Here is a 59,769-nt window from a genome sequence, read left to right as displayed (position 1 = left end):
TTGCATTAACTCAGTTCCCACTCTGTTTGCGAAAAAAGTCTCACTTAGAGATACTCGTAATTTTATGGTAGCAACTTTAATCTAGCTTGACTTTGTGCAACTCACTAATCGACAAGCCCGGATTGGTTGCCAGCCTAGAGAATCCGTTGTGACTATCCCATTTTTCGAGTCATTTTTGTGCTAGAAAATTTTCATTAAAGGGAGTGTGCATAGTCTCTACTAGATTTTGAAAAAGTTTTTTGAGTTAGACAATAGAAGAATTTGAAAAGTTTTTATCTATTAAACAAAGGTAGCCTTATGATGATTTTGCTTGAGAAAAGTAGTAGGGATTATAGCTTTGACGTTCCTCCTAAGACATCATATGAGCAAATTACTCGGTTCTGCTTAATGTTTGGTTTACTCTTGAATTTTGCATGTTTATTATTGATTTGTTAATTGTTGTTTTTGCTTGATGTCAAGAAAATTATTAAGTTTGGGGGTATGATAAGCCTTAATTAAAGGCTAAAAAGAATAGATTTGCATGCTTAGTTAAGGGTCATTTAGGATGAAAAGTGTATGATCATGCATCTATCTTAGCAAAAATGTGAATGTTTTGTAATTAAGGACTTGAGCATTAAGTGATCAGTAAATGAAGGTTAATTAGTGTAAATATGTTGGTTTTTTAGAGAAAAATGAAGATTGGTGATCACAATGCATCAGACACATCACATGTCCAGAATTTACAGCTTACTAGAGGAATGCGCCAGCTAAATTACTTGAAAGTTTCAGCTTCACAATGCTTCATCCACATTCGATGTCTAGATTATCAAAACGTGAATAGCCACTTTTGACCAAGTAATTGGTCTTCTTTCCTAAGATCTCTACAACTACTAGTGGTTGTCAACTTCCCATGGATTTCTCAACACCTTGTTACCTCCCAAGCTTAAATTGAGCTTCCATGGATCACTTCAACACATCTCATTTCCCATGCTTTTGTTTTTCCTTTCTACCTTGTTATCAATTTTAGTTTTGTAGTTTTTATTCAAGTTTTGTTTTTCAATTATTTTTCTACAATTATTCTTTGTTTATTTTATCGCAATTCAACTTGTTTCAATTTTGTACTTTCTTTTCAATTCTAATGAGAATCCATTCTTTAGTTATCTTCTCTTGTGTTTTCATTACTTTCACTTCTATGAGTAGCTAAATTATTTCTTCAGCCCTCATACGAATGGTTTAGTTCATCTATTTTAAATTACATATATTAGTGAGCACAACGTATTACGCTCTATTTGTTTATCTTGATTGATACAATTTATCCAATTGATTTTCTTGTTGATCACTTGTTTAAATCACATTAATTTGAATTTTATTCTGAAAAGGTTAGAGTCAAACGGATCTCATCAAGGTAAAACGAGAAGTTACTTAGAAATAAGAACTAAAACAAGATCCTAGACATAGGTTCTCTTACCCGTTAAACGTAAATTGAACTTGATTTATTTAGGATTCTAGAGTTGCATAGACATATGCTCTCTTACCCGTTAAACGTAAATTGAACTTGATTTATTTAGGATTCTAGAGTTGCATAGACATATGTAAATGCTAGCCTAAGCTTCTAAACAAACCAAAAGCGGTATGGAATAGAAGTTGAACCAGTTTGCATAAATTGAGCTTAATTACGGGCATATTTGATAGGTGTAATTCATCTTTTTAGAACTAAATACTTGTAGGGGTTGACTTTTTAATCCTTGTGTTTTAAGTTGTGTTACCCAACATATTCACCAAATTTTTATCCCAAACCCGACTGCTCATTCAAGTAGTTTACAAATTCATTTTTAAAAGAAGACTAGTCCCTGTGGAGACGAATTTGGAATATTTCCAGATTATTACTTGTAATTATCCTCTAGCTATTAAGCAGACGTGCAACAATAGACCATGTCCCTACACATCGAGTCCTAGTGAATGAAGGAAGTTCAGTGAATGTCCTCACTCTCAGGTGCTACGGACCCTTGGGTGTGATTCAACCAAGCTTAAATAGTGTCCTGCCCCACTAGTCAACTTTTCTGGCGAGAAAGTGTACCCCGAGGTTAACATTGAGCTGCCCCTAACCTTGGGGGAAGACAAAGGAGTTGTGACCAGGGTTGGGGAGTTTGTGGTGGTGGACAGCCCATCGACCAATTGATGGGATGTGAATCCCGAAGCGAAAGCGGATCTTTGTTCATCAATTTTTAGAAACAAAATCAAAAGTGCAAATATGAAATACAGGGGAAAAATTGTTTACCTTTGAAGAACTTTTCTTCAATGGATTAACCAACTAACACCACCAAATGGTCTTCCGTGCTATCCTCTAGGTACCGAGATCGTACTTGTGGGAGCAATCGGTTTGGAAAAAGAGGGATTGAGAGAGTCAGTTCTTCGAGAGAGAGATTGCTAGGGGCCTTTTCTTTTCTTGTTCTGTGTCTCTTTTTCTGCAGAACTCTTCTGCATAAAAGCCAACAACATGACGTGAGGAGTTACCCCACGTCATTAAACTGCCAATTCCCCAGCTAAAATGTATGGGAGTTAAATCTTAATTTTATATATATTAATATTATTAATTAATGATAATAATTAATATATATATATATAATTAATTAATCATATTAATTAATAAATAATAATGAATTATTAATCTAATTAACAATTAATGTATATATATATATAAATCAAATAAATAATTAACACTTAATTATTTATTACAAAAATTAAATCATATTCTATAACATTTCTCTCGTATAACTTATAGTCGTAATGTACATCTTAGGCATATTATTTTTAACCTACAGTTTTAATATGAATCATATTCATATTAATTTTATTTGAATCTCATTCAAATAATTTCTCTCATAATATATAGTTTCAATAGAATTATTAACTATATTATAATGTATCACTATACATATAATCCCTTGATTAATTTGAACATTTTAAATTTTCCAAAAACTTGATCCTCGTTTTACCTGCTATGAGCTAGCAAGGGGACCTAATGGACCTACAGATCAGAAGCTGGAACGATACGAGATTAATCGGTCAAACTCATTGATCGAGTTATCAACATTCGTTAACTACATGTCACTCCACTAAAGACTCACAGCTGTATTCTTCTCACTGCAGAATATTTCATGTCCACAGATATACAACCATTAATGACAAGTTAATCATTCACGAGTGTTCGTAACTAAAGCTGGGTCAAATTACCATTTTACCCCTGAGTTACATCTTACTCCTTAAATATCACTGCTCCTCTAATGAACAACCCAGTTATGGTCGAACCAATAATCGGAAGTCCCTCTCGGGCCAATGAGAAGGTGGGGCCCATTGTTCAAGTCCCGGAGTCAGCATTTAAGAGACACTCATTTACTCTCATAAGGTCGGGGAGGAGTGAATTCCATCTTGTGAAGTTATGTTCTCAGCTCTCCACTCGGTCTCGTCCCCAAAATAGTAGGAATATTGAGTCGGCGTTTCGGGCCACTCTCACCCATACATATCAAAAGACGAGCCCTCACAGGCAAGAGTCCATAACTCACTCAGGATTGAGAATGAGTTGTCTAGTCATCCTAAAAAATAACAATCTGTTAGTTAACGGTATTACATCTAAATATTGGGTATTTTGCGGTCCGGTCTTATACAAACTCATTGTATAGGATACCCTCACTCGCATGTCTCCACACGAACGACTTGGATCGAGTGGTCTGTAACATTTACAAAGTTGGTCGTATCCATAGTGTTGCCAGGATAAGGTACCCAGCCTTATCCATATAATATAGACCCTTTAGGTTATTCACGGGACATTATCCACTCGTATATCAGGGGTATATCAAATATATACCTCGTATATCAGGGGCATATGAAATACATACCTACTATATATACTGTCTCGGTTACATGATAATAACCTTGGATGTTTAGTTTATTGGGTTTTGGACAATGCAATGCTATGAATTTAACAACAAATTTATTGAATATACATTTGTTTTTACATAAATACAAACTACGAGTTTAGGGCAACACATCCAAGACATACAACGTCATCTTAGGAGGGCCAGTTATACACAACTTCCGGGTTGTCCCCTCCACCTATCACCAGGTGATGAAGTTCCCTATCCTTCACGGGATGGGATCAATTGTCAGACAACAACGAGTCTCCCGAGAATGTTATGCAATAGCTATGAAAGATCCCAGACAGGTGTGTGTGATCTGTACCGAGCCTCAGTTAGCCGTTCCCAAGACCTCAGTCGAAACTGGTAACACTGATTGGCCCGCTGACCCGCCGGTCGACCCTCATGACATGCGAACGGTAGAGTCGGTTCCAGTCTGGGTCCAGTTCTTCAGATCGTAGAGGAGGCACAAAAAAACACTTGCCTAGGAGAGAGAGAGAAACATCTCATCGGTAGAAGAACTACAATAGGTCACCATCTTGGGACCCGAGAATACTACCAACGTAGGGATAAAACTGCCCTAGGACAAGAAGAAATGGCTCACCCAGTTCCTTCGAAATAATGTCAACGTCTTCGCTTGGTCTCACAAAGACACGCCGAGAATAGGCCCCACCATCGTCGTTCATCGGCTGAATGTTGACCCCAAGGCCAAATCGGTCAGGCAAAAAAAAAAAGAGCCATGGATGTCACGCGAAACACCACCACAATTGAGGAAGTCAGCAAGCTACTCAAGGTCGACTTCATTCTAGAGGTTCAGTACCCGAATTGGCTGTCAAACGTAGTCTTAATCAAGAAGGCTAATGGGAAATGGTGGATGTGCGTCGATTTCACCAATTTGAACAAAGCCTACCCAAATGACAGTTTCCCCTTGTCCAGGATTGACCAGTTGGTGGACGCTACAGCTGGGCATGAGCTACTAACGTTCATAGACACATATTCGAAATATAAACCAAATCAAGATGCATTATGCAAAGCAGGAGCACACCTCATTCATCATCGAATATAGCCTCTATTGCTAAAAGGTTATGCCTTTCGGGTTGAAAAATGTAGGGTTACCTACCAAAGGATGGTAACCAAAATGTTTGCTTCCCAAATAGGGAGGAATATGAAGGTTTATGTAGATGACATGCTTGTTAAAAGCCGCACTGCAGAGCAGCACGAAAAGGACCTAGCGGAAGCCTTCCAGGTCATGAGGAGTAACGATATGAAGCTCAACCTAGCGAAGTGCGCCTTCGGGGTCACCTTGGGTAAGTTTCTTGGCCTCTTATCATTCACTAACGAGGGATTGAAGCAAACAACGAGAAGATCTGAGCCATCCTGGATATGAAATCCTCGACGAACTTGAAACGACTTCAGAGCCTCAACGGGAAGGTCACCACACTGAACTGATTCATCTCTAAGTCCACTGACAAGTGCTTGTCGTTCTTCAAGATTCTCAGAAAAGAAGGCAAGTTTGAATTGACAGATAAGTGCGAACAAGAACTGACAGACAAGTACGAATAGGATTTTACAAAAAAGAGGGAAGCAAGCAGTCCCTAGTTTATTACACCAGCAAGGTGATGGTGGGCGTCGAAACGCGCTACTCGACTATCCTTGGCTTGGTATTCCTTGTTGACTTGGTTGACTACTAACTATGAGTCATTGAGGATGTGGACTATGCGATTTAACAATGGAAAAAAGAAAAGTGAGCATTTTGCAGAGATGGTGCCAAGTACATTAAGTACTTCATTGGTCGAAACATTCCTTACAGATAGATTTAAATTGACATGATAGGTTGACGATCTTAAACCCTCTAAATCACAGATGTTAAACAAATTTAACTCTGCAAAATGGTTGATTGAAATAACGCTTCACAATAGAATCGCTCACTATGTGTAGCTTTCCCTAGTATCAATATCACCATAAACACAATGTATTACGATATGAGTAATGGAAGCTTCCACGTGCATATATAATCAAAATTTCTTCACAAAAACTTAGAATCATCTGACCTTTTTCAAAACCCAAACAAGATCTTCCAGAAATTTTCCCTTACAACCTACCGATCTGATATCTAGACCTTGAAAACCATGAAAAACAAAGAAAAGATCTTGAAAAATAAATGATTAAAATCACTTAATTACCAAGCTAATGAAATCACATAACCCATCTGGATTTTCAATAACCAACCTCATATTCATCCATTGTTCCCAGAAAAAGAAACACACACAATTAAACTACTGAAATCACAAAACTCATCTGGATTTTGAACACTCATCTCATAAATTGATCAGCAAATACAAATCCACCTTCACGAAACAAACTAAGAGAAGAAAAGAAAAAATTAGATAAACAAGCAAAAAAGAAGAACAGAGAAGAGAATCGCATAGCTTCATTAGATGGTCTTCAAAAACTCAAATTAAGAAATTTGGTTCCAACATCACAAAATGACGAGACCCCAAATGGAGAGTATTGTCGCCGCTCGTGAAGGGAGTCGTCGGCACCGGTGAAGAGCGTCATCGGTACTGATTGAGAGCGTCACCGCCGTTAGTGGAAGGATTGTGGGTTTGCCATTGGGTCGTGTTGTGCGTGAGGACTGAGAAATCTGAGGAGAGGGAGGGGGTGGGGCGGCACTAAAAGTAAAGAAGAGAAAGTGGGAAACCCTAGTGGTTGGTTAAAACAGAATCAAACCGAAAGTGTTCGATTCAGTTTCCTTCGGTTTCGATTCTCATTTTATTAAAACCAAACCAACTAAACCCGACCCGAACTGAATCGGTTCGGGTCGGTTCAAATTATTTCACCCCTAAGAGCGAGCATTGTTGGACGGTGCGCTGGGAGACAACGTTCTATCGGAGAAGAAGGAAGGAGGGAGGAGGAGAAAGGAGGAGGGTAGAAAATAAGGCAATGGGCATGTCAACTTTACCAATCAACCCAAATAATTTAAAATTAATATATTTTGACACGTGCCACGTAATCATGGTCCCTGCCACTTAAGCATTCTATCAGGTCAACTAATGGTCAAAGGAGCTCAAGGACCATTTAGAACTATTTCTCAAATTTCAGGAACCAAAAGTAAAAAGCAAAAAGGAGTAAAATCCACTGAGCCAAATAATACTTATGCAAAATATTTCAATTATAAACATTACAAATGAATGTTTTTCAATTTTTATCCATTTCTAATTTTCATAAATAAAAATACTAAACGTCATTCCAAGAGCATCTAACTCAGGTCCTCGATTATAAATGGTGAGTCTGATCCAAGTAAAATGATATATTCAATTTTAATCTTGTTTGAGATATCCAAACTGTAAAAACCCGCCCGTGAACTAATTCCAAGAAAATTTCATAAAAATTCGGGTGAGTTTGAAGAAAACTCGCCCAAGGTCTATAGCTTTCTCTAACGTGATAATGAATACAAAATGAAGGGTAGTTTAGTACCTTTACTCCCACTGACGTATCAGGAAAAACTGTTTTAGGTTAGAAAAAACAACTTTTGAGGGGTGCGTTATTTTGGATCATTTGGGTCAATTTTCCGTATATTTTCCCATATTATTTTAGCACATATTTGTGAATATTTTATCTTTTAACAATTACATTTGCGGCTACCATTCCCTGCTGTCACAAGTTCTCAAACCATAAAAGCAAGCCACGTAGGCCCACTCTCCCACGTGAGTATCCCACAGATGTCACGTGGCCAAATCAAAAGCAGCCTCATGATGAAACTCAGGGGACACCTCAGATCACGACAGCCAATAAAAAATGCCCGTTCGGGTGACGTGGAAGATTCGGTCGGATTTCAAAACATGGTAGAAAAGAAAACCGTTGCAATTTCGCTCCACACATTTTTCCCACTGCCTTATCTTTCTTTCCCTCCAAACAAGACGGGCGAACACGAAATCGATACACCGAAACCCTAATTTCTCCTCGCTTTTTCCTTCTCACATGGCTACCAAATTGACACTCTCGTTGCCATCCTCGAGTTCACTCACTGTTCCGATTCAGAAACCGGCAGTTTCTCTGTTTTCCTCTCCGGCGAGGTCCCATTTGGTTCGGGTTTCTAGCCGGCGGCTGTTTCTTCGCCGGCGGGTGCTTCTCCTCCCTCCCCGGGCTACTACGGACCAACCAGGTCAGGTTCACTTAACTGAAGCATTATATCGTTGAGATTAGTCTGTTAAGTGTTTGCGGGCAGAGATAGAATATGATTAGTTTAACACAGTTAACTTGAACTAATGTTTATACGGTTCTTTTCTTTCATATTTATCGGAACAGATGAGTTAAAAAGCAGCGTTCATTTCTTGATGTGAGAAAATGTAAGTGTAATGAGAAGTCAGTGGGAGAAAAGTGTGTATGTAGAGCGAGATTAGTGAAGAGAAGTGTATAGTGGGAGAAGTGAGTGAGAGAAAATGTATGTAAAGTGCCATTAAGGAAAGAAAGTGTGTCCAAGAGATTGAGAACTAAGTGTTTAAGCCAAAAGAAACTTGAGAAATCATTTATCAATTGCAAACATTTAAGTTAGAAGTATTTTTAACATTTTAAAAGTACTTATGCCATATAAGATCTCTCAAACATGGCCTAACACATTAAGAAATATTTTATGGGAAAATTATAATGGGTGGCGCAACAATTTAAAAGTACTTCTGCCATATAAGATCTCTCAAACATGGCCTAACACATTAAGAAATATTTTATGGGTAGCAAAGCTGGTTGGGTCATATTTGCAAATTTTTAACCCCACGATGGCCATCTACCTTAGGAATTAGTAATTCCTATGTGTTTCCGGGCACCAAATATTGTAGGGTCAGGCGGTTGTCTCGTGAGATTAGTTGAGGTGCGTAAGCTGGCCCAGACACTCACGGATATTAAAAAAAATTTATATTTGCAAACTTTTTGAAAAAAAATTACAAATATATCTTTTTTCTTGTAGATCCTAATATACCATTTTTGTATAATCATGAAAGTATATCATTGATACAACCCATATAAATATTAAATCAACCAATACAAAATATATCATATCGCTGATGTACCATTTATGTGATAAAGTGTATCATTAAGCTACCAATTTAAATTACAACACTTATATATGAGTTCGTACATTTATGCCATTTTTTTATGCGACAAATTTGCTATTATTTAGGCCCACTTTGCTATTATTTGGGCGAAATCATAAGAAAAGCTATTTCATAATATACTTAGAAAATCTAATTTCATAATATTAATGAAATGGTTTCTTCTAAAAGGAAAGAGAGAGAGAGAAAATATTTTGAAAAACTATTTTATTTTCTTATGATTTCTCCTTAGAATCAAAATTATCCAGTAGTTTTCAGAACCTATTATTCTATGAAATGTTTAGAAAGTGCAAGTCTATAATATATGTTTATAGAGAAGAAAGCACGAGGAACATTATCAGATAGTTAGCATATGAGATTTAAACATTAATTTACCTGCAGATCCTGATGAAAGTAATCCTGTGGAATGGGCATTTACTAGATATCTAATTGTAAATTTTAATGGACGGTTTGGTTTGGCAAATATAAATATTATCGGGAACTTTTTTGGCTTTCTTCCCATCTCCTCTGCTTCTAGTTTGCCTCTAGAGAGACTTCATAATAGGCCTTGATTTCAAAAGGAAAATGCAATGTGTTGACTCCATTATTTTTCTTTCAGGTCAGGTTGAGGGTGATGATGTTGTTGATAGTAAGATCCTTCAATATTGTAGCATAGACAAGAAGGAAAAGAAGTCAGTTGGTGAACTTGAACAAGACTTTCTCCAAGCTTTACAGGTACATTGTATCTGAATTTTCAGTATTGTTTTCTTAATCTCTTTTTGTCGATGTGTTCTTTTAATCTATGCAAGATTTGGTATTTCTAGAGGCATTAACATCAGGACTTGAAGTTGTGTTCCAAAATTAATCCAGTTTAAATTCAATGGACTTCTAATGTTACTATGCCTGTAGCACATTGAGTGTACTTTTGGCCCATATGATTGATCGGAAAGAACATCAAAAGCACTTAAAAGTAATGAACCAAGCATAAAATGATTTTTCAGTAAAAATAAGTGCCCGTAGTTAAATTACTTATTCTAGAAGCAATACTAAACACACCCTAAAATAGTTTATCTTCACTTTCTGCAGGCATTCTATTACGAGGGTAAAGCTATTATGTCAAATGAGGAATTTGATAATCTCAAGGAAGAATTAATGTGGGAAGGCAGCAGTGTTGTAATGCTAAGTACTTACTGATCACAATCAAATCTCTGCGTATATACCTAACTATATTTAAGATTGGTCACTTACTTTTTATAATTTTGTATGGTTAAATTTGTGATACAGGTTCTGACGAGCAAAAGTTTCTGGAAGCTTCAATGGCGTATGTATCTGGAAATCCAATTCTGACGGATAAAGAATTTGACGAATTGAAGCAGAGACTTAAGGTCTATTTGAATTAGTTACAGTTTTAATTTTTAAACTTTGCTTGGCTATCGGTTTGCACTTTTATCTCTATTGACGCCTACATGGTTCTTAAGTTTTAATCTTTAATTGAAAAAAAATCATATGGCCATATGACCCCTTCCTTCCCTTGAGGATTTCCAGAGAGCGGGATCTTTTTGTTGTCTTGGATTAATATAGTTTCTACGGGAATAGTATGTTTTTACCTAAAAAAAATAAGAAGGGGTTGAAAGTAAGCTAGTCCTTATCTCCTTTTCTTCTTGCTTTGGTGATTGATATAGGAACAAAGGGGAATATGTTTGAAGGCTTTTCAATGAGTAGGAATCCTGTTCAGTTTATCACATTTTTATATTCGTTGATGACAATAATTTGTTTGTGCATTTAAGGAGGAAATAATTTCCAATACGTTCAAAATCTGGAGGTGGCCACTTAATGAATTGAAAGGATGTTTCTCCCCTGAGAGTTTGGAGACTAGGTCTCACTAACATCAAGAAGAAAAACTGGTATCTTCTTTCCAAAGGGATATGGAAATTTCCTAGAGAACCTTCATCTTCAGGCATGAAAATTTTGACTGGAGCTTTTCCTCTTATGTTAGGGGTAGTTTCAGCAGTCTCTGGAAGGAAAACTAGAAAACTCCTTCGCTTTGATGCTTTACTTCATCTTCAGGCACTGAATCATTGGTAGTAAACATAGGTGCATTAAAATAGGGGCCTTCTGCATCGCATTGGCAAAAATAGGTGCCTCATCTCTAATATCCTAGAACCACTTTAAATTGCATATATTAAGGTGTTAATAAAAAACATAGTGTTAGCGCCCGTCCAAAAACTGTCAAATATTTGAACTTAAAAAAGGACTTAGAGGGAATTAGTTCAAACTATGGTGGCCACCTATCTAGGATTTAATATCCTACGAGTTTCCTTATCAACCAAATGTAGTAGGGTCAGACGGTTGGCCCGTGAATAGTCGAGGTGTGCACAAGCTGACCCGGACATACGGATATAAAAAAAAAAAGTACCTCTAACTAGACATTGTGCTGATTTTTTATTGAGCAGTTAGTTCAGGAACATAAAAAATGAACTATTTTTTGCTTGCAAGGTTGACTTAGTTTAAGCAAGCAAATAACAGTTACCGCCTTTCTAGTAAAGAGTAGCTCAAAAATATTAAATTAAGTTACTACATGTAAGTTTGGTCAGTAATCAATGTCTCTTATGTGATATAATTGAAATTATTATGCTTTCAGACGGAAGGAAGTGAAATTGTGGTTGAGGGCCCTCGTTGCAGCCTCCGAAGCAGAAAGGTATGTATAATTGTGTATATAGTTTCAAGCTGTTTTATAATTAGGGTAAGTTTTGGATGACTTAATGTTGGAAAATTAGCGAATTGTAAGCATTTGTTTTGTTGGATACTTGGTCTAAAGTCACTTTGAATTTTTTTGGGAACTTTAAAAACATTTAATGCTTCTAAACCTTCTTAAAAAGCACTTGATTAATGCTTCTTTCAACACCACCCCTCCTCCCCTAACTTCCTTTTTAATTTAGCAATTATATACTAAAAATGCATATGCATGTATATATGGGGCATTGCACTCCATCCCTTTTCTCTTTCAGAAAAAGCTCTTTATTTTAGTTTTCAGTTGCTGCAAGCCTGCAAGCAATTTAGGCTGCTTGAGGAGGGAACAGTGAGAAATGTCATAATATTTATGCGTTGATCCTTTTCTTGGTTGTAGAAACCAAAAAGACATGATTCACTGATCATTCACATGAAGTTCCGTTTGAAGATTCCGGGAATTATGCCTTTTGTTTTCTTCCTATCATCTAACTGGCTTACTAAACAGTCTTCACTAACAAACAATTCAAAAGAAAAATACAAAATCCACATATCATTAAATGTTAAATCCTTTATCTCACTTGAACATAAAATGGCTTCTGATTATTATTGTATATACATCTTTGATTATGAAGTACCTGCATTGATTATTGTGCTTGTCGATCAGATCGAAACATACCTCCCTTAAGGATGATGCCCATCTTTACACTTTTCTTGTGCGCATGAGACTTCAATGACCAGAATGGCTTGTATGAACTTGTATTAATTACCTTTCTTACAGGTTTATAGTGACCTCTCTGTGGACTACTTTAAGATGCTTCTCTTGAATGTTCCAGCCACTGTAGTTGCACTAGGACTGTAAGTGTCAAACTAACCATTTGAATTTATGTGATAATATCTGATTTGGACAACCTTGAGAGGCAACTGTGATAATGTTTTTGTTTTTTGTTTTCTGTTTTTAAAAAGTATAAAAGTTATTTTCAAAAATAGAAAATTAAAAATAAATTTATTATCAAAAGGGCCTAAAATGTTGAAATTATGCCAAGGTTTGTCCTGGTATTGCAATTCTGTCGTGCTTGGCCCCTCTTTGTTTGCATATTCATGTTCAATACCTAAGACGCTCATTCTCCTATGAATCCTTTTAGGTTCTTCTTCCTGGATGATATCACTGGATTTGAAATTACATACTTACTGGAGGTAAATATTTATCTTTTTTCTCAATGGGCACATCCTTATCCTAATACTTTAACAATGATCGCTTCGAGCTTTCTCGACTTTCTTGATCAATTCTAATGCAAGAGAAGCTCTTTAGCTAGAGAGTAAGCTAGCAGAGATCTTCAATCCAAACTTTGCAGTATTTGTGTATTACATAGAAAATAATGATTCGAAAATCTCTCTGATAATCTTATGGCTTCTTACTTTATGCTCTTTTAACTCGGGATTTGTTCATACTGAGTTGAATGCAGCTCCCAGAACCATTCAGTTTCATCTTCACTTGGTTTGCTGCTGTGCCACTCCTAGTTTGGTTAGCTCTTACCCTTACAAATGCAGTTGTTAGAGACTCTTTGATCTTGAAGGTAGAGTTCCATCATTTTTGCCAACTTATACCTTGAATGCCCTTGAAATGGCATATGTAGCAATCTTTGACCGAACAAAATCTTTTTTAGGGCCCTTGTCCTAACTGTGGAACTGAGAATGTCTCGTTCTTTGGTACCATACTATCGGTTTCAAGCGGTGGCAACACAAACAAACTCAAGTGCTCAAAGTAAGCATGAAGTTCATAAAATTGCAACCATGAACAACATCTTCTACTTATATAAGCTTCTTTTCTTCAATTACTGGATGGTTAAAAACTATATCTTTTCCTCAGCTGTGCAACTGAGCTGGTTTACGACTCGAAAACTCGCTTGATCACATTACCAGAAGGAAGCAGTGCCTAAATGAGGGGTACGCTTTGCATTCACTAGAGAAAATAACATGCATCTACTCTATGTTATCATTCTCCAAGTTCTGTCATTTTGTCCCATTCTCGGACTGGTTATCATTTCAGAACTCTGTCCTTTTTCTCAACACTGCATCTTATTCAAATCCTAAAGACTTCTCATGCTACTTACTGTTTTTATTATCTGCTGACAAATCCAGGACCTGTAAGGTGTAACTCCAAGAGAATCAAGACCAAGAGATCATCATATGGCAGTTTCAAGAATTCTCTATGGTTGGATACGAAGATATTTAAGACCAAGTCACGTAGAGAGAGAATTTTTCAGCTGTTGTACAATATTGTATCTTGATGTACAAATTTGTGAATACTCATCATGTATATTCTATACCTAGAGAAGGGAGTGATTGATGAAGTTTCAGAATGCCATCCATCCAATAAGACATAATTCATGTATGTAAATTGACACCCTAGTTGAAAAGTTCAAAACTAAAGCTAAATCTGCAGTTTAAAATAAAGACAAAAATAAAGTTTCTATTATACAAAGATCTAGAAATACATAGATGGGGAAATATAAGAGAAGGTTATTAAATAATGGGACTCAAACTAGAACCAGACGACTGAATAAAAATTCACCATATCAATACAATCTGTTCTTCTACCTTCACAAGACATTTGAATATAGAAAATCAAGAATTCAGTGCACATTCGACGCTAAATCCAGTCTTCTAAGGCAGCAAGCATAAAAATGTCATACTCGGATTAAATCGCAGCATTGTTACTTCCGAACAATTGAGGTTTCTACAGAATTGCCACGTCCAAATAATCTCCAATCTACAATTTTCAAATTTAAAACAATGCATAAAAAATCTCAGTTTTCCTCACAGTCACAAACTTTCAAAAAAACTCAATTCATGAATTCAAGTTTTACCTGGAAGTCCAGTTCACCCAATGCCTTGCTATCATCTAATCTCCTCCCATTTCCATAAGAATGTGTCATTCCAACCTTAATTAAATGATAACAACTTGAACTTATTAATATATCACCAATTCTTGTAGTTAAATGAGAAGGTAAAATTTAAAGTCCATTGCAGGTGATATTTTTGCTATCATTCACTCACCTGTTTCAAGACGAACCGACCGCGCTTATCGGGATAAACAAAAGCAAAAGAAAGTTTTGCATTTCTTCTTCTTGCCTCCGGAGCAACCTCCTTAACCTAAAATTAGATGGGCATTTATCATATACAAAACATCAACAGAAAAATACTGGAAACACACTACGAAGAAATAGATGAGTCATGAGTGTAGGTTTTCAGCATACTAGATCGGTCAGTTCCCGGAGTGTTGCATCTTTCCATGTGTAAATCTGAACCTCATCTTTGGGTTCCTTGCCTCTAATTGCAAAATCCTCATCAGAGTGGTGACCTCCAACCTGCAACAAATGTAAATGAGGCAATTTTTCTTTTTCTTAATTGGCAAACCAAGCTCTCGTTGAGAAAAATAAAATAACACAAAATAGGATACAAAAAGACAGCCTAATGAACAAGCCTAACAAGATTTCAAATCCCATAATGGCCTCTAGGATTGTAGATATTTCCTTGGCAACCAAATGGAGTAGGGTCAGGAGGTTGTCCGAAGTGAGTCAACATAATGGCCTGGATACTCACGAATATGAAAAGGAAAAAAAAAATGAACAAGCCAAATATACCCAAACAACTATAGCTCCAATCCATAATAATAATACTTAAGATAATTCACAAAAATCATTTGAGATCTATTCCTTCAAGCTCATGTTGTATAATCCTGTCAGTGTCCGCAGTAAGATGAAAATACATGAATCCCAAATTCTAATATCAAAATAAAGTTTTTTTTTTTTTTTCAAGAACAATTCCCAAGTGTACCAATCAGAAGAAAAGGAAAAATGTGAAAAAAATCTTCAACACGATCTTCACACAACAATAGAAACGGAATCAAGGTTAAACACTACCGTATTGAGTAAAGACAACGTAGAACAAGTGCACAATCGCTAATTAACTCAGAAGTATCATAAAAGCTAGCAGAGGACAACAATGTCGAACAGTTACTTAGAACAGGAAGTCAGAACTCGCGACATTTTCTTCCACCATTGATGCACATTAAAAATTTTCTCAAATTTCAAAACAGCAAAGGAAAAAAATCAGTTAAGAATGATTTCTCACAACAAACTCAAACGTACCTTAGTAAAAACCCGAAGCAACAAAGGGCAGGTCTTGAATTCCCCGCAGAGGACGCCAAAATTCGAAGAGAAAAGTCAGTTGAATGAACGGACAAAGGTTTCAGTAAGAGAGAAAAAAACACGAGAGGAGGAAGGCAAAGCCCTAAGAAAGAAAAAAAAAAAAAAAAACCTTTTCGCGGTCGACGGGTTCGAAACGAGGGCGAGGAGGCGGCGGCGGAGCTTTGGGCTGAGACGGCGGAGGGAGAGGCCGGGCGGAAGGTCTACCTTGCGGCGGAGCAGTTGCAGCTCCGCTCATCTTCTCATCTCTGCTTCTCTTGTCCATGGTGGGAGTGTACGGCGTTACAGAGCTTCTGTTTTGATTTTTCCAATTTTGGTTTAACCATTTTCTTCGCATCGATTTGGGCTTATCCGAAATGGGCTGGGCCAAGAGCTCGATAAGCTAAGCCCGTACGTTTTTAAGCCCATTTTCAAACCTAAGTTGAAATACTGATAAGATTTCGATGTGAATGACTGTTGTTTAAAAGATTATAAAAACCAACAAATTCGTAAATTTTTTTTTTGAGAAATATTCGTAAAAATTATTTAAATTAACTATTTCACACTTTTTAAATAAATTTAAAACTTCCTATAAATATTATATTCTATTAAATTTTTTTACAATATAATAAAAATTTCTATTATTTTTTTTTTGTTGACGTTGAACTTATGAAAATATAGAAATATTGATTAAATTTATTTTCTTTACCGATATTTTATTCAAAATGTAAAGTTAAATAAAAAGATATCATTTTGATGTGAATGACTATTTTTAAAAGATTATAAAAAGCAATAAATTAGTAAAAATTATTTAAATTAACTATTCACTTTTTAAATAAATTTAAAACTTCCTATTAATATTATATTCTATTAATTTTTCTCTTTATAATATAATAAAAATTTCTATTAATCTTTTTTGCTTAGGTTGAATTATGGAAATATGGAAGTATTGATTAAATTTATTATCCTTGTCATAGATATTTTATTCAAAATGTAAAGGTAACTAAATAGCTCTCATAGAACTAAAATATAATTGATATTAACCACAACCATTTTAGTTAATCAATTATTGATTTTTTTAATGTTAAAATATCGAACCTAAGCTCTCGATTTATGCTTATGGTGGCCATCACTAATTTAACTAAAATTCATTATAATTTTAAATAGTTGGAAAAATGGTGAAAGTGAGTATAACTCAACAGTAATTAATATATACCACAAAATATTTGGCATATATCTCCAAGCAATAATTGTGAGTTCGAATTCCCATTCTGTACTAAAAAAAATTTTCAATGATTTTAGTTTTATAAAAAAATCATTTTGAGCTCAGCTTGAACCAGAACTATTTCTCATACAAAAATTGTGAGTTCGAAATTTTTACCTTGTATGTTTTTGTATTATAAAAAAGTTCAATGGTTTAATCGTAATTATTGAACTAAAAAATATAAAATAAAATTTTACAAAAAGAATTTAAAATTCCCATTTTCATAGTTAGAACAGAATTGTCAATTTGCAGAGTATTTTCACGAGAATGAAGCAATCGAAGGACCCATTTGAAGCGGCGTTTGAGGAGCAGGAGGAATCGCCGCCCGAACTCCCCCTCTGCCGCCGACGTTGTCGAAATCCAGACCAATGTAGCCGCTTCCGATGCTCTTGATTCTCACGACGGCGACGATGATCCAAAAGCCGCCACCGCAGCCGCCGCCGCCGTCGCCACACATTCCGGTATCCCTTCTGCACCCACCACTTCTATGTTTGTTTCTTCTTCCTCCAATGTCTCTGCCGCCCCTAAAACCAAAGACGACGACGAGGAAGAAGAGGAGGAGAATGTGGAAGTTGAGCTCGCCAAATTCCCCTCCAGCGGTGACCCCGATAAAATGGCGAAGATGCAGTATGTTCTCTCTCCACTCTCTCAATATTCGGGACTAATTTCTGTTTTTAATTGATCATTCTGTTCCAAGTTGCGCTAGTTTAGATTCAATTACCTCTGCCGGTTTCTCTTGTCTGTGATTACGATAATTTTTAGGTTTGACTACAAATTCTGAGCATTGTTCGTGTCTGTAAGAGGGTTTTGTTTTTGTTACTTCATCAAATGTTAGAAAAAGGTTGAAAGCCAAACGCATGTCAAGGTAAATCCTATCGGGGAATGTTAAAACGGCCTTCCAATTTGCCAAAAGATCATTAAGATTGTAATTTGTAGAGGGGGTAACATGTACACCAAGAGAGAGCCATGATAAAAATAGAATCTATGAATCTATTTATTTATTTTTTTATAAGAAACTTAAAGATTGTATTCCATATCAAAAGGAGCCCAACAAAAGAGGCAAGAGAACAACCTAGAGGTGGAGGGTCAAGAAGACCCTCCCCAAGGGGTCTAAACAATCAAGGAATTCCAACTTTGTAGGATCAACAAAAAAATCTATAAATTTATCAAAAGATATGGATGTGTTGTTGAAGATTCAATTGTTTCGTTCAAGACATAGCAACGAAAAGAGAGCTCTATTGGTTTGCAGCCAAAGACGCTTCTTTTTTCTCTCTCTTGAACTGGTGGTCAATCAACATTTTGTTGTTTGGAAAGCCACTATCCAGTTTAAGGCATTTTGAATTATGGACCAATATCTGTTTGAAAAGGGGCACTGTGACTGAAAGATGGCCTTGTGCTTGCCACCTTATAGTATCGGTTGATGGAATATTGACATCAAGCACGGAGCACTCCAATAGATCAATTTGGTAAGCAGATATTTTCATTTTAGAAATTTTAATGCAATAGACTGCGTCGTAAGCAATTCTTCTTGCAAATTGGAGGGATAGATTACAAGTAGCTACTAGGTCACCTTATTCTTAGGAAGAGCCAGCACTGGTTAGGTGTTTTATCAGCTCTCCAATGATGTTTAATATGTTTGCTGTGGTCCTTTGGTCAGGAAATCATCTAGTTGATTGACATGAATAGAGTGTGAATTAGTTCGTTATTTAGTTTCTCCTATGAAATCTTGATAATTTGTAGAATTCACAAATTCCCAATGCCCTTGCCCAAAATTTTACTTTTGAACCTGACCTGCTATTGCATGTTTCTTCCTGCTCTTCCAAATTAAAGGATGTTTCCTTCAAGAATATGCAATAGCCAAATGTTGATTTTCTTAATCAGGAGATCCAATATATATAAAAGGCTTCTTAGATAAGCTTATTTCTCTTCTCAACTGGATGCTATTTATTTGGTCCCACAAACTATGATGATCAGGACAATGTACTTAAGATGATAGATTGACTTATATGTGAAGGTGGTTGTATGATAGACATGATGAAATTGCTTGACTATTTTGGTGATTACATGCTGAGAAAATAAATAAGGGATAGGGACGGACACTCAAGTTTAACCTGGATAACCAATCTTTAGATAAAAACCATGCTCGGCAATGAATTTATACAAACTCTAAGGCTTACTCAGCCACTGCTACCCTTTGTATTGTGCTGAAGAAGTTTTGAGGTCGGTTTGTTTCTCGTTGAATCATGACATACAATGAACTCCTTTTACTTGTGTGAAAAACTGCAACTTACACTTGTTAGCAATGGTACACAATGTGGCCTAGTAATCAATGATCCTTCAAAACCAACGTTTCTTCTTTGATTTGAAATCCTGATAGAGAAAATTTATATCGAGTTTTTATGGCCAGTTATCCAGTAAAGACCTAATTCTGAACAAAAGCATCAAAGGGAGACTACTACTCGTTTTCTACCTAAAAGTCATGGTTTTTTATCTCATTGTTTGATATTTAGGTCATCTTTTTCTGCACTAGTTGTACATTATTTATCTGGTGGTATGTAAATTTGAGCTTGGAACTAAGTTTTTATCCATAATAATTGGGATTGGATAATTAAATCTGTTAAGCTTTTACTGATTTTTTGTTTCTTCGCAGTCTCTCTTGTAATTTCATAAATCTCAGCTCTTATTAAAAAAATAATACACCATGTGGATTTCATCCTTTATTATGTATGTCCTGTTTTTGAGTATGAAAAATGGATATATTTTGTTTGTCTTCTCTCCAGAAAGTTGATTGAAAATGACCCTTTTTTTATAAAAACTTGATATCATTTTTGTTACTCAGGATGCTTGTTTTGGTTTCTTTAAGAGTGAACTTCAAATGCAACATTTTGAAATTTTTCACTTCAGATTCAGAAAGAATCTTGTTGTAACTTTTTTCTCAACACTTTGACAGAGCCATTCTCTCACAATTTACAGAAGAACAGATGAGTCGGTATGAGTCCTTTCGGAGAGCTGGATTTCAGAAAGCTAATATGAAAAGGGTACACATCTGAATATTTTCCTATAATCTAATATGCTAGGACGACGACAGGAGGTTGGGTTGGGGTTGGGGATGCATTCCCGTCCTCGACCTTGGAGAATCAGTATCAGGGACGAAAAATCCTCACCGAGGGATTGAGGTTTTGTGCAGGAAAAAATCCCCATCCAAGGCAGTTTTGATGGATGGCTTAGCTATTGGGTTTCTATCTGAGATGCTAGTCTTTATGAACATGGACTCGGCTCATCCTGTTTCCATTCTGTTCTAAATTGCAGCTATTAGCAAGCATCTCAGGGACACAGAAAATTTCTGTACCAATGACAATTGTAGTGTCCGGGATAGCGAAGATGTTTGTTGGTGAGCTCGTAGAAACAGGTACGCATAAGCTCGTGTGAAGCATACTTTCGGTTATTTTAATGGCAATGTGAAGCATAGACAGAAGAATCTGCATATTCCAAAATCGACATCGACTAATTTCGACGCATTTTCTTTTTCAGCAAGAGTTGTTATGACAGAGCGGAATGATACCGGACCTATCAGGCCATGCCATCTCAGAGAAGCATATAGAAGACTAAAGCTTGAAGGTAAGATTCCAAGGAAATCAGTGCCTAGGCTCTTTCGCTAATCAGTCTGTTCAATTTATAATCATTGCATTAGGAGTTTTTGGAAGGAAATTTCAACATTGTTACATCAAGCTTAGGCAAACCATCTCATATATAGTTATATACTACTAAAGTTCCTTCCAACATCTTTTTTTCCCTTACAAATTGGCTTCTGATTTTAACCACATACACAAACTGTTGAAAGGGTGGAAAACTTGAAGCATGGATTGGGAAGTGCTACCAGAACTTGTAAATTTAAATAAACTAAAGATTTTCATAAATGTTTAAGAATATAATAATCTCCGATTTACCTTTTCCTTTTGATATGGACTTTGAGATGCAGGAATATTCCACTTGAAAGATGAAAGTGTTGGCACATATCACGTAATCGATCGATTAAGAAACCCTTTTTTTATAAGAAACATAGAGAATGCATTCATATCAAAAGAGCCCAAAAGAGCGAAACCGACCTAAAGGCGGAGGGTAGAGAGAACCCTCTCCAAGGTAACTAAACAATCGCATTCTTCTAATATTGTGTAAAATCAAAAAAAGAATTAGTTTTCAAAATCCTTCTTGTGGATTGTAGCCCACCAAGAAGTTGTATGTTTTGTATTCACACAAAAATAATCTAAAGGGGTTGATTGGGGCTGATTTGTCTTTAAAAAGTCTACTGTTTCTCTCTTTCCAAAGGTGTCAAAGGAGAGACCTCGTTGCACGGTTCTATAAGATTGAAACTTTTCCTTTGAGCGCTGCACCACCAAAACCTTCCGCTATGAAGTCATCTTCCAAAACCTTCTGTCATGAACTTATCTATATGTTTAGGAAGACAGGAGGAAAAATCCATAAGCAAAGTCACATAGTTCCAAGTTTGAGTGGCAAACTGGATATCTGAATTTCTTCGTATTCTCTCAACTGTGTTTGTGCTCCTATAAAAGAGAGTCCATAGAGAAAATTTCACCTTTTTTGGAACCTTAAAATTCCAAATCATAGAAACCGACTTCGCTGTGAAAAAACCCTTCCACCATAAACAATCCCTGCTTTGGCATTAGTGAATGTTGTCGATCTATCAATCTCCCTATCAAAAAGACTATGAAATCAACCCAATAAAACTAACAATAGATTGATAAAATATCTCAAAGGCAAGAAATTTTTTTTTGTTTGAGATCTGAATTAGTCCACAAGCAAGTATCCTAAAAATGCAAACTATAAAAAGATGGTAAAATACATTAGCTCTTAGCTTAATGCAAACTTGTAAAATACATTAGCTCTTAGCTAAACTAAAAGCTCAAGGATTGATTTTCATTGCCTCTTTGATCTCAAATGATAATTCAAGGCTTTATAAAGTCATATATCAACCGTTAGAATAATTTTAAAAATAAATGAAAAGATTTGTAACTTATAAAGAGGCTCCAAAATGAAAATATTTTCAAACTAGTAATGGTAGATTTTAAATAGGTAAAAACATTAAAATAAAAAATTAATGATATTAAGATTAACTACAATATAGTCCGAATTTAATAATAGCAATAGTGAAGAACAAAATCAAGACATATTACCCTATATTTCATAAAATATATTTACTTCTTACCAATTGTTTGAGATCAAACTGACAAATGCTTGCAAGATGCACACAATGATCAACGATTGCTAAACAATGTCGCTCTACAACATTAAAGCCAAATATTAAAAAGTTTTAGTATTCTACCACTAAATCTAAAAACCACAATGAACTAAAGAGAGAAGAACGTGTATAGAAGAACGATAAAACAAATTAGTATGAAAATGAGTGGAAAGAGCGTCACTTTTATAGTTGTAGGAAGCAAAAAAAGTTACAAAAACGTTTGAGATTCCAACACTTTTCATATTCCACGATTGAACTTAGACAAAAATTTTTCATATTAATCTTTCATATTCCATTCATTTATTTAATCCACCTTGTGGTGTATTTAAATTTTGTTTCCCTATTTTTTTTTCAATATTCATAATTTATTTACGATAAATCTTAGGATATTTTTAATATTTCAATTTAAAGATACAAATATTCTCATATTTTACATTTTAATAATATATTTAGTGAACTTTGATATATATAATTTTTATTTGCTAATTATTAATTTTTTTATTAATTTTTTTCTCATTATTGTAAAATAATATTTCAAAGATAAACTATTATATAATAAAATAATATTTAAATTTTTGTTCTCCTGAACAAAATTTTCAATATTCATAATTTGTTTAGGTTAAATTAGTATAAATATTCTAATATTTTCCATCTTAATAATATATTTTATCAATTTTGATCTATATAATTTTTATTTGATAATTATTAATTTAATTTTTTAATTATTGTAAAATAATATTTCAAAGATAAATTATTGCAACATGGATAATATTTAATTTTTATCAAACAATTTAAACTAATAAATAATAAAAGACAATTAAATTTAGAATCTCATTGGGTTAGAAAATAATATTTTAAATTTATCATATTAATTATAAAGATCGTTGTTCTCAACTCTTTCCTCATCAAAACTTGAGCCTTCTTTTCTCCTTTCGACGTATTTTCTCTTTTAGACAATGTAACATTCAATTTTTAGTTTTTTTTTCAATGCAAAGTTAATAATTGTAAGCTTAAAAGATGACATACTGTTTTTCTTTCTTTCTTCTTCTTTTGTCATTCTCTTTTTCAATGACTCAAATAAGAAATCAAAATAACGTTCTCTTTCATTTGGAACAAAAAAAGATGAAATTCCATGAATATGTGTTTTTTTTACAAAACAAAAAAAAAATTAGGTAATCGAAGAATATGTGTTAAGTTGTTTATTCTTGCTTGGTGTATTTTACTTATGGAAAATTTTCAAGTAATCGACACTTCTAAATTTATTTCGTTATTTAATATCACTTTTTTTAAGATTAAAAAAAAAAAGCCAACTGTGGGATCGGCCTCGCTTAAGGTGGATACATGGGAAAACGACTTTCACGTTCGGTTTAGAGAGCACTTTTTTCGTTGAGAATTCATCGTGACTAGCTGCCATAAAGAGCTGAAGAGACTCGAATTAGTTTAAAGACTCGGGACCTTAGCAAGGGGATATTGCACGGAAAGTCTGATTAGATCTTATCATTTAACTTTTCATAGGTTTCATTTTCAACATCATTAAGCACCAATGGTATCATTTTCAACGTCATTAAGCACCCATTGTAAGAAAAAAAATATTAAAATCTAGTTAAGGAGCAATCACCTTATCGTTCTATTTTTTTCTCCCGTAGCTAGAAGAGCTATAAGTTAAACCATCATTCATATCAAACCTAATTTTTTCATTTGATTTTAGTTTTTTAATAAAATCAAACTTCATTATAAATGATACAATTATGAGTTATAAAAAAAGATTGTCCTCCTTTGGCATCAATGAATGACCCAAGGAGGAAATCAGTTTCCGAGATAAAATAATAAAACAAAATGCAAGTATGGTTTACAACTCTTTGCATTGCAACATTAGCTTCTATTCGAATATGGGTAAATAGAACCAAAACCAATTTCATAGCCAGATGGAAAATGTTGTAAATCAAGATTCTATCACAAAATATATAAATAAAAATCTCTCTCGACGTCATAGAACGAGATAGTGACAGTGAGTAAGACTCAACTATGATGTTCGAAGACTTACTTAAAGACATCCAAATTGACAAGAAATTTACTTAAGAACTAGCGAATAACACTAAAAATTAACTATAAAATTATCCCAATCAAATTGTGGTATGATATAAGTTTATATTCTCTGGCCATCTACTATCTTCCGATGTGTGATGAACCAATACTCTCTTGTTTATTTACTTCGAGAAATGAGAAAATAAAAGTTGTTCAAATAAAAATAAATAAATAAATAAAATTGGTTGAAAACTCTATAACAAACATTTTAAGGGCAAATGGACCATCGAAAATGGGCTTTGGGAGCTGAAAATAGATGCATGTCGATTGCTCTCGGTGTTCTCACTAATTCAATGTAATGGCCGGTAGTTTTCTCTATGTTTGTTAAAGTTTTAATTTATTCACTTAGAATATTGCATCACTTTTGGATAATATACTATACAAATATGAGTGTGTATAATTTCTTTTTTCTAATTGGTTGGAAGTATGAGTTTATTTTACCTTGAGTCAATATGTGAGAGAAAATTCATCTTTTAGTCGATGATATATGACTTAATTTTCGACTAAATTTGTTAAATTATACTCGAGATGACAATAAATTTATGTAATATGTATGGGCCAGTGGATTTTAAAGTTTGAATAAAATTTTGGATAAAATTTATTTTTCATCTAATAATAATAATAATAAGAACGGATAGCTGTCGGCCTAGTCCCATAGCTGCTGGCCCGTCGTTCCGTCAAAGACCTCCATTTTCAGGCTTTCAGAAGAGTAAGTTTTTGAGTGATTTAGTCATCTCCCTAGTCCCTAAGTTCACACACTGATTTAAAAAAAAATTGATTTCGGCGAAAAACCAACCGACCGAACGGATAAATTTGGTTGGTCGATTATATCTTATTTAATCGATTGGGATTTCGGCCTAAAAACCGACCCGACCGGTGAACACCCTAAATTATATATTTTAGCGCTGTTGTGTGGATGTAATATTAGATTATTATTATGTGTAATTCTTCCTATATAGATGTATTTGTTTATTTGTCAACTTTTACCATCAAATATAATTTCTTATTCAAGTAATATGTTTGATTTAGACAATATTCGAATATAATCAAAATGCACCCCAGTAAATATAAAGAGACGAGTTGAGGAATTTAAAAGTTGAATGAGTTGGATACGTGCAGGGCGCGGGCGCGGTGGTGGTGGTGGTGGATTTAGGAGCAGGGGTGACGGAGGAAGGGGCGCTAGAGGCAGAGGTATGCAAAGCCGTGGTGGTGGTCGAGGAGGTGGAAGAGGTCGCCGTGGAGGAAGAGGCGGTGGTATGAAAGGTGGAAGCAAAGTCGTGATTGAACCCCACAGACATGAAGGTATTTTCATAGCCAAGGGCAAAGAAGACGCTCTTGTCACTAATAATATGGTCTCTGGTGAATCTGTCTACAACGAGAAGAGGATATCCATACAGGTGATTCGCTTCTAACAGTAATCTCACCTTGTAATGCTTGCGCTTGGATGTTTGTTAGCTCTTATACTGAATTTTTTGAAATTTAGAGAAACCATTCTATACAAAAGATTGACTACGTGAGTGCTTGATTATTACTCATGAGAAATTCTAGTTGGAACTGATATCTCCAAATAGTTTTGTGTGGTTCTAGCACAATAGTTAGGGAGTGTATATGAAAGTACTCAGCTTTATACGTTGGCTGTGTTTGTAAGCTTATAAGCTAAATGTTTTATATATACTGTCCTTCCAGAATGAAGATGGAACTAAAGTTGAATACAGAGTTTGGAACCCATTCAGGTCAAAGTTGGCAGCTGCAGTTCTTGGTGGTGTTGATGACATATGGATTGTTAGTGCTTTTCACCAAAAATTTTGATTTTATCTACTTCAATTTTTCAGTTTGTTATTTTCTTTGTTTCTTTATTTTTAATTTGCTAACATGTGTATTGTAGAAACCTGGTGCTCGAGTGTTGTATCTTGGCGCTGCTTCAGGAACAACAGTATCTCATGTATCAGATCTTGTGGGGCCTGTAAGTAGTTATTTATAGAGTATATGTAGTAGTCTTTCATTGAAGTAAAAAATGCTTAACCACTGTCGTTCTGATTTGCAGACTGGTATAGTGTATGCTGTGGAATTCTCTCATAGAAGTGGTAGAGATTTGGTGAACATGGCAAAGAAGCGCACAAATGTTATACCCATCATTGAAGATGCTAGACACCCTGCCAAGTATCGAATGTTGGTTGGCATGGTGGATGTGGTCTTTTCAGATGTTGCTCAGCCAGATCAGGTTCACACTTTGTTTTTTACTAGTCTTATTATTATTGTATGTTAACGTCATCACCTTTGTTGAGATTGATGGCACACTTCTTCGACTTGTGTGATTAATAGAATCCTACCATTGATTTTTGTATCTTATTGATTAATCTTTTTAAGTGGTGCAGTACATTTCAAACTATAGTTTTCATTTGTACAGTCTTGTTGGATTTAATGCCTACTTATCTCTCCATGTTTCTAGCTTAAAGCCTTTTTTATCCTCAAATTATTTAGCATATGATGAATTGCTCGGATTCCCCTTCAAGACTTCTTGAATGATGCAAGTTTCGAGTTTCTGATGCTTCACAAAGACTTACTTTGTCTTAGTTTTTTCATAATTGCTATCTAGCAGACTGTTTATTTTCATACTTTTTCTCCTTGAACCATATAGCATATGACGAATTTCTCGAATTTTCCTTCTTGTATGATGCAAGTCCTGACTTTCAGATCCTTCAAAAAGACTTGATTTTTACTGTTTCTTTTCATACATTTTCTCCTTGAACTATTTGGCATATGATGAATTTCTCAGATTCCATTCAAGACTTCTTGAATGGTGTAAGTCCTGAGTTTCAGATGCTTCAAAAAGACTTGCTTTTGAATTGTCGTCATTGTTTCTTAATAAATGCTTATCAATTCTGGTGATACTATCCGGATTCTTCTTTTCAAAATTTTCCTGGGTCTGTTTTCCTTTCTCCCATGTTAACATCCTATTCCATCTCAAGTAGATTGTATAAAATCAATCCAAGCCTTATTATTTTTGTCTAGGTACCCCTTACCCTGTGCTTAAAGTTCATAAGTTGCATTTCTTCATTTTTTATATTCATGAAATACTCTATGTAAACAATTGCTTTTTTTAGAACTTTGGATCAAACCATCTTGTTCTCTCAAAGCATTAGTACTAATCAACTGATTCTATATTTTTTATTCCAATACGTGAAATAATTCCACTATCACCTTTACATTCCATATTTACACTGCCCACATTTTCCATCACACCTCTTTTTGTGTATAGTAGAAGATTTTCATCTTTTATTAGCACTGGAAATTAGAAGTCTTTTTCTGTTTAGCTGTATTTTTTTTGAGTTGGATGATTATTCTAATTGCCAACCATTTCTGGATCATTCAATATGTGGGGTCTTTGTGTAAAAATCTCTCTAATTGTTCTCCTATTAAAAGAACCCTTAATTTGAAATTCAGCATATGCTTTATTCATTGTGACCAATGATCTGTTCTGGAATCTGGATCTTATAATACAGAAAGTTAAATTTTGGAGGTTTAGAATTTTTCTGTAGTCGATTATAGAGCTCAACTTCAAGCAAGAAGATGAAATTATAAAAGAAAGCATCGGCTATCTTATTTAGTTCTGGGTTATGTGCGGGATAATGAGATTGTGTCAGAAATTTAATAATCTGAAGGTCTCTCACCAATTTCAATTAAGATAATTTTATCACTTATTAATTTGATTTGATGTCGTGCAGGTAAATTCTCACGTTTTTCATTTTAGGCTCTTCCTATTTGCTAAGCATGTGATGAATTACTCGGATTCCCCTTCAAGACTTCTTGAATGATGCATAACCCGAGTTTCTGATGCGTCAAGAATATCACATTTTGATAAAACCTTTCATTTGCTACCAATTTTGCTGGCTTGGCTTATTTTTTGAAATCATGAACTTCTCGGTCTTTCATCTTCTAAAGTTGACCACTTTTGACTTGTTCAATGCAGGCTAGAATTTTGGCACTTAATGCATCATATTTTCTCAAGGCGGGTGGCCATTTTGTTATATCAATCAAAGTGAGTTCAAGATTTGCATTTTGTTAAAGACAATAGACAGTATAATCCATGAATATAAGATAATATGGTATTGAACCTTTTTCAGGCCAACTGCATCGACTCGACCGTTCCAGCAGAGGCAGTGTTTGCAAGTGAGGTGAATAAGCTAAAGGCAGATCAATTCAAACCCACTGAGCAAGTAACTCTTGAACCATTTGAGCGAGATCATGCTTGTGTTGTTGGTATCTATCGGGCGCCGAAGAAACAGAAGCCCGCTGCATAGACTATCCAATGAACTAGGATCTTGATTATGTGAACAGTTTATTGATTGCTACTGCTAGCTTGTAGGCGGGATCATTTTAAAGGGGAGACTATGTTTTTGATATCTTTGGTGATTAATGGAGGACATAAATATGTTGTTTTTTTTTTCACTACTTTGTTTTGTCTCTTTTGAAGTATAAGAATTGATAAATGGTAGAGAGATATATGTTTAGTTTTCTTTCTTATTTGACAGAAGAAATGAATGTGCACTTGCTATGTCTTTTTATAAACCTTATTACAAATCAAACTGTAATTCAGTGAACCAACTTTTATATGCAAAGTTGGAACTGGTTTCTGATTTCAATTGTTTTTTAGAAAGTAACCAAGCATAGAAATTTCTTTCTTTAGGAATAAATAGAAAATTCGGTTAAAGAAAATATGTATTGAAGATTTGTCGTTTAGATTTTTTGATGTAGAACTAACTGTTTGATAAAAAGCAGCACTGGAGATGTTTTGAAATAAGAAATACTGAAAATAGTACAAATGAATTATCATAAAAATATATACGAGGAACTCAATTTTATTTTCAAGTTTTCTCACTTTCACAATTTTTTTTCTTTTTTTTTTTAATTTTTGAGTTCCACTAATTTGGGAGTTGAAGTACACTGATAATAAACATATAAAATTGATCAAATTGTTCACTGATTTAATGAGTGAATATTAAATATATAATTGTTTTATAAAAAATGTTTATATATTTTTGGAGATATAAAACTCCAGAGACCAAAGGAGAAGATTATATCTTAAAAAAGGGAAACGAAAATGGGTCGAACACCTTGTTTCAGAAAAGGGAAAAAGAACAAAAAAATAATAATTGTCAGAAGTGGGATTTGAACCCACGCCCTCTCATGAAGACCAGAACTTGAGTCTGGCGCCTTAGACCACTCGGCTATCCTGAAGTGGGGATGTTTTGAAATAAGAAATACTGAAAATAGTACAAATGAATTATCATAAAAATATATACGAGGAACTCAATTTTATTTTCAAGTTTTCTCACTTTCACAATTTTTTTTCTTTTTTTTTTTAATTTTTGAGTTCCACTAATTTGGGAGTTGAAGTACACTGATAATAAACATATAAAATTTATAAAATTGTTCACTGATTTAATGAGTAAATATTAGCTAAAGTGACCTCTACGCTTCGTCCCCGGTGCGTAGGACCGATCCCCATGTGCTAGAGGGAAGACCGGAAAGTTTGTAAAATGTTTATATATTTTGAGATTTAATGAGTAAACAAGGTACAACACCTTGTTTAAAAAAAAACAAAAAATTGTCAGAAGTGGGATTTGAACCCACGCCTTCTCCCGAAGACCAGAACTTGAGTCTGGCGCCTTAGACCACTCGGCCATCCTGACATTTGTTTTAAAGAAACTTGACAATTAAATAAATTACATATAAATAGTCCCTTAATTTAAACTATCGTTAATGTCATTAACGGAAAGCAAAACCCAACTAAAGTGCCATTACAATTCCAAGCTGCAACTGCCGCAAATTTCACAGTACCATAAACTTATTCGTATGAGTGAGAATTGGGTCAAATTTTTATGGCACAATTCCACTGGTTTTTTCGGATAAGGGAGAGGGTTTATTTGGCTGGCTTTAGTCGTGGCTAATTCAACGAGGAGGAAGAACTTGGTTTGTGCTTGATTGAACATCAAAAATAAATATTCAATTTATCGTTGTCACGTCACCATTCCACTAACGGAAGTTTAACTCCATGGACCATGTAAATAAATATCCATCCTCCCACCCTAATTGTCTTCATAAAGAAAGAGGAAAAAAAAAAAAAAACTCATGAACCTATCCAATGTCAAACTAAAACATGTGACAAAAGACCTACAATTAAGTCTAAGCTAAAATATCTCATAATAGTAGAATTGTACGCGCAAGCTCCTATTTGAGAGTGGGAACCACTACAATTAAGTCTAAGCTAAAATATCTCATAATAGTAGAATTGTAGGCGCAAGCTCCTATTTGAGAGTGGGAACCACTGTTGTGGGTGAAATTAAACAAGAACAAGATAACTGATCAAATGATAAAACTCCAACAGGCCAATCTCAAATCTCGAAGAGTCGCTCGGAAATTCATATATTGAAATCTAAGAAGTAGATCCAGCCCAAGGACCAAGGCCCATAGACAACTAATCGGGGGCCAACTCGTCTGTGAGTCGTGGGCCAACCTGTCCACGGGTCGATCTAGTCGAAAATGGCCGACCTACCCATGAGTTGGTCTAATTAGCTCACGACGGCCAGGCTATTCTTTGTAGGCCGGTTTGGTCGATCTTAAGTAATGACACCATGAAAACCAACTAAGCTAAAATTCAAGTAAAAGCAGTGCGGGATTGTCTCGAATTTAAAGATCATCTTATCTAAGAAATTCAAAAAATATACTCTGATGACTTTAGGAGAAGATATCCTTACATTTTCTACTCTGTAAATGGAAGGAAAATGCTTTTTCTTTGCTTCACACGAAACTTCAACAGTGACTTATGCATCGAAGTATGTAGCTAGTACCATGCTAGTATATAATCTTTCTATTTTGCAATTTCGTCGGATCATTTTTATTATAGAAAATTGATACAGATTTGGACCAATTTATGCATCAAAAACTTCAATTTCAAGTTTTTTTATTATTTTTTATGTTTAAATTTCTGCTTTGAAAATTTGGTTAGATGAATTTTTTTAATCAAATTTATTATTTTAAAATATTGGTAGTGGGAAGAAAACAGGTATGTATGTATATATACTTTTTTTAGTACTAAGATGACAAGTAATTAGTAATTCAAACCTAGCTTAAGAAGGTAAAACATCCACTACTATTCTTCAAGTTTGGGATTGAACTAATAAATACAAATAGTAATTAATTAAAAGGGCTGTGCCCAAATAATTATTTAAGCATTAAAATTATAATACGATGCTAAAATTCTTTTACTTTTCACGTGTTTTCCTGAGAATATTAAAAAAAAATCTTGCAATTGATTGAAATAAAAAAAGTGCTTTCTAAACCGAACGTAAAAATCGTTTTTCATCAAATATCTGTTTCCGTAACACCACTCTCGACTTGGATTATAAATCCAAAAAAGTCCCTCTCAACCATAACACACCTACCTTCTCTTTTCAAATCTCTATTTATGTTATTTTATGAATTTATATGTTAATTCTATTGAAAGAATCAAGTACCATAATTGTCTTCCTAAAGAAAGAAAAAAAAGAAAAGAAAAAACTCATGAACATGTCCAATAAAGAAAAACCTCATGAACATGTCCAATATCATAAAGCTAAACGTGCGATGGAAGACGTACAATTAAGTCTAAGCTAAAATACCTCATAATTCTTACCTTATCAATAATTCCCGTGTAGCTTCCATCACTTATCTATTTACAAAAATCTTCTAACATAAATTTTTTTAGAATAAATTATATTTTTGATTCCAAAAGTTTGACTAACAAGTCTATTTGCTCTTTAGATTTCAAAATCTCATACATTGCCCCTCAAGGTTTATGAAATTATCCCTAACATGAGGTTTGTATTAGTCCCCTTTAACAGAAATATGATAGGATATATTAAATTAATTTAAACGTTGATGTGACTTTTTTTCTTCTTTAGTACAACAAATAGGGGTGGGATTTTGAACCCACAATCTCTTGATCATATATAAGTGTCAATTACCACTGAACTAAGTTCATCTTTGACTGTGACTTTTTATTGTTCTAAATCTCTCCTTCCCCAACTTCTACCCTAACCCTCATCCCCACACCCACCCCTACAATCGTTGGAGCCCACCTCCTCGCGTTCTCCTCTCTATTCTGCCTCCCATAAATTTCACTCTCTTTTCCCAGCCCCCATCCTGTTCAGTTAGCTAACGTAAGATTCCCGTCAAGGACTAAAATGGAGTATTTCTTAAATCTTAGAAAATAAAACTTGTAGACCAAATAGACCTATTACCCAATCGTCATGTACCAAAAGATAATTTACCTAACACAAATGCATGCTAAGCAAGTCTCCTATTGGAACAATAATTAAATTATGTACTCGAAGTAATAATGTTTACAATCCCTAAAAATAAAATTTCCTCATGATGTGACCATTTCAAAGTGAACAATGGGAAGGGAAGAGCAAAAGGAAAATATATATATTAAACAATAGACAAGCAAGGTCAAGACCAAGCTTCAACATGGTACTTACCAGCCTTCTCCAATGCCCTTAGCCACCTTACAGCATATTCCCGTGGAAGCTGAGTTTCTTTCGATATAATTTCCTCAAAACTTGACCATACATCCGAAGGCATCTTTGTTGAAGAACCTGCAACATATACAGCCGCACCCGTGCTAAGCATGCTCCAAATTCTTTCACTATGTTCCACCATCTTATGTTGTACGTAAACCTTTTGTGGTTGATCTCGGGAGAAAGCTACGTAAAAGCCCCCACCTTTCTCCTCAGAAAGTACTCTGGAATTTGTTGAATTCGATAACCAAAAATCTCGATATAAAAAGTCATTATCCTCATTGCGACAGCCAAAGAAGAACAAAATTGGAGCAGTTAACATAGAGTGGTTTTCCATGGACCTTTCCTCTACGAATCCTCTGAAGGGTGCACACCCTGTTCCAGGTCCAACAAGAACTATGGGAAGGGATGGGGACGGGGCGGGAAGATAACCCTTACGGAACCATACTGGGACATAAACACCTGTTATGACATAAAACATATCCAAATACATCAATAAGTAGATCAAAATTAAGTGCTACATCAATAACGGATGCTAAATTACCCTCAAGGGTGTCTGGCACCAAATGCTTTAGATCTTGGGTTCAAGCCTTCAAGTTAAAAAATTAATAACTTAAAACCTTAGTATCTTAGAATTGGCTTTGAGGTAAGTGAAGCCTCCTAAGATTAGTGGGGTGGGCTAAAAGCATAATGCAAAATGTGGCCAGTGGCCACCAATAAATTTTTTTTTCTTTTTTTCTTTTTTTCTTTTTTCTTTAAATAAGAAAACGACTCAACGGCCTAAGAACAGGGGGCGAGGAGGCCCCTCACCAAAAAAACTAGTAAAGCAAAGCTCTCTAGTCTTGAAGGATCCTAGAGAGGTTGTAGTTATAAAAAAATTTTGTATTCCTATGACACCACCATAGTAACTCATATTGTTCGTTTTATTGGATGCCACCGATAAAATAATAACAATAATAACAATAGATGCTAAGTTCTATTCCACGTACATTGTCTAGGATCGAGTTCGGCAAGCCAACTTGAGCAAAGACCCGAGCGGTTCCTTTTATATGGTGTCGTCCAAGATACTACATTTACAGTTAAGTGCACCTGATTTGGGTGAGCTAAACGGGAAGAAGATATGGAGAATGCTCTTGTTTTCAATGGAGGAACCAACTGCACCAACCAATCAAATGGCATTTTGACAGAAGGAAAATCTTGTAATACCTGTGGTACAATACAAAAACAAGTAAATGGGTATGTTTTCATCTTCTAGCTCACTATTGGGTATATTTCAAACTACAGAAACGGGCATGTTTTTGCTAAAGACAAAATGCAGCAAAAATATTTGGGGTATGCAAAATGATTATTAAAATGAATTTCCAATAAAAGCTTTCAAGTTATGACAATGATTAGAGCCTGCATTTATGTAAATATTTGGAATTACCTCGAGAACGTTTCTTCTTTCCTTTTGATTGTACTGATATAAATCATCTCTTCCTTCAGGTGAGGCAAAATATTGAAGTCTATCCTTTTCATGTGGAGCTGTCGCATAGTAACTCATAACCTGGAAGAAAAATTAAACTTAAACATAGATGCAGAAAAAGAAACCAAAGAAATAAACACTTAAACTTATATTCTTTCCTTTTTCAATCCCAAAATTAGTGGCTGCCTTAGCACTTTCTCCACTGTTACTTTTGTTTCTATATTTGGCATGTAGTTTGTATATATTGTAAGATTGTATTGTATGCAAAATATGGGTTAGGGTACCAGTTACTCTCTAAAGGTCAGAGGCTTGAGTCCCCACCCCTCCCACACACCTTGTACCAAAAAAAGTACATGGGTAATAAAAATAGTAATCTATAACTCTCTCTTTCCCATCAATAATAGTTACATGCTGCAGCAACTGAACACCATGGAAAAAATGAGAAAAAAACATAAAGGACTTGCCTCAAAAAAGTAGCGTCGAGGAGAAGCTGAGGCAACATCCATTGTCAATTCAATGAAAGTTTTCAATTTGGTAGGGACCATTTTGGCATTTAGGACAGGATCCTGCTGCCGTCCATTTCTTGGAGAAACCTGAAATGAGATGTGTTATTTGGTATAGAGAAGATTTACTTACACAACAAGTTCATTTGAAGATGAACTTTAAAGGATTAACGTCAACAAAATGAAAAATGCAGAGTAGGAAGAAAGTTATAGATTTGACTACCGATAGAAACTCGAACTTTTCATTGTATCATATCTTCTCTTTCAAATACATAGTATTTTGCCTAGAAGATAAAGAGAACAGCTAAAAAGAAAACATAGCAAATGACAGTACAATTTGCCAACCCTAACGAATGTCACCAATGAGATCTAGACTCGAACTCAACGAATTAGACTAAAAGGATAATACGAGAGGATAAGAAACAGAAGTCCTTAATAAGGAAGTTTCATTGAAGCATGTCAATGAATCAAGGAGGGCTTTAGTTTGTTCTTTTTTCTAAAAATCCGGAATACAATGTTCTAAAACTGAGACGAAGCAGCCAAATAAACCAACTCATTCTTTGACTCATCCTCAAACTTCGGTAGCTATCCACCATACCAAGCATTTCAACTATATATATCGTTACTTAATGAATATACCATGTCATTTCTTTCTAAATTAACTAGGATGTGCTGACTGGTGGACTTTATCATTTGTCCAACAGTCTTCATATTTAGTTTAGTCATGTTGCACAGTACTATAAGCAATTAACACAACCATATTATTATCAGGGCTAAAATTTGTCTCTGTCTCAATCTTGAATTTCAAGCAAAAACAGATCTACTTCGGATTAGTACACAAATTACTAGTGCTGTAGCCAGACTAAGGCATAGATGGTAGATCTAGAAAAAAATTGTTTCTTGTTCCTCAGCGGTTACCAAATATCCACCAAGAACAGTATATAGTAAAGGGAGGTTAATCCTCCATCATCAACAAAACCTACCTAACTCATCAGTTAGTTCTTTTTAGATTATGGACTTGGATCAAGTCCATATAATTATAACGGTTTGTTATTTCCTTTCCAAATATCATTTTTCCTTGATTGCGTTAGGCCTCCTATTGTAAGTGTCTATGCCACGAGGTAGAAAAGGATATAGCCTCCCAAAGTTAGTGTGACGTTCCACGCTTTATATATAATTAGAATGTTTGTGAGGTAACCATTTTGTTAAGAGTGACTGGAGAGAGAAGCTATCCATCTCAAATTGGTCTAGCATAATTCATGAATTTTTCTATTTGTTTTGTTTGTGAACTCTTTATTTTATGAATAGGAGTGGTAACTATCAGATTACAGAAAATAAATAAATAAGTTCTTCCACACTTAATAAAACCAGTGGAAGAAAGTTTTCAAAGAATTGACAAAAGAGTACATAGAATTTCAATTTTGCACATCTTCAAAGTGATGAAAATAAAATAATTAATTAATTAATCTAGCACATGTGCATCCCACACAATGAAAGGATGATCCTGGAGAAGTATTTCCCAAGAAAATCTATAATAAGATGACCACTTAGAATTTACGAACTGGCAAGCCAAACTCTTACAGTGATAAACGACTCGGGGTCCAAATTGCAATGTTGTATGAAAGCATCTACAGCAGCAGGATTCTGACTAGGAAGAACCTCGAGGACGTCACCAACTTCATATTCTATTACCTAAAATTAGTTCAGAATGCAATTAATGTCAAAAAAGAACAAAAAAGGATAATGAAAAAGTGGACATTACCAACTTACAGAAGAAACAAATTCAAATTCAAAGTGGCGCACATCCTTTCCGGAGCCTACTTTACACAAATGCTGATTTTTTATCTACATATATAAAAAAAAGGTTAATAAATGATTTGAGAATAGAAAAGATATTAAGAATATGATCTAAGTTATTAAAAAATCTCAAAATAAAAAGAAAAGCCCTGTGGGCAAGAATTGAGATAAAGACGATACAATATCTAACCTTGCAACAAAAAATGAGTTATTTAGCAATATTTAAAGAGACAGGTCATTTTATTTTAATGCAAAGTTAAGCCTAGTAAATTAAACCAACAATTCACCCCCCAGCCCTTTGTGATGTCGTGTGATCTAGGTTAACATTGCATTTCAGTTTACATGCTGTTTAGTTAGTTGTCCTACTGTTAATTCACTTGTTACGTGTTAGTCAATTAGTTCTCGTGCGGGCAGAATGGTTGTCACTGGAGAGCATCCTTAAAGGCGTCATTAAATAGTATATCTTATTCCAAAAAGAGATTGAAAAAGATTCCCGGAAGTAATCAGCTAGAATATTGAAATTTTCTCTCAACTAGTTGGAAGAGTATAAGTAAGAAGAAAGCATCAAGCCGCCAAGGTACATCATTCCACGGTCAAAATCCAAATGTCTTACGAGAACCTATACTCAGTAAGGTTTTCACCCTTAGTTGATTAACAAAGTGGATATGATACTACAAAGCTAGCGAACTCTTCCAGAATTCCAGGTTTTATCCTATTAATGAATCACACCACAAGACATGCCAAGTTCTTCATCATCAATAATTTTGGACGTTTTGCGAATAAGTTTAGACAATCCCAATTATTTGTCATCAGGAAGATATTGAGTCAATTGACCAATGACTTCAATGGGGGAATTGGAAAAATAGTTCACCTAGGGTTCAAAATTGAATTCAGCTTCCATCCCATGATTAATACTCCCTCGCTCTTTGTATCACACCCATATACAACAAAATCTCTATATATTAAGTGATGTCAAACTTTGAGAAGAAACAATAGAGTCAACTAGCCAAGGTTTAATACCATATTAAGAAAGCAATCAGGTTTTTTCTTGCCAAGGGAACATTTTCCAGGAGACATCAAGCGAGCACTCTCAATTTGTATCTCCATCCGCTTCAAATCTGAGAGACAACAGCAATGTCAATTAGTCAATAAATTGTAGGAAGGCTACCAAAAAAGAAATTAACATCACATCAATCATGAAAAAAATTAGAAGAAAATAATTCATAGAGTAAACTAAAAAACACAGCAAGTTGCAGACAGAAAAAAAATAAACCATGGTCCACTGAACACAGAATTGAAGACAGATTAAGATATAAGTAGATCTTAAATATTCCCATGAATTGCTATGTTTCTTATGAAATAATAAATAAATAAATATTCATATGAATCAGAACCAAGATATTCTACTCCAAGAAAAAGAATAATATATCAATAAGAATGCTGCAGAAAGTATTCTTTGTTTTTTACTTTCTCTTTTATTATTTTCTCTCTCACTCCTTTGGGAGTTTGAATCTTTGAACAATTTTTGTTCCTTTTCATACCTTCAATGAAAAGTTCATATCTTGTTAAAAAAAATGAAGGCTAAAAAAAGTTTGAATCATGTTCTTTGGGATTGTCAGTATGCTTCAGCTATTGGGATAGTTTCTTTGGGAATTTTGATATGCAGTTGGCTTGTAGCTGTTCATGCATGCTTATCATGGAGGAAGTCTTGTTTCATCCCCCCTTGTCGTGATAAAGGGGCGTTTTTATGGCAGGCATCCTTTTTTGTGATTTTGTGGAACATTTGGCTTGAGAGAAATAAGAGAGTCTTTAGCAATAAGGAAAGTTTCTGGGAGGAGGTTTAACATTTGGCTAAGTTCAATGCCTCTCTTTACGCTTCCGTCACCAAAGAATCTAGTGATTACCATTTATCTCTCGTTCTTTTGAATTGGAGCTCACTTATATAATTTGCTTTTCTTAGTACTTTAATCTTTTATTTTTACTTTCTTTTGTCTTTGGTTGTTTCTTGGCTCATTTTGGCTTGGCATTTCCTCCTTTTTTTATTGCCCTCTTGTATTCTTTCATTTGTTCTCAATGAAATTTGTGGTTTTCATAAAAGAAAAAAAATGATACGTGCCCTTCAAATGAGGAAATAATAAAAAATTGAAGGAAACATGTTAAGTCAGAAGAAGAGATGAGATAATAGTTTCTGTAATACTCAATTTCACAAGATTATACAGCCTAATTAAATAAACTTGGACCTAAAACCAAACTAGGAAGACCAAGATGCATAAGGCAACTAAGTTACTAGCAGGGTGGGGGTGGGGCTTGGGCCCAAGGCCATATACACCCGACAGGACCCGAATAAACAAGACTCCTCAAGATTGGGTATCCATATTGGAGTTTTATGAGAATACTGCTTTTTGGAGACTTGAAAAGGCTTAGAGATTATTCTGTTAACTTTTTCTTATTGTCTGTAAATCTTGAAATGCTTTGTGGTAATTCTTTAGTCTAGATATTGGGTGGAGGTGGGAGAGTGTTCTAAAACTAATTGTTCTTTAAAGGTTTCATTAGGCGGAGAGTTTGGTGGTTATTTATTATTATTATTACTATTATTTTTTTTTTTTTTTATAACTGGGAGTCAGAGCTTTACTCCTCTATATCCAAGGGCACCCATACCAACTAAGGCTCGGACCCAAAAGACATCAAAGGTTTTAACTCACCAGAAGGTTTGAACTTGAAACCTCTAAACCAGACCAAGAGAACTCGAGGCCTTGCCAACCGAGCTGCCTCTTGGGGGCTAGTTCGATGGTTATTCTTATTCCATAATAAACTCTAGTCGATAAGTTTTTCCTAAAGATTTCAGGTTGGGTTGTGTGATATGTACTCAGGGAAGTTCTTAAAGGGAAATGCTTTTACAGGTTTGGTTATTGTGTAGTGTAATTTAGGAATTCCAAAACCAATTCAGACATAAAGCCCTTTCGTCTTTTGGTTGCAAGAAACTTGTGAAAAAAATGCTGAATTTTCAAAAGAATTTTCGATTATGAAGAGTGTAATAGAAGGTTGTAATTACAAAAGAATTTTCTGATGCACCACGAAGAAGTAGTGTGATGTAAACTTCTACAAAAAAATATCAATGAATTTTCTATTAATTTTGAATCTTTCATTACACTCTTCATAATCGAAATTCAGGAAACTAGCATACCTGAGGTTAATTGTGTATCCAACTTGCCCACATCGTGATATATAACATGAATGCTTGGTTGATCAATTAATGTGTCACTTGAAAATGCAAAATCAATGCCTTTTGGAAAGAACATTGGAGTAATATCATTCAATGACCTCCACAATGATAACATCCAAGGATCTAGAGCAGCCTCATACCTGGTGGAGAGTGAGAGCATTAATCTTTCAATCACTTAATTTTATATCGCCATAAAATGCAGGTTAAGGAAGACATTAAAAACATTCAAGCAACTATGTTTGTAAATGTTGTCGGGGTTCCTTCTAACCCTGACTCATAGGCTGTTCCTTTTTTCCTTTTTGTGGAAAATACTTATCTGTTTCCTATTAAATAAATAAATAAATAAATATATATATATATATATACATATATATACATATATACTTAGTTTTGATGGAATCAAATTATTTGTATTCCAATATATTAATCATAAGAAATACATGGCCTTCTTATATAGAAGATAGGCTCAAACATAAATGGAAATAAAGATAAAATAATAATTAATATTGACAACTAATTTACAGTTAATATTTACAAATAATAAACCAACACTCCCCCTCAAGCTGGTTGAAAGATATCTTCCATTGCCAGCTTGTCAAATTGTACTTTCGGTAGTCCTTTTGTCAACACATCGGCAGTCTGCTCCATTGTTGGGAGGTAAGGGATACATATCACGCCGGTATCAACTTTTTCTTTTATGAAATGTTTGTCAATTTCAATATGCTTAGTCCTATCATGTTGAACTGGATTGTGGGCTATGGAGATGGCAGCCTTGTTGTCGCAATAAACTTTTATGGGTGCTTTCTGAAATACTCTCAATTCTTCAAGTAACCTTTTTATCCACATCCCTTCACAAATACCATGGGCCAGGGCCCTAAATTCTGCTTCAGCACTGCTTCTAGCAACTACATTTTGTTTCTTACTTCGCCAAGTTACTAAGTTACCTCCAACAAATGAACAATAACTAGAAGTAGATCTTCTATCTGTCATACTTCCTGCCCAATCAGCATCGGTATAAACTTCAACCTGCAAATGGTTGTGTTTTTTGAACAATATACCTTTTCCTGGAGTTCCTTTCAGATATCTTAAAATTCTATAGGCAGCTTCAAAGTGAACTGATCCTGGTGAGTGCATAAATTGACTTACCATGCTTACTGCAAAGGTAATATCTGGACGTGTGTGAGACAAGTAGATGAGTCTTCCCACAAGACTTTGATATCGTTCCTTATCCTTTACTTCTTCTTCTCTTGCAGCTTCCAGTTTCAAATTAGGTTCAACAGGGGTCTCAGCTACCTTCCATCCAAGCAAACCTGTTTCTCTAAGTAAATCAAGAATATATTTTCTTTGGTTAACAAAGATACCTTTCTTAGATCTTGCAAACTCCATTCCTAGGAAGTACTTTAACGTTCCTAGGTCCTTGATTTGAAATTCGCTTGCGAGTCTTTTTTTTAAAGTAGCCAGTTCTACTTCGTCATCACCTGTAAGCACAATGTCATCTACATAGACAATCAAAATTGCAGTTTTATTGCTTTCAGAACGTTTGTAAAAAATGGTATGATCAGCTTGACTTTGAAGGAATCCATAGCTCATGACTACTTTACCAAATCGTTCAAACCATGCTCTCGGAGATTGTTTGAGTCCATACAGAGATTTCTTTAACTGACATACTTTATCCTTTCCAAGATTAGCTTCAAAACCTGGTGGTAAACTCATAAATACTTCTTCTTCAAGATCTCCATTCAGAAAAGCATTTTTTACATCGAGTTGATGAAGAGGCCAATCTAAATTTGCAGCTAGAGATAAAAGTATCCTAATGAAGTTGATTTTAGCAACAGGAGCAAAAGTTTCCTGATAATCAATCTCATAGGTTTGAGTAAATCTCTTAGCAACTAGTCTAGCTTTATACCTTTCAACACTACTATCAGCATTACACTTGATTGTAAAAACTGATTTACACCCCACAGTTTTCTTATCTCTTGGTAAATCTACAATCTCCCATGTACAATTATGTCTTAGAGCATTCATCTCCTCCATAACAGCTAGTTTCCAATTTGGATCATTTAGGGCTTCTTGTATGTTTCTTGGAATAAACAAGTTAGTTATCCTAGACGTAAAGGCTTTATGACTACTTGATAATTTTTCATAGGAGATATAGTTTGCAATGGGATATTTGGTGCAAGTTCGAGTTCCTTTTCTTAAGGCTATAGGAACATCAAGATCATAAACAACAGGTGTGATATTTTCAATATTTGGAGTGACAAGAATGGAGCTCGGAGATTGATTACCTGGAGTTTCAGAATTATCCCTCGGAGTTTCAGATTGGGTCTGTGATGAGTCAGCTATCTGGTCCTCATTCGTTTGATTGAGTCTTCCTCTAGTGTAAAACTTAAACTCAGGATTTGGACCAATGTGATCATTTCGTAGTAATTCTCCCCCGAATCAGAATTTTCTACACTTGGCATTGAAGGACTCGTAAAGATCGGACTAGGACTAGTAAAGTTGGGACTTAAAACATTAGGAAGAGGAACAGGTATATTGTTCAAAAAACACAACCATTTGCAGATGGATTGGCATTGAATGCTCTAGGGTAATTACCTGTTTGTGCCAAGGAAATACAAAGATTACCAAATGACGAATTGGTCTCTAGCTGTTGTGATAGATGCTCTTTAATAGATGGATTTGAGTCAACACTATTAGTGTGAACTTGCTCCCGGTCACTCTCATATTCCGCTAGACTTTGGTTGGAACTTTGAGTTACTTCAACGATTTCTTCAACCATGGTGGCAAAAACAGATTAACTATAACAATCAGACCACAAAACTGATATTAGAGTAGAAAGACTGAACCAGAAAGCCAAAAAAAAATGGCAAGAAATAGACAGAACCGATGAACCAAACCAGGCCAAACCGGATGGACCAGACCGATCTGAGTGAACCGGTCCGAACCGGACCAAACAGATCCTAAATGCAAACCGAACCAAACTGAGCCGAGCCGAATCGAGCGAATCGACCAAATCGGTCTAGGGTTTGTAAGACAGCCACAACCCACGAACTAAAAAAAGCAGACGGTCACCAGAAAATTTCGGTTGGTCTTCCTCCTTACGAACGCTGGTGACCTGCAGAGGTGGGTCTGTCATTCCCTTTCGGTGGCGCAACTACCCACGACCAGCAGCAAATGACGATGGAAAGAAGGCACACTGCTCGAATCAACGTCAGACGGCATCGGAATAGGCACAGACGGCGACGGGCGACGGGCGACGGGCGGAGGTGCGACGAATCTCAATGTCCTCGGAGCTCCGAATCTGCAATCAGTGATACAGAATCCACGACGAAATAAACCCAGCAAGCGAACAACCCGAGCCTGAAGGAGTCGTCCGGAAGTAAGGTGCGCCTTTTGACGACGGCGGCTAGGGTTTCGGCAATGAAAAGGGGGCGGCGGCAGCTGCTCAGAGGCTAGGGTTTCTAAATGTCTTTAGGATATTTGAATTTATTTGATCTGTGCGGATGACACCGGTGCAGATCGATGGTGAGGACGACGGATCAACGGCAACAGTTGCGTTGCCGTGGGGAGTTCGCCGGAGGTAGATGACGGCTAGGGTTTTAAAATTAGGGTTTGGTATTTTTTATGATGGCTAGGGTTTTGAGAGTTAGGGTTTACTTCCTAAGCTCTGATACCAACTTAGTTTTGATGGAATCAAATTATTTGTATTCCAATATATTAATCATAAGAAATACATGGCCTTCTTATATAGAAGATAGGCTCAAACATAAATGGAAATAAAGATAAAATAATAATTAATATTGACAACTAATTTACAGCTAATATTTACAAATAATAAACCAACATATATATATATATATTTGTAAACGTTGTCACCAACAAAATAAGATCAATTCCAAATGAAACTTCCTATTGCTTTGAGGACCATAAAATTAGATCTATTTAAGGGCAAGGTAGATCCAACGGAAAGAAGAAGAAATAGCTTCTTCAGAGATTCATTCAACAAAATTAGAGGTTAAAGGAAGCCTACCCTGAAGGGTGCTGATCATCACCCAACCCTCTTTCCAGAATAGCTCTTGCTCCCAGATCAGAAAGTCTCTTGTCCAGCTTCTTTGCAACAAACTGAATCAATAGTATACATTAGCAGGTACTTTAATATGTAGCCACAAAATTATAATGCAATCAATTTGTAATCATCAAATCCTTGTCTAGCACATTCAAGATGCAGGAGGAAAATAAACTTCATAATGTACAAAAAATGGGGAATGCATATATTGGCTTTACTTCCAAAGAAAAGTAGAAAAAATATTACATTATATTTTTGATAACCAGAATCACCTAATCCAAATACAGCATAAGGTACTCCTTCAAGCCAATATTGACTTAAACTTCTTTGTAAAAGGGACCTCCAAAAGACCTGATATAAATCAAATGAGGAACAGGCAGCCAAAACAAATCATATAAGAAAGCATGTTTCGCAGAATAATATAAATAATATCTTCTGTACCCAAAAATTAAAAACTCACTAACCCTCATGGAATCTGGTGTTTCACCCTGGCCTGTGGTAGAGACAACAAAAATTATAGCATCTTCATGAGGTAAAGAACTCTGAAACGTTCAATACAAACAATAAGGCCAGATTACTTTACACACCATGATGGTTAAAAAAAGATTACTGGAGCAGGCAAAGTGTCTGTCTATACAAATATATATAGAAAATCTAGCATGCAGAAGCTAAATACAATGCAACTCCTAGTACAGTGAACGAAAGGTTAAAGTTCTTTAAAGAAATTAAACAAAACTTAGAGGAGGAAAGGAACAGATGTAACTACAAACAAAAAAAAAAATTTAGTGACTACACAAGTTGAAACTACCTCAAGACATTCATTCAACAAGTGTTTTAATTGGGTGTCATGATGATAGAAGACTTTGGCTCCTTAAGGCTAATTGTGCATTTTCAACATTTCATCTCATTTCCATTTTAAACCCGTTGTATTGAGGATAGGAGACTTTGGCTATTCAATTCTAATCGTGAATTTTCTAGAAATCTTAATAAGTTATTATTGCAATGTTCCTTCCAATTGCCATTTTGAATTTCTTGTATTGTGTCCTAGCAAAAATATATAACAAAGAAAGATTGTATCAAGAAGGATCTGATGGTTAAGATTAGGCAACAACGAGCTTCTCCTTCACACAAGAGTAGCTAGGCCCTCCTAATCACCTAGTCTAAAATCCAAACACGTCCACCGAGCTTCTGCCATTGCAGTATTTAAGGTAGTCGGTTCTGTACCCAAAACCATTTTTCCTAAAACACTAAACCCCAAATCCTTGTCCGTTAGTAAAATAAGGCTTTCCTTTCTTCCATTATCATCTCCATAAACTACTTGCCCCTGGCCGTCCTTCTTATATTCTTAAATTTGCTTAGGCTTACCAATCCTATCATTGGCGTAGATATTGAAATCTCATTCTAACAATTAGGCGGAACAAGACTATAAAATCAGGGGTTGAGACAAAATGTTCAATCCTTGTGAATAGAAAATGAGTTGAGCAGATTATGCCGTCCCTTTGGCCTTCACCACAACACCAAATATACATATGATTGGTAATGATCTCATAATTCTAGCTTCTCGTTAACTACAGAACAAAGGGGATAACGAAAAGATGAAAACTTACAGCATCATATTCATCCATTGAAAGAAGCCTCACAGAACAACCTCTATGCTCGGCTTCACGGCCAAGCCTCTCTGCAGCATCTTGTGCATTGCCAGTTTGAGTTGCATACAGAATCAGTAACTCAGGTTGGTCTTTCATGTCTTTCAACTGAAAACACGTTCAAACAATTTTAAAAAGGAAAAAAAAAAAAAAAACCCAGAAATTCGTAGAAAATTGGCAACAAATTCGTCATGATACTGGCCTGACAAGTATAAAGACTCGAGGGGTAAGGCAAAATGGATCAACTTCAGACTAAAAAGAGGGGTGTAAATTTGTTGGGTCGGGGTCGGTTTTCGTACAAACCCGAACCGACCCGAATATATATTCGGTTTGGATCGGGTCGGGTCTCGTCTTTGTTTCGGTCATCTGCGGCTCTCTTGTAACCCTCATCAAAGAAGTCTACAAAACCTTTGCAAGAAAAAAAAATTTATGTAAAATCAAAAACCCAAAACGCAATAGAAGATGAAGAAAAGTCCAAACAGAGTGAAAATCTAAGAAAATCGTTGTTCTACCCTAAAGCAGATCTACAAAACCTTAGCCAAAAAGAAAAAAAGACCGACATCCCAGAACTAGAAAAGATGAAGAAAAATCGCAACTATTATGAAGGGGAAAAGTCACCACTGGGCGCTTGGATCGACACCGCTGGCGCCTTTCGCTGGGATCGACGCCGCTGCTTCTTTGGGTTGCCGCCGCCCGCCGTCGCTGGGATCTCCGCCGTCACCGTTGAGATCGATGCGGCTGCCGTCGTGTGGAGAGAGATGGGGAGGAGGGATGGTCTGTATGGTGAGAGTGGAAGGGGCCGGGGGGGGGGGGGACGAGGGTTAAAATTTTCTGTTTTTTGGATAAACCGAACCGACCCGAACCGCTTTGAATCGGGTCGGTTTTCGGTTGGGTTCGGTGTCTCACCCCTATAAAAACAAGGATTTTGTGATTGAATCCCACTTCTTTTACTTTTGTTCTTTTTTAAAATAACTTTTACCATCTATTTGGAACTAGGATCTGTTAAATCAGAAATAATTTTAAATTATTTACTGTGTTTGCTTGGAAAAAAAAATTTTAATCACAACAAATTTGAAATCATTCCAAATAGCTCAGATTTGTCAATATTTGAAATTAAAAAGAATCTCATTCTAAATTACCCAGATACATGGTTAAATATTCATTCAAACAAACTACTTTTTTTTCTCGGTCTCTAAGAACATTTTTCTGAATTATTGTTGAAGGCAAAATACATTTAAAATTTCTTAATAAATTCTTCTAAAAGCATTTTTGTAATTTTTTGTCCCCTTGTGTTTTTCTTCATGAAATTCTCTCTTCTATCAAAAGATCCTGTTAAAAAAAATAAAAATAAAATCAGTGAGAGGTTGCACTAAAAGGAAAATATATATATATATATATGGATTTCTTTTTATTTTAGATTTGAAATAATTCAAATTTCGATGTTTTTCTTTAAAAAAATAATTGTTTACAAGGTTTATTTTTTAAATTTATTAGCAAGGTATAATTTAGTATATCTTGATTTTGATTAAATGATTTCATTTCTATATGTGATTGATATTACTATTTCATATTAAAATATTATAGTATTATTAATATAATATCATGTTAAAGTATAACTATAGCATAACCGTAAAATATTATATTTTCTTTTCATTTTCATTATTTTAAATTTTGAAATTTGAAATCATTTCTCACCTTAATCCTAAAAGATAAAAGAAAATAAAATCCCAAAAAATTGCAAAGCAAAGCAGGTGATGAAAACTCTAGTTTCTACAATAAAATCCTCATAGCCAAGAAATCGGCGAACTAGCTGTCAGCGAAAGAGGCGATTTTGAAGCTGACGTGCCCAAAAAAATGTTGAAAATCCAAGTGTTGAGATTGGGCTGGGCTTGAAATTTAAATTAGAAGGTAAGCTCTGAGAACATATTGAAAAGAAAACTAAGATCAACTTACTAAAAAAACCCAAAACCTACTCCGTTATGTCCGTCGTTCGACTCGGGTTATTTTACATCTTGTAATAAGTGATGTATATGTGTGTGTCCGATTGTCACCCTATTTAAGTTACCTCAGAGGATTCCAAATCACCCGACACAGTATCTTTCTTTTAAGCAGCGGAATCATTACGTTGCGCAGATTATGACTACTCCAGAAGATTAGCAGTTTGTTACCTCCTCTCTTTTTCTTTTATCTCTTCTTCAAATTTTGGATCTCTCCCAGATTTGTCAATTCTAATGGGAGTGATAATTCCTGAATATTGATACTGTTTGGATTTATTTTCATGAATGGGTTTTTATTTTTCATCTAACTCAAGATGCTCTCATTATTATGTTGTTTGTTTGCTTAGATTTGTTATTTTTTTTTTCTCTCTGTGATATTTTTTATAATAAGATTCATCCTACGACACCACAAAAAATCAATTTTGAGCATAGGTATTCTTTCTGGGCAGTATGGGCTAATGAGACATGGGGATCATATTGGAATTGGGACCCGAAGGAAACTTCATATTCACAATTTATTTACATACATGTATAAATAAAAATTTTGAAGGTGTAAATTCCGCGATTTAACCTCACAAAAAAATCTCAATTTTATTATATTCACAGCAAATTGAAACCAAACCTCGAGTCTAAGGTTGGGAGGAACCTTTGAAACGAAATCCAACTGGAGCTTTTAGGGAAAAAAAATACATAGAATTTTAAGATTTTTAAAAAGATTCTTATTTAGATTTAATACAATGATCTATTTATAGAGATTTATGACATAGTCTGAGGCAAAACCAAATCTTATATTTTAATATTTCATAAATAAAAATATATTACTTTTTTTAAAAACATATTAAAATATATTTCAATTAACAATTTCTATTCAAATTTCATATATTTTTTATATCCCTAACATTTTCTTGACACAACATCCATTAATTAAATATTAATAATTATTCTTTTTAATATTTAACGTGTTTGTTTATTTAAATAATATATATGTATATTTTCTTTTTAAGTAATCTGGGTATTAAAATACGTCAACTAAAGAAAGATTAAATATTCAATTACCCACCCTATAAACTTATATTTTAAAATTTGTAATAGTTACGATCTCTAAAAAAGCTTACTCTTGAGATTGAATTTGTCGAACTCACAACCTCATGGTTAGAGGTATATGTCAATTACGACTGAGCTATGCTCTTTGACCTTCAAAAATTAGATGTTCTTTTAAGTTGTTGAGAGTTTTTAATCTTTGGGAGTATTCTCTAAACTTTTAAATTTGGTAGCTCATCTATTTATAAAAAAAAAAAAAATAAAAAAATAAAAATTGGGCCTTATTTGGATTTAGACTTGATTGACTTTGGACCTAACTTTTGGATATGGGCTTATTTGGGCTTGACCTAATTCCCTCAAGTATATTTGAATTATTTCGGGTTTTGTTTTCCCTTATGTTATTTGAGTTTAATCCAATTAATCTCGGTGGACTTGAACTTATTTGACTTTAATCTAACTATCTCGTGACATAATATAATAATATATTGATATAAATTGACCGGTCAAATTTATATCTTAAATTTAATTTGGAAACACATATTAATTTGAAATTGGTCTTGAATTTAATAAATATATAATTTCACTATTAGTTTGAAATAATGACATGTCGATGTGTGAGCTTCTATGAAATTTTAATACTAAATCATAAAGAAAATGTGTTCTTGATCAATCATATACGTTTTTCTTTATTCATATTATATTATACAATATAAAAATATTGATAACGAGCAATTTTTTAAAAGAATAATATATCCTTGCCATTTTTAGAAAATTTGACAAGTTTCAATTCCTTAATTTCATACTTAAAAAGTTTCAATCTTCATTTTTGCATATCAAGTTTTTTCAACAAATTAGTATTTATGATTGGTAAATATTAAGACTAATATGTAGCAGACGAAAGTATAAACTCTGGGACTTCATGTATTTTTTATTAACAAAGTGATTTCCGATTCAATAATCTGAGGTTAATGCTCTTGTAGTTGCTTAGGGCTAGTTAGGTAACATTTTCGTTTGTTGTTTGTTGTTTGTTATTTTTTGTTTTCTATTTGTAATTTTTTTAGAACTAAAAACAGGAATACGTTTAGTGATCATTTTTATTTCTTGTTTCTTGAAAAAAAAATAGAAACAAAAATATGTTTGATAATTATATATATATATATATATATATATATATATATATTAATTACAACAACTTGTGGAGGTAGGGATTCGAAATTATGACATATTTGATCGGGATGTATACTTAGAACAAATATTGAGTTCTTTTAAATTTTTAGTTAAACTAAAATTCAGTAGATTTAATATAAGAAGATATAACGTATACTCAAGAAATATAATTCATTAAAGAAAATATAATTTACAATATATATTTCTTTGATGATCTAAATTATTAGACTAAAATAATGATTAAATTTTCAAAATATTTTTGTTGAGGGTGACAATCGAGCTAGACACATGTGTGAGGTTCGAGTGACGACAGCTAGCAGTGGGGACTATAACACCCACGATTGGCGTACGACTGGAAGAGGGAGCGATGTAGGTACCCATGGTAGTTTACGAGAGGCGCGACACCTCTTGCAGCTGACAGTCTGCAGAGGAATAGGGCGACAAGGCGACGGGGTAGCACCACGTGCCGAGAATGTTCCCTAACGACGTGCCATAATCTCCTACGATGGTGAGCCCCACCTTGTCGCATGCTACATGTCCTCCCTAGTCAACCCTGAACGCCTATAAAAGGGATAGATCATCACAACCACCAAGTAAGTGAAAAATATGTCACTAATTTATTTAGGTGCTCTTAATTGCTCTTTGCTCTTCCTTACTCTGATTACCAACTTAATCGTTGGAGAACATTAGACACAACATTGCACTAGTGTCGAGTATCGAGAATCATTGTTGCAGACTCATTTATTCGGCGGTCGGTCACCATTTTGAAGGACACATGAACCTCACTGATTTTTTGCATCAACATTTTTAACTTAAAAATATAAAATATTTATAATATATATATATTAAAAAGTATAAATTAAAAGAAAATATAATTTACAATATATATTTCTGGATTGAGGAGTCTAATTGAGTAGGTTTAGATAAATAATAAATTTTCAATAGAATAAATATTTTTAAGTTAAAAAGAATATTTTAAAAAAAGAAATAGAAAATATTTAAAAAAAATAAAACTTAATATTTATGATAATCAAACCAAATTATAGGATACTTGTGCGCACCTACACTAGCAGAGCTATTGATCAATTTTGCTTATAATTACACAATGTATTACTTAACCCGAGACCAAGAAAAAGAAACAGAACAAACGAAACAACATAGTAACTTTTGGGGGGAACGTTTATCAAATTTTAGAAACGAGAAATATAATTGGTTACCAAACATGTATGTTTCTAAAAAATAACAAGAAATTAAAACGTTACCAAACGAGCATTTAATGTCGCACACACAGATAGATAGATAGATAGATATTTTAATACTACATGTGGAGATCGAACTCACAATTTTTTGGTTGGAGATATATGTAAATTACCACTGAATTATGTTCATTTTGGCTATCCACATCTGCATATTAAAGAAATTATGTACAGTAAAAAACTACATATTATAAATAAAATTGATTCACAGGTGAATTATGTGTTTTTCTGAACGAATTTTCAATTTTGAAATTCATGAATTTTACCTACCCACTCCTACCAAATCACACACGAAATGGTGCAGGGCATTTTTTTTTTCCAATCTAAATATAAAGCATTGGTTGGCTGAATTATAAGTTTATAATAATAAATCCAAAGTAATAATTTGCACGAAATGTCACTTTTTCCTTCAGAAAAATCCATCGAGGGAACAAGCGAAATTTAATGCAAAAGCCAGAGATCAGATAACAGAAAGTGGGGAAATAATTTAAAAAAAAAAAAATCAGTTATTGTGTTTAAACGTAAAAAGTCCCATCCCAAATCATCATTTTTCACGTGTATTTGCCACGCTTTTCACGTGTTTATAACACTCTTACCAACAAAATAACTCATTTTGATTTGTCTTTTTTCTCTAATTCTTTAATGCTAATTGTACATTAAAGTTAAACGACATGGTTTCACATGTCCAAACCATACACATCATTTTGGATGGAAACTACTGACTTTGTTAGTAATTTTTCACTCAAAGTATATACATAATGGACAACATTTCCATTGATGTGAGACCCTCTTGAATGAAATCAAAAGTAAAACCGTACGTAAAGATTATATTCAAAGTGGACATCGTCTCTAACAAGTGGTATTAGAGCCAATAATTTTCTCTTTAAAAAAATATATTAGCTCAAGTGATTGGTCAAAAAGATCTTTTTTCTAGTACAATAACTCACAATTTTTTTTTTTAATTTTTTAAAATAAATGACTTAACCAGTTGAGCTGTGCTGTTACATCTTAGTAAAAATTGTCTAATAACAACAAGCTAAATTAGTAATGTTATGGTTATTATATTCTCCCGGGATAATTTTGAAGTGCTTTGTTGAAGCATGTATATAGGCCAAAAACACTATAATTACTTCCTCAAAAGCACTTTACCATGATTTTGACTTTTATTAAAAAAATTTCATATATTTCACAAAAAGCCCATACTTCCCTCTTCCAATAGACAAATGGATCCATCAAAATAATAAAAATGAGTGAAATTACATATTCTCATCTCATTCCCAAAATTTTCAAATGAGCTTCATCTTTCAAAACATATCTCAACTCTTTTTAGAATTTAATAACATTAATTCAAAGATCTTAGACATATAATATATATAAAAAAAAAATCCAAACTGATAAAAAAAAATTGCATTCAAGGGCATGGGTGGAAAATCCTTAAACTTAATTACAACTTCCAAAGCATATTTTAAAATTTCGGTTCATACAATTATAAAGCATAACTTTTTTTTCTTTTTTTTTTAATTCTAAACAAAATAGATGACCAAGTAAATGAAGGGTGCATTCTTAAATGTGATTGTTTTTCTTTTTCTTTTTTTTCATTTGAAATTTTAAAAACACTCTTCACTTGTGTAACTAAATACATCACTACAATTTTGTACTAAAAAAAACATCAATCACATCTTGAAAAGTATTTTTAATTAGTTATATATAAACATTTTCTCATCGTTATAGAAGTATGAGCATAGGGAATCTTTTAATATATTTTTATAATAGTGTGATCTACTTTCATCTTTTATTTCTAATTTCATTTAAAACACCTCGCACCAATAAATATGTTGTTAGTGTAAGGGAAAGAATTCGTTGTTAATAATGTTTGCATTCTCAACCACCCAAACAAATTACCAAACAAAAAAATTATTTTTTTTCTTAGTTTTATTTTTACATCAAACTTTTATTATTCAACAGATAATTTCATGTCAACATGGATAAGCAATATTTCTCTTTTTTTTTTCCTCTTGGTTTTAATTTTTTAGAAATATAAGCCTTTGATAAATATTCCTATTTATCATTTCTTATTTTTCAAGAGTCGTTTTCAAAATTGTCAAAATCAAATTTCTTATTTCTTATTCTCGTTTCTCGTTTTGTAAAATATATATAAAATTATCATTTTATTATTTATGACTTATAAATGCATAATAAATATTAAAAATTAAATATATGTTAGTCTTTTTTAATTTAAAATTTTAGAGAACAACGACATAAAGGATCACCCAACATATTTCTTTAGTGGTATAATAAAAACAATCAAGAAACAAGTAATAATTACAACAGTAGTTCCTTTTTTACTTATTAAGAAAATCAAAACGGGCACTTATTATTTATTTATTTATTTCCAATTCCTACTTTATTAGTTCAATTATTGGTTTTGGGCCCAACAAAAGCCCAATTCCCACGTGCCAAAAGACTTGGGGGAACAGCACGGCCGTTTCTTCCAACGATTGCAGTATTGTACAAAAGAAAATTTCACTTCTGCTGTCAGAATTTGAAAAGGAACCTAGGGAATCATCTCATGCCATGAATATTCTTGATCATTTGAATTATGTTCATATTAACATTTTATTAGTTAATCGTGGGACAATTTTATAATTTCAACTTTTATTCGAGTTTAACGTTGGTCGCTAAATTCATTTTATTATATGTCACGTCATCGCCTGCATGATCACGACAAGGTTATTTGTCTTTTATTCAATTTAACTTCCACGTCAATAAATATCATATGTCCTGACATTCTTGTATAAAAAATCCTATTGAACTATCCATCCATAGCACTGTCACAATTTCTTGACTTGATCATCAAAGTAGTTTTGACAGACACCGTATAGATGTAGATATAAATCAGACATTCTATAATCATTCTTCCTCTGGTAAGTTTTATCGTTCAACTTAATTATTAAATTAAAACACAAGGATAAAAAACTAACTTTTTTCGAGAACGAAAAACCATAAAAGTAGAAAAATTTTCTTCTTAAACCCTTTTCTAGCATATATATATATATATATATATATATATATATATATTTAAATTTGCAAATGGCAAGTATAAAGATATAAGAAATCTAGCTTAGTCACATATTATGAAATAGTATTTAATAAGATGAAGCCATAGCCAACGGTCAATGGCATACCATTTCAACCTCTTGAGGTGAAATAATATAATGTTAAAAAATTATATATTTTATGTTTTTTTTTTTTGCTATTTGTTTGACCATAATCACATGAATCACGATGCACCAATAAAATTGTATGAGTGAATTATATGTGCAATCGCCTACCAACCCTGAAAATTTTGGCCTTTTATTATTATTATTATTACACAAATTAAAATAAAGATTAAAAAAGAATATTATAGTAGTTCCACTCCCATTTAATTTGCACAGAGGCAAAAAAAAAAAAAAGGAGAAAATAAAATGCAAGTGGATGACTTGGACCCATGAATGTTTATTTTTCATTTCATTAAATAGTGAATGTAAGTCATTTCTCAACAGCTTAATCTTTATTTAGATTAGATCTTGTTTTGATATCTCAATGTTTATTTTTATTTTGTTTTGATTCTAAATTTTATATGTGAATTGACACATTTGTTATTGTTTATTGTTTTTGCAAATCTTAAATCACGAGTGAATTTGAACATACATCAACTGATTAAGACATTAATTACCTCCTATAAGTTGGAAGTTCAAATCCTCCTGTTGAATTAAATAAAATCTTAAATTAAAAACTACAGTTTTTCATAGACAATATTTTGAATAGTAAAGTCAAACTATGCCATGCAAAAATAATGTAAAGAAAACTCACCGAGATTCTTATATATTTGTCATTTTCGATATTAGAATACCTTAGTCAGATACGTTCAAGTCGAACATAAATTGAACGAAAGTGTGTCTAAGACAAATCTTCTTATTCTTAACCGTCACAAATAGTTTAGATGCGATTCAAAAAAGATACACAATAAATTTAAGAGAGTTTGATCAAATCATGAAATAATCACGTATAGATAGTTGAATGGGCATTATAACATACAATAACAATTACCATTATTATCACGAAATAATAAGTTTCTTCATGTGCTACCCTGATCAATTAATAAATCTTTCAGATTTATTTTATTTTAATTCCTAAACTTTTAGATTTATTTAATTAGGATTCTAAACTTTCAAAATATATATTTTAGTCGTTGAAGCTAACCTCTCTTTTGCACAAGTATGAATTTCGAATCTCAGTCTTTTTATTTTGTAATATATTTCTAGAGAAATAATTTATTTAAATTAAATAGTACCCGAAAACGACAGCGTTACGAAGGGGTCATCTTAAAAACAACCAACCGAACTGAACGGCGAACGCCAACAAAGGAATTAAATAATATTATTACAAACTTTGTTTGAAATTTCCTACGTTGCACATTTACTATTTTACCCTTCCTTACCAACCCTCTAATGCGTCCAAACCAAACAATTACGCCACCCGGTTCGGTTCAACCGGCTAAGCCACAACCTTCACCTAATTCACTATGTTCCATCTTTGAAAGGAAAAAAAAATGGAACCCTATAATTTTAAAAATTTTAATTTTATGTTATAATTAATTGGATTTAATTTTAACTTTAGACTCTGGATATAATTTAAAACTTTCAATTTGGGTTCTTATAGTTTCAAACCTCACAACACCTCTTTACCTATATTTTTATTTATCAACTCTAAACAAAGTATACAAATCATACGGATCGAGTTGAAATTTTTAAGATCATAAAGATATAATTGAAATTAAACCGAGATTATAGGAACACCGTAATTTAACATTATTTTCTAGAGCAAATAGATTGTTGTAAGCTAAAAATTATATATACAAAATTTATATTGGGCCATCATCAATTAATCTCCCAAGATTTTAGTTAGCTTTATTATTTTTTAAAATCAAATATTGATGATTGATTGTGAAATATAACTATTAAAAATTGATCATTGATTTGGACTATTTTCTTTTGATTGAATCTTCACGTGATTAAATTAATATACATCACATAATTTTGAAATTTTCTACTTCAATAGTTATTACTCATACGAATGGTTTTTAATTTAAAAATAAAAGACTAAAAATAGTTTGAACTGTGTAGATGGTTTTAATTTAGTCTTCCTATCTTACAAAATTAACATAAATGGATAAGACACATGTTATAATCTTAAAATTTATGATTCAATTCTTCAATTGATGAACTAAATAAAAATTATATTGATGTTATTATATTTTAATTAAAACTTACTCGAGGTTTGATACCTAATGACGTTGGTGAAGATTAATAATAGAAATACAACAAGCTTAACATGATGTACCATTTTTATTCAAATGACAATGGGGTCTGGTAAATCATATCAGCCAAATTGAATTTTAGTTAGGTTTGAGAGCATTATTTTGATTGAAAATTGTTGATGCATAAATTTGGCATCTTGGGATTCCGTCACGCGCTCCGATGCTTAAGTCATAATCAGAGTAATTAGGGTATTTAGGTTTAGCAAATAGTAGGGATTTGTAGCGTTCACCCTTCTATTTATAGAGGAAAAACCTAGGTCTCCTAGGCTACCTTATAGAGAATCTTAAGACGATATCTTTCGAATATAAAATATCATTCTCTTCTGCCATCAGGATATATAATGGTATCAAATAGAGATTTTACCGTCCAAATGCTAAACTAATCCCAGAAGGGCAACTACTCCAAAAATATATATATATATATATATATATATATATATCTTAGAAGACATCTATTTTTAGCATTTTTTGTTATTTTTGTTATTAATTATAGAATTATCTAGTCAGGTTTAATTAAAAAAATAGAACCATAATGAAACATTTAAAATTATAAGAAGAAATTGAATAAAATATTAATGTTTTTTAAGAGTAAAATATTAATGTATTGTAGCTTATTATTATTATTATTATCATCATTATTTTATTTTGAGGAATAATGTATCGCAGCCTAGTCATATATTTTAAGATTTGACTATTATATGCTTGTGAGTGGGGGATGACAGATAAGAGAAGTTAAGATTTGAATTAGTTCTTTGCAATATATATATTTAATATATAGAATTAGTCAAAAAAAAAACCCCAACAATAGCAAAAGAAATAAAGAAAAACTTGACCGTTGAAATCACTAGTGGTCATGAATATTCTTTATGTGAAGTATTTATAGTTTAAAAATCTATTTTGATCTCTCTATTTTAAATTTTGTTTATTTTAGTTGATGTAAAATATCCGTTTCGATCCTTCTACTTTTAAATGTGAATATTTTGATCTTTAGTTGTAAGATTTTAACACAGAATGATAATTAAGGAACTAAAATAACCATATTTTTAAAAGTATTAAGATCAAAACAAATATTTCAAAAGTACAGGGACTAAAATGAACAAAAATCGAAGGTACTCATATTTTGAAAATACAGATCGATCAAAATAAATAAAAAGTAAAATACAGGAATAAAATAGTATTTAAACCTATTTGTAGTGTTCAACATTTCCAAATGTCTGAAATGCACAAGATTAAATAATTAGGACGAATTTGATTTAAGAAAATGAAAAAAAATGTTTAATCAATTAAAAGTATCTTTCATAACTTTAAAATATTTTATGCATAAACAAAATGTACTTTTCAAAATTCCAAAACACCTAAAATACTTATTGATAGAGTAACGAGGACAGGTGCTAGTTAGGATTTCTTTTCTTATTTTTTTTAAAATAATTTTTCTAATGGTCTGTCACAAAATTTTGAATCGCATTCATTTCCTAATCTATTCAAACGCACAACAAATTTTGAATCGCATTCATTTCCTAATCTATTCAAACGTACTCCTTTGTTTGAACTTTTTTTATAAGCAAATGATTCGATGACTTTCATGGAATAAAATTTAGAAATGAATAGATCTTAATTAGAGCTCGAAATGAAAATTAAGTTGTGAAAAGAGAATAGAAAATGGAGAGGATAAACTATTTTGATCCTCCAATCTATTTAAATCCTTTCGAAAATATTACAATTTTTAATTACACGTGTCGGCTTTTGGTTATTCTAACAAAACCTCCCAAGCTCTATCAACTTTAATCCTCGAACATCCTTTAATAGATACCACAACCATACCTTTTCACAATCTACCAAGTCTTCTATGTCTCTCATGAAATATATTATAAAGATATATATCATTATAAAAATATATATATATATTTTTTTTTGGAAGTGAAGAAGTTCGTGAGAGGAGTAGCATATGTATCTTATAAAGGTTCTAGGTAGGTCTTTGATTCTTCCTTCCGACGTGGGATCCTTGACACTCAGCAACGCCTTTAAGAGGTTGAGCTTTTGTGTTTACTTACTCGTGTTTTGAAGATAATTGGTTGAGTGTTTATTTGATCGTATTTAAAAAAAAAAAAACAATCCCTATATTTTCAGCTTTTGTTTATTTTGGTATTATCCGTACTCTCAAAATATCTATTTTAGTTTTTGTATTTTTCAACTTTTAGTATATTTTAGTCCGTGTAATTTCAAAACATTCGTTTTGGTTGGTCCTATAATTTAAAAAAGTAATCGTTTTGATCAAATCATTTTATTTTATATCTTTGTTCGATCACAATTTCAACACAATACTACACTCTATATATTTCTTGAAATGTAGTTATAACTCTATATTAAAGAGTTTTTGTTGTATATAAAATTTTACGATAGAAATCCAACAAACATTTTAAAGTAAAAAAGACTAAAATGAACTAAGGTTGAAAGTAGAGAGATCAAAATTAACCTTTCGAGAATAGACAGATAAAATAAATCAAAATTGAAAATACAAATACCAAAACTTAATAGATAAATATAATTTTTTTAATTTAGTGAAACTTTTGGAGAATATAATTGACAAGAAATCAACGTGGAGTGGAGTGGAGTGGAGGGCAGGTTGAGGGAAGAGGATGACGAAACGCCTTTTATAATGGGGCAAAATTACGAAAAAGTAGGTGAGATTTGTTTTTCTGCTGCCGTCGGATCTCCCACCGCTACACGTGGCAAAAGGATTCCATGTCAGAATTGTATTTAATTAATTCCTTAACATAAACATCTAATTATAAATTAAAAACAAAACTAAAAAAAAAGGGAAAATGCATTCATGTGTATTCGTTTCCCTTTACACGCAAAAAATGTTAAAAATGTGCTGCCCGCCTGCCCCAAAGCTTTTTGACTTTTTTAACACCATTTTTTTTTTTCAAAATCAAAGTTTTCCTTCTTAGATTCCCGCCATAAAAAAATGAAAATAAAATAAAATAACGTATAAAGTCTGAGTATATTATCATCTATCTAAGAAGACCGAATTGATCAAGAAATTTATTTTCACTTTTCATACAAGGCGTTAGTTGCTGTGCTCGTTTAAGTTTCGTGCTCGAAAGAAAAAAGTGATTATGTATTTATCTACATAAAGTGTTGTTAGTGGCAAACCAAGGTCAGCACTTTATGTGTTCTGA

The 59,769-nt window shown here is 33.5% G+C and overlaps 5 protein-coding genes and 5 non-coding genes across 13 annotated transcripts; 6 read left to right on the top strand and 4 right to left on the bottom strand.

Moving 5' to 3' along the window:
- Nucleotides 1-7,764: 7,764 nt before the first annotated feature.
- On the top strand, nucleotides 7,765-14,070 carry LOC111020382 (PGR5-like protein 1A, chloroplastic). Its single transcript, XM_088118368.1, has 11 exons — nucleotides 7,765-8,063; nucleotides 9,605-9,715; nucleotides 10,067-10,163; nucleotides 10,265-10,365; nucleotides 11,622-11,678; nucleotides 12,489-12,565; nucleotides 12,853-12,904; nucleotides 13,174-13,284; nucleotides 13,375-13,472; nucleotides 13,578-13,654; nucleotides 13,850-14,070. Exons 1-10 carry the CDS (start codon nucleotides 7,875-7,877, stop codon nucleotides 13,645-13,647), a joined length of 963 nt encoding a protein of 320 aa, XP_087974494.1. The 5' UTR covers nucleotides 7,765-7,874; the 3' UTR covers nucleotides 13,648-13,654; nucleotides 13,850-14,070.
- A 90-nt stretch (nucleotides 14,071-14,160) lies between these two features.
- On the bottom strand, nucleotides 14,161-16,215 carry LOC111020386 (histone deacetylase complex subunit SAP18). Its single transcript, XM_022297038.2, has 6 exons — nucleotides 16,031-16,215; nucleotides 15,862-15,894; nucleotides 14,968-15,078; nucleotides 14,768-14,863; nucleotides 14,578-14,652; nucleotides 14,161-14,480 (listed from the first exon to the last, which is right to left on the bottom strand). Exons 1-6 carry the CDS (start codon nucleotides 16,181-16,183, stop codon nucleotides 14,448-14,450), a joined length of 501 nt encoding a protein of 166 aa, XP_022152730.1. The 5' UTR covers nucleotides 16,184-16,215; the 3' UTR covers nucleotides 14,161-14,447.
- Nucleotides 16,216-17,413: 1,198 nt separating this feature from the next.
- On the top strand, nucleotides 17,414-20,941 carry LOC111020384 (transcription initiation factor TFIID subunit 11). The gene is given in 5 exon segments (XM_022297036.2): nucleotides 17,414-17,491; nucleotides 17,493-17,788; nucleotides 20,112-20,199; nucleotides 20,471-20,570; nucleotides 20,693-20,941. Coding segments are annotated over 5 exon segments (675 nt in total). The 5' UTR covers nucleotides 17,414-17,428; the 3' UTR covers nucleotides 20,821-20,941.
- A 4,785-nt stretch (nucleotides 20,942-25,726) lies between these two features.
- On the top strand, nucleotides 25,727-29,027 carry LOC111020385 (rRNA 2'-O-methyltransferase fibrillarin 1). Its single transcript, XM_088118369.1, has 6 exons — nucleotides 25,727-25,900; nucleotides 26,190-26,285; nucleotides 26,389-26,466; nucleotides 26,548-26,724; nucleotides 28,474-28,542; nucleotides 28,628-29,027. Exons 1-6 carry the CDS (start codon nucleotides 25,760-25,762, stop codon nucleotides 28,802-28,804), a joined length of 738 nt encoding a protein of 245 aa, XP_087974495.1. The 5' UTR covers nucleotides 25,727-25,759; the 3' UTR covers nucleotides 28,805-29,027.
- On the top strand, nucleotides 26,982-27,053 carry LOC148207668 (small nucleolar RNA snoR60). Its single transcript, XR_015787732.1, has one exon. It is a non-coding gene; the product is annotated as a small nucleolar RNA snoR60 (small nucleolar RNA).
- LOC148207667 (small nucleolar RNA snoR60) lies at nucleotides 27,258-27,328 on the top strand. Its single transcript, XR_015787734.1, has one exon. It is a non-coding gene; the product is annotated as a small nucleolar RNA snoR60 (small nucleolar RNA).
- On the top strand, nucleotides 28,271-28,342 carry LOC148207666 (small nucleolar RNA snoR60). The gene has a single exon (XR_015787733.1). It is a non-coding gene; the product is annotated as a small nucleolar RNA snoR60 (small nucleolar RNA).
- A 630-nt stretch (nucleotides 29,028-29,657) lies between the features above and the next one.
- On the bottom strand, nucleotides 29,658-29,741 carry TRNAL-CAA (transfer RNA leucine (anticodon CAA)). Its single transcript has one exon. It is a non-coding gene; the product is annotated as a tRNA-Leu (tRNA).
- Nucleotides 29,742-30,112: 371 nt separating this feature from the next.
- On the bottom strand, nucleotides 30,113-30,196 carry TRNAL-CAA (transfer RNA leucine (anticodon CAA)). Its single transcript has one exon. It is a non-coding gene; the product is annotated as a tRNA-Leu (tRNA).
- Nucleotides 30,197-32,832: 2,636 nt separating this feature from the next.
- On the bottom strand, nucleotides 32,833-46,568 carry LOC111020428 (NADPH-dependent diflavin oxidoreductase 1). Of its 4 annotated transcripts, none has more exons than XM_088118371.1 (14): nucleotides 46,361-46,568; nucleotides 45,967-46,172; nucleotides 45,726-45,872; nucleotides 44,583-44,660; nucleotides 44,365-44,469; nucleotides 44,083-44,174; nucleotides 40,014-40,192; nucleotides 37,850-37,947; nucleotides 36,803-36,877; nucleotides 36,614-36,724; nucleotides 34,994-35,122; nucleotides 34,491-34,610; nucleotides 34,054-34,270; nucleotides 32,833-33,526 (listed from the first exon to the last, which is right to left on the bottom strand). In XM_088118371.1, the coding sequence occupies exons 3-14, from the start codon at nucleotides 45,861-45,863 to the stop codon at nucleotides 32,997-32,999; spliced, it is 1,872 nt and encodes a 623-aa protein (XP_087974497.1). In that variant the 5' UTR covers nucleotides 45,864-45,872; nucleotides 45,967-46,172; nucleotides 46,361-46,568; the 3' UTR covers nucleotides 32,833-32,996. The 4 variants fall into 4 exon arrangements, with proteins under 4 accessions (XP_087974497.1, XP_087974496.1, XP_087974498.1 ...); XM_088118370.1 differs by having other exon boundaries at nucleotides 46,383-46,568; XM_088118372.1 differs by lacking the exon at nucleotides 45,967-46,172 and having other exon boundaries at nucleotides 46,383-46,568.
- Nucleotides 46,569-59,769: the final 13,201 nt, after the last annotated feature.

The sequence above is a fragment of the Momordica charantia genome, unplaced genomic scaffold, assembly GCF_013281855.1.
Source record: "Momordica charantia cultivar OHB3-1 unplaced genomic scaffold, Mcharantia_2.0 BLBB01000116.1, whole genome shotgun sequence".
NCBI lineage: Eukaryota > Viridiplantae > Streptophyta > Magnoliopsida > Cucurbitales > Cucurbitaceae > Momordica > Momordica charantia.
Note: the sequence above shows the minus strand (reverse complement) of the source record. Positions and strands in the feature narration are given on the sequence as shown.

Coding starts and splice junctions, on each gene's coding strand:
- LOC111020386 (XM_022297038.2), bottom strand. CDS start 16,183: ATGGACAAGAGAAGCAGAGATGAGAAGATGAGCGGAGCTGCAACTGCT. Junction 15,895..16,030: donor AACCCGTCGACCGCGAAAAG/GTTTTTTTTTTT, acceptor GGGGAATTCAAG/ACCTGCCCTTTGTTGCTTCG. Junction 14,481..14,577: donor TGGGTGAACTGGACTTCCAG/GTAAAACTTGAA, acceptor TGAAAATTGTAG/ATTGGAGATTATTTGGACGT.
- LOC111020385 (XM_088118369.1), top strand. CDS start 25,760: ATGAAAGGTGGAAGCAAAGTCGTGATTGAACCCCACAGACATGAAGGT. Junction 26,725..28,473: donor ATGTTGCTCAGCCAGATCAG/GTTCACACTTTG, acceptor TGTTCAATGCAG/GCTAGAATTTTGGCACTTAA. Junction 28,543..28,627: donor ATTTTGTTATATCAATCAAA/GTGAGTTCAAGA, acceptor AACCTTTTTCAG/GCCAACTGCATCGACTCGAC.
- LOC111020428 (XM_088118371.1), bottom strand. CDS start 45,863: ATGAAAGACCAACCTGAGTTACTGATTCTGTATGCAACTCAAACTGGC. Junction 44,661..45,725: donor CAATGGATGAATATGATGCT/GTAAGTTTTCAT, acceptor TGAACGTTTCAG/AGTTCTTTACCTCATGAAGA. Junction 34,271..34,490: donor AAAGAAGAAACGTTCTCGAG/GTAATTCCAAAT, acceptor ATTGTACCACAG/GTATTACAAGATTTTCCTTC.
- LOC111020382 (XM_088118368.1), top strand. CDS start 7,875: ATGGCTACCAAATTGACACTCTCGTTGCCATCCTCGAGTTCACTCACT. Junction 10,366..11,621: donor AATTGAAGCAGAGACTTAAG/GTCTATTTGAAT, acceptor TTATGCTTTCAG/ACGGAAGGAAGTGAAATTGT. Junction 13,285..13,374: donor GAGACTCTTTGATCTTGAAG/GTAGAGTTCCAT, acceptor AATCTTTTTTAG/GGCCCTTGTCCTAACTGTGG.